The 70,321-nt window shown below is 47.3% G+C and overlaps 5 protein-coding genes across 9 annotated transcripts in view; all 5 read left to right on the top strand.

Moving 5' to 3' along the window:
* ndst2a (N-deacetylase/N-sulfotransferase (heparan glucosaminyl) 2a) overlaps positions 1–24,325 on the top strand; it is a 79,411-nt gene extending 55,086 nt beyond the window's left edge. Inside the window, exons 3-15 of the mRNA XM_060073036.1 lie at positions 3,974–5,784; positions 12,803–12,890; positions 13,800–13,954; positions 15,362–15,547; positions 16,282–16,410; positions 17,413–17,595; positions 18,209–18,305; positions 18,616–18,739; positions 19,117–19,291; positions 20,564–20,734; positions 21,991–22,100; positions 22,685–22,787; positions 23,078–24,325. Coding sequence (XP_059929019.1) covers positions 4,690–5,784; positions 12,803–12,890; positions 13,800–13,954; positions 15,362–15,547; positions 16,282–16,410; positions 17,413–17,595; positions 18,209–18,305; positions 18,616–18,739; positions 19,117–19,291; positions 20,564–20,734; positions 21,991–22,100; positions 22,685–22,787; positions 23,078–23,203 — 2,742 coding nt within the window. The 5' untranslated portion in view covers positions 3,974–4,689 and the 3' untranslated portion in view covers positions 23,204–24,325. The remainder of the gene's footprint in view (positions 1–3,973; positions 5,785–12,802; positions 12,891–13,799; positions 13,955–15,361; positions 15,548–16,281; positions 16,411–17,412; positions 17,596–18,208; positions 18,306–18,615; positions 18,740–19,116; positions 19,292–20,563; positions 20,735–21,990; positions 22,101–22,684; positions 22,788–23,077) is intronic.
* Positions 24,326–27,725: 3,400 nt separating this feature from the next.
* Positions 27,726–35,420, top strand: si:dkey-191g9.7 (uncharacterized). Of its 4 annotated transcripts, none has more exons than XM_060073158.1 (3): positions 27,726–28,549; positions 29,008–29,148; positions 31,110–35,420. In XM_060073158.1, the coding sequence occupies exon 3, from the start codon at positions 31,119–31,121 to the stop codon at positions 32,802–32,804; it is 1,686 nt and encodes a 561-aa protein (XP_059929141.1). In that variant the 5' UTR covers positions 27,726–28,549; positions 29,008–29,148; positions 31,110–31,118; the 3' UTR covers positions 32,805–35,420. The 4 variants fall into 4 exon arrangements, with proteins under 4 accessions (XP_059929141.1, XP_059929139.1, XP_059929140.1 ...); XM_060073156.1 differs by having other exon boundaries at positions 29,005–29,148; XM_060073157.1 differs by lacking the exon at positions 27,726–28,549 and adding an exon at positions 28,582–28,915 and having other exon boundaries at positions 29,005–29,148.
* A 768-nt stretch (positions 35,421–36,188) lies between these two features.
* On the top strand, positions 36,189–42,435 carry polr1c (RNA polymerase I and III subunit C). Its single transcript, XM_060073185.1, has 9 exons — positions 36,189–36,341; positions 38,008–38,079; positions 38,166–38,273; positions 38,438–38,570; positions 38,681–38,815; positions 39,355–39,507; positions 40,152–40,301; positions 40,629–40,745; positions 41,973–42,435. The coding sequence occupies exons 1-9, from the start codon at positions 36,270–36,272 to the stop codon at positions 42,089–42,091; spliced, it is 1,059 nt and encodes a 352-aa protein (XP_059929168.1). The 5' UTR covers positions 36,189–36,269; the 3' UTR covers positions 42,092–42,435.
* A 1,161-nt stretch (positions 42,436–43,596) lies between these two features.
* Positions 43,597–50,648, top strand: fbxo28 (F-box protein 28). 2 transcript variants are annotated; one of them, XM_060072863.1, is made up of 5 exons: positions 43,597–43,828; positions 44,580–44,689; positions 45,333–45,471; positions 47,382–47,577; positions 48,169–50,648. In XM_060072863.1, the coding sequence occupies exons 1-5, from the start codon at positions 43,634–43,636 to the stop codon at positions 48,714–48,716; spliced, it is 1,188 nt and encodes a 395-aa protein (XP_059928846.1). In that variant the 5' UTR covers positions 43,597–43,633; the 3' UTR covers positions 48,717–50,648. The 2 variants fall into 2 exon arrangements, with proteins under 2 accessions (XP_059928846.1, XP_059928845.1); XM_060072862.1 differs by having other exon boundaries at positions 47,382–47,616.
* Positions 50,649–52,963: 2,315 nt separating this feature from the next.
* On the top strand, positions 52,964–55,552 carry fuom (fucose mutarotase). The gene is made up of 6 exons (XM_060073183.1): positions 52,964–53,124; positions 54,067–54,135; positions 54,264–54,334; positions 54,424–54,525; positions 54,731–54,804; positions 55,084–55,552. The coding sequence occupies exons 1-6, from the start codon at positions 53,043–53,045 to the stop codon at positions 55,151–55,153; spliced, it is 468 nt and encodes a 155-aa protein (XP_059929166.1). The 5' UTR covers positions 52,964–53,042; the 3' UTR covers positions 55,154–55,552.
* The last annotated feature ends 14,769 nt before the right edge of the window (positions 55,553–70,321 follow it).

The raw sequence follows: 70,321 nt of genomic DNA, 5'->3' as shown, positions 1-70,321 counted from the left end.
TATCTTCTGTAGATGAGAAGGATTCAGGTACACAGATTGTAAGCGTTGAGTTGTCTGGAGGCTGGTTCAGTTGAGCTAGGAGCAGGGCCCAGCAGGGGGGGCCGAGTTGAGGAGGCCCCCCTGGTCCTAGGTTCACAGCAAACGCGACGGGGAGAGACGACTCCATACAAAGTCGACGTAGAGACGCGTATCAGGTGACATTTGTCGCTAGAAAAACCTGCAAATAGTTTTGACATGTGGTGAGGCATGAACGCCCTGGTACGGGCGCGAGCGCGTTCACGAGGATTTAGTAGCGCAACGCCCTGAGCGACTTAACGTTACAGCCAATCAGCGTTGAACTGGCCAACCGTTCCCTGCAGTGCAGACCGGAGTGATCCGCAGCATTGGAGGGGAAAGTGATTGTTGCCGTTTGCGACTCCCGGAGCTCTATTTATAATAGTATATATATATATATATATATATTAGAGCTGTCAAGCGATTAAAATATTTAATCGTGATTAATCGCATTAATGTCATAGTTAACTCACGATTAATCGCGATTAATCGCAAATTCTTTTTCTATGCTAAATATCCCTTGATTTTTTTGTCCCATAATTCTTCTCATTTTAATTCTCTTATCAACATGGTGAAGTGCATCGGCTTGCCTTGTGCAAATGATTTTTTATTGATAACAACATTGGCATATACTGATCAAAACAGGACGATAGAAAAAAAGAGCCTATAGTGCAATTAAACGACTGCTTTGAACAAATGTCATTTGAACATAGCAGTCAGGCCACTGCTTCTTTGTTTTGAGCCAAAGAAATTATTATTATTATTTTTTTAATAAAATAATTGCGTTAATTGCGCGATAATTTTTTTGACGCCGTTAAAATTGGTTTGCGTTAACGCCGTTAATAACGCGTTTAACTGACAGCTCTAATATATATATATATATATATATATGTGTGTATATATATATATATATATATATATATATATATATATATATATATATATATGTATATGTATATATATGTATATATATATATATATATATGTATATATATGTATATGTATATATATATATGTATATATATATATATATAATCAATCAATCATATCACGGCCAGAGCTGTGTGCGCCTCCGGATGATATTATGAATATACTGCGTCGGGTTCTCAGACGTATCTGATACCTCCACTTCTGGTACTTCAAAAACAACTCATCTTCCTCATACACTAAAGTTGCGTAATAAAACTTGCACAAATCATACGCCGACGGATTATGATTTGTCACGTGACAAAACTCATGAGACACCGTGACCAGGCGACAAATGTGGTGTTTGGTGTGAACGCACAATGCCCAGCGCCGTGCAGAGGGAACAACCAGCCTCCCAGACAGACTGTAACTTTGTTCCTCGAGAATGTACCTAGTGCTCTGCAACACACACACACACACACACACACACACACACACACACACACACACACACACACACACACACACACACACACACACACACACACACACACACACACACACACACCCCCCCCACCCCAACCAGGTGCAGGTCCATACAGGGGCTGGCTGCTCGTTGAGATGAAATTGTGTGTGTGTGTTCTTGTTCCGACTCGTGGAAGAGGCGGAGGACCTAGAGTTCCTCTCTCCAGGAATGTCAAACTTGAGAACATTTCTTGTTTCTACGGCAAATCGTTCCCGCCGCTTACCTATCCCCTCAGCCAATAGGAATGCTGCAGATTCCACATGGCCTTAAGGTTATTTTTCAACAAGGGAGCGAGACACACACACACCCACTGCCGCAGGCAAACATTTACACAGAATTGTTGCGTCATGTCTTGCAAAAAGCTGCATTTAGAAATGCATAGTCACACATCAAAAAAAAGACACAAACAAAGACATACACGTACACAAAGACCAGACAAACACAGACACACACACACGCACAAATACATGAATCACACACACAAAGACACACACCCACATAATTAATTCGGAGGAGAAATTATGCACAGAGAGGCAGTGTTCTGGGAGCTTTCTGGGTTCTTTGATGTGGTTCCTTGGTGTCATGTGATCTGTTCTGCATCTCCTGGAACATAAACCCAACAACACCCTAAACGAGCCCCCCTCTTGGGTACACCCGTCATCTCCAGGGTAGTTCTGTTAAACCACTAGTCGCACTCACTGTCGTGTGTGTGTGTTGGTACGAGTGTGTGTGTGTGTGTGTGTGTGTGTGTGTGTTTTAGTACGAGTGTGTGTGAGAGAGTGTGTGAGTGTTTATATGGGTAGCGCCCAGCCCTCCATTTGGCCTCTTCTACTTGGCCCCCTGGGGCTCTGAGGGTCTGTTTGATTACCTGACTGGGGTCAGAGCTCCACACACCACCTGTAGGTGAGAGGTTTCCACATGCACACACCTCATGCTTTGTGTGTCTGTGTGTGTGTTAGTACAGGTGTTTTTGTGTTAGGGTGAGTTTGTGTTAAGGTGAGGATCAGCCCAGAGATGGACAGATGTTTAGTGTGTGTCGTCTTTTCTCCTCGGGTTGAACCTGTCAATCAAAACCGTTACCATGGCAACCGGGCCTGTTGTACTCCTGCATCCGTCTCTCTCTCAATTACATTTGACTGTTTATCCCTGTCTTTGTCTCTCCCCGTTTCACTACTTATCTCATTCTCTCTTTATTTCTCGTTCTCTCTCGTTCTCTCTCAAGGTTTGAAAGCTATGACTCCTCCTCCTCCCCCCCTCCCCCCAGACCCCTGCTGTGTCTGTAGTCATGACGAGTGATGGTCTTGCAGCAGCTGGTCCAGCCCTAAACCATGTTGACCTTGCAACGAAAATGTTAATTCAATACATTTTCCTGTTTGATTTTCCGCGCCGACTCTAAGAAGGCAAACATCGACGCACCTGTCTCCTGACATGCTCACCTTGACGGAGAAAACATGACAGCAACCTCTTTGAAGCTGGCAGCTGAGGCTGTGTGTGTGGGGGTGTGTTTAAGATAAGGCTGTATTAACAGACTAAGTATAAGTTCAAGGCTGTTTAAACAGACTAAGTATAAGGTAAGGTTTTATAAACAGACTAAGTATAAGATTAAGGCTGTATTAACGGCTAACAACGGTAGCCGTGAGGGCAGTCCTGCTAATCACCCGGTCTTGCCTTGGTGACGCTCTTCCATCCAATGGGACGCCGTCATCACGGCCTGGTGTTGGAGCACCACGACGTGGGTGAGGGGCAGATGCACCAGCGTCGTCCGATGTGAAGATGGGCTCCAGGGTTAGCACCCGCAGAGATCAAACCCATAGAGCTGTGAGCCACAGGTGTAGGGCAGCAGCTGCAGCAGCAGCAGCTGCACTCCCCTGGTAAAGAGATACTCCTAACGGCTTGGTCAATACCGGCTTAAAGACATCCACTCCAGGGCCACTAAAACACAGCTCTCTAAAGAGCTCTGTGGGGAGGTGGGCAGAGAGTGGTCCTCCCCGCTGAATGTCGAACCGTGGTCGTCTGGTGGTGGTGGTAAATGGATTGCATCTATACACGGCGCTTTCCTACCCAGTGGCCACTCAAAGCGCATTACAATATTGCCTCACATTCACCCATTCATCAACACTTTCACAGCTTGCTAGCTCGGCAGAGTCATGCGTCTTGCTCAGGGACACCGCGACACTAGGAAGGGCCGGGGATCGAACTAGCAACCTTAGGGTTACCAGTCCACTCGCTCTACCTCTTGAGCCACATGCCTCCCCGTTATGGTGTTTGACACTCTCCCCCTGGGTTCTCTGATCCTCAATTTTTCCGGTCTACTGTATGCATCCTCGAGTAAGAAGTTCAATCCCAAACCTCTTTTTATCTGTCCTGCCATCTCCTAAAGTCAATTTTGCTTTGGGATCAAAGCATTATGCAAAATAATCCTCATCTTGAAAGTGTTATCTCTTAGTAATTACCCCCGTCTGTCTGTCTGTCTGTCTGTCCCTGCAGGTGTTTTTAAGAGATGAGTCGGACCGTTCACGGCAGGGGCCGGAGCCCCCAGCGCAGGCCCACATCAGCGGACCCTCAGCCCAGCTCTGAGGCCTCCTTCCTGGGCTGCTTCTGAGGGACGCCCCCCTGGTGTCCTCTGACCACGGCCCGACGTCCAGCCCACCTGAGGGGAGATGACAGACAGGAAGAGCTGCTGATCTGCCCAGACGGGAGGAGGAGGAGGGCGAGAGGGGTAGCGGGTGTGTGTGTGTTTGTGTGTGTGTGTGTGTGTGTGTGTGTGTGTGTGTGTGTGTGTGTGTGTGTGTGTGCGTGTGTGTGTGTGTGTGTGTGTGCACACGCACGTTGGTCAGACCAAATCCTCTTAGACGTTGGCTGAGCTAAGGACTGCAGTGAGAGAGTGAGCGAGCGAGAGAGAGAGTTATAAGAGATACAGATAAAGTGAAAGGGTAAATACTGAAGATTAGATCGTAAGCCGTTGGATCCGCCAGCCCGGACCCCCTTACCAGACTCCCCGGGCCCAGGGAGGTGCAGCGGGAGCCGGGGCAGGCCTGGAGCATCACCGGGGACGGTTGGCGTGGCGATGGGGGTCATGGTGACCTAAAGTAAATGGCTGCTCCTCCGCTTCACTCAGCGCCTCTTCCTGCCGCTCAGCCCTCCTCCTCCTCTTGCTCCTCACGCTCCCTCTTCGCCCCTCGTGTACCCCGGCCTCCGGCAGCATGGTGGGCGCCGCCGCGGGCGTCTGGAGGCTGGTGCGCGGCATGCGCCAGCTGGAGCTGCACCGGCTGGTCCTGGTGCTCATCTTCTTCTGCCTGCTCTCCATGGCCTGCCTGGCCTACTACGTCTCCAACAACCCCAAGATCAAGGAGGCCCCGCCCATGCCCTTCAGTGACTGCGGCGGGGGGCCGGGCCTGGCGGCGGCGCCGGGCGGGGGCGGGGCCAGCACGGAGGGCGGGCCGGGCGGCCAGCGGGCCCCCCTGTACCTGCCCCCCCGTAACGGCCGCCTGCGTATGGTGAAGGCGGTGGACACGTCGCGCGCCGAGCCCGTGGTGCTGGTGTTCGTGGAGAGCGTCTACTCCCAGCTGGGCCAGGAGATCGTGGCCATCCTGGAGTCGAGCCGCTTCCGCTACCGGACGGAGATCGCCCCGGGGAAGGGCGACATGCCCACGCTGACGCTGCACAACCGCGGCCGCTACGCGCTGGTCATCTACGAGAACCTGCTCAAGTACGTCAACCTGGACGCCTGGAACCGCGACCTGCTGGACAAGTACTGCGCGGAGTACGGCGTGGGCGTGATCGGCTTCTTCAAGGCCAACGAGAACTCCCTGCACAGCGCGCAGCTCAAGGGCTTCCCGCTCTTCCTGCACTCACACCTGGGCCTGCGGGACTACCGCATCAACCCCGGCGCCCCGCTGCTGTACGTCACGCGGCCCAACCAGGTGGAGCAGGGCCCGCTGCCGGGCGACGACTGGACCGTGTTCCAGTCCAACCACTCCACCTACGAGCCCGTGCTGCTCGCCAGCGCCAAGGCGGCGGACGCGCTGGCGTTCGCGGCGCCGCCCAGCTCGCTGAACGGCGCCGGCCGGAACCTCCACGCCACCGTGGTGCAGGACCTGGGGCTGCTGGACGGGATCCAGCGGGTCCTGTTCGGGAACAACCTCAACTACTGGCTCCACAAGCTGATCTTCGTGGACGCCATCGCCTACCTAACGGGGCGCCGGCTGTGTCTTACCCTGGAGAGGCACATCCTGGTCGATGTGGACGATATCTTTGTGGGCAAGGAGGGGACGCGCATGAAGGTGTCCGACGTGGAGGTGAGCGGGGTGGGGGTCGCGCGTGCTTTGGTAGAGATGTTGCCGATGCTATTTTCTTCCTTCGCCAATTCCGATTCCTGAATTTGAGTATCGGCCGATACCATGTATATACCAATTTCAGGATCTAGCATTGGAACTACTAATAGCACTTGTTCTTTTTGAAGGGTTCTCTTACGGTGACGGCATTGTACAGTCTGTTCACTTACTTTCGACAAAATATCTGTTCAGAACTAGATCATTTACATTTATAATAGTAATACATTTGTATTATTTTAGCGTGAGCATCCTTTCACGACTCGGTAGCTAGGAAGCACGTAGTTCGGGGATGACGCGTTTCAGATTCCGACTTTCCACCTCCGACCGTTAACGAACGAAGCTTAACATCGCAGGGTTAGTGATGATCCCTGCCTGTGTAGCTAACGAGCTAGTCATCTGATGTTATCGGATCGGCGCGTGGACTCGCATACTCACCGATACCCGATGCTGCATTTTAGGCAGTAATCTGAAGAATTTCCAATGCTGTTACCGTTATCGGAACAACTCTAGTTCTGGGTGCTGCGTTTTCCTGTTCTGTATAAGGGCGGAGGATTGTTCTCGTAACTGAGCACCGGTTGGCTGGGAATGTGGAGAGAAATGTTCACCGTGCCGATGCCAAGCACAGGCTGTGCTGCCAGGTCCTTCCCCTTAACGGAGCACCCTTACCCTGCAGTACTCTGTGTTGTCAGGGCTCCTGGTAGGAGGGTGGGAGAGGAGGGTGGAGGGCGGAGGGTGGAGGGCGGCCGCTGGACTACTCAGGGAGCTGGGTGCTAAGAGCCACTGGGGAACGACCAGAAAAGCTCATTAGTTACAAATTATTGGAAATAATGGAGGGATTAGTGTGTGTGTGTGTGTGTGTGTGTGTGTGTGTGTGTGTGTGTGTGTGTGTGTGTGTGTGTGTGTGTGTGTGTGTGTGTGTGTGTGTGTGTGTGTGTGTGTGTGTGTGTGTGTGTGTGTGTGTGTGTGTGTCAGTCAGTAGGAGCTGAGCTTTAGCAGTCTGTGTAACTTTCCAGAAGTCAGCCAACCTGTTAATTGTCAGCGCTGGTATTTGGCAGGGTTGCTGGTTCGAGTGTTTGCTCACAGCCCAGGAAGGCAGAGGAAGTGGTGAGCAGAGGGTCATGGCGTCTGTTCACCACCGCTGAGGAGGGCGTCGGAGACGTTTGGTTTATATAGCAGCAGGACAAAAGATGGATCTTTTAGAATTGGCATTGGCAAAAGATGCTTTTTAAATTATTATCATTATTGGCAACTTTAATATTTTCTGCATATGTTTGTATTCATATCAGCATATTGTTACTTTATTTGTATTGGCATACGTTAACTTGGAATTATTAAGACTTATGTTAACCACACTGCAAGCATTGGCATCGAAAGTCTAACGGTCTTTTCATGTTTAATTTGTGAGCTCATTAGGGATTCCTTCTATCACAAGTAGAAATTGCAATGTAGATTACTTGGAATTTAGTAGGGTAGAAGTGATTTTGCATGATTCTTCTATAGTATATGCCCTAAATTCTACACTCGTAGTCTACATGCTGCTCTATGTGTAAACTCTACGTACGGCTCTATGTATGCACTCTATATTCTGCTCTATGTATTCAGTTTGTATTCTTCTATTCGTTAGACACTGTACACATTGTGATTCCCTTCTTGCCAGGCTGTGATCTCTGCTTCGACACCACACCTGCTGAATATCTCACCTTCTGACATGCACACACGCACACATGCACACACACTCATGCAGACGCTTGAGTGTGTGTTTAATTCACAAAAAAAAACAGTAATGAAACAAAGTGTGAGATGTATCGGAGGTCTGATCTCAAAGGGTTATGTTGTTCCAAGGTAGATGTTGACACCCTCTCCCCTTACCTCACCTCACCTCCCTCTCCCCTCCCCTGACCCCCTTCTCTCCTCTCCCCTCCCCTCATCTCACTTCCCCTCACCCCTCTCCTCTCCTCCCCTCTTCTCTCCTCCCCTCTTCTCTCCTCCCCTCCTCCCTCCCCCTCTCTGGAGTGATGGATCCTCTCAGGTGGCCATCTGGTGTCTGTTCAGCCACCAGTCACCTGCTGGAGGCCTTGCACCTGATGTCATCACACTTGATTAATATTTCACCAGCTTGTTACGGTATTAAATAACCACATCACAGTCCTGCCAACGTAGTGCTCCACCCCCCCCCCTCCCCAATACCCCATGGGGTCTAGCAGCCCATCCCTGAGTGGGGGGTCCTTTATAGAGTTGTGGAGACAGGAAGTCGTGGTCGCTCGTCCTGTTGTTTCTGAACGACCTTGGGATGGGGAGGATGAGGAGAGCAGATGGTCGGGGTCAGGCGTCATGGTAACCACCCTAACCTCGCCGTGCTGTGCGCCTGCGTGCTCTGCCGTACCTCCTGCACCTTGGCCAGCCTCTGCTCTGGCTCCTCCTCCTCGTTCTTGCCCTCATTCTCCTTTAATGCTCTCCTGCTCCCCTTCGTCCTCTGTCACTTCGCTCTCTTCCTCTTCCTCCTCTTCACTGTTCCTCCTCTTTCTTCTTCCTCCTATTTGCTCTCTTCCTCTCCTTCCTCCTCTCTCACCCTCCCCTCCTCCTCAGCTTTTTCTCCTATCATGGAGGAGCTAGCTAGTGTGTTTAGAGTGCAGTCACTCTCCAGCTTCTGCAAAATACTCAAGTAGTCCATAGTTCAGCTAGACTGCATTGCCTCCCCCCTCCCCCCCCCCCCCTCTCTGCCCCCCTCCCCCTCTCCACACTCATTGTGTGTTGTACGTCCTTGCACTTGATTATAATACTTAGCATTGTAGAGTATTATCCTAGCTATCTTTCTTGTATACGGGGAATGGGTTAAACTAGAAATTGTAAGTGCTTGGCCCTTGGTTCTATGTACATCCTTATTGTACCGACAGCGTAAATTGTTCTTTCTCTTTCTTCTGACATATGTAATTATTTTAAATTGCTTTTGATAAATGCGTCTGCTCAACACCCTAAATGAAAATGTACACTTCCATGAGTGTTATGTGTCCCTAGCATGTGTCTGTACACCACCATCCTGCTTTTATTCCTGTTGGGAAGGGGCTATTTTCTCTTTGAGGCTCCCTGATAATCCAAACACGTTATTTCAGGGTTTTTGTTAGCTTGTTGTTTTTGGCCAAAGAGGAATCGTGTTTAGCATGGGCATCTTATTATCTCCTCTGCCTCCGTGTGCAAGGCGTATAAAACATAGCAGGGGTTGGAGAGGACTGGAGACTGAACCTAATCAATATTAACCACCAGCAGAAGCCCTCGCTCTTTGAAGGTAACTGCAGAGTTTTGGCCCAAATTGGATGGAGAGCGTGGTGTTAATGGGATCGGCCAAACGGGGCTGAATTAGAGCAGGAAATAGAATGGATGCCCGGAGGTGATGAACAAGTGAAGGGACTGAACAACACAGGATAAGATGGCTTACATAGGGATTAAATTGTGGCTATTATCATACTGAGAGTGATTATAACTTCTGTTCATTATCCTACAAATGTATTAACTTACATTATCACGCAGAATGATTAACTTATTCACTTATTTATTGCCATACAGGCTGATTATCATTTCATTCTCATACAGATTGATCAACTCTTGTTCATTATCATACAGGCTGATTATCTGGTCATTATCATGCAGACTGATTACGAGTCTTGACTGTCTCACAGTATTTGACAGTGGTTATTTGTTCATTATCCCTTTATGGGTTAAAAATATAAAGTGGTTATTTGTTCATTATCACATGTTCTTGGTTGATGTGGTATTTACTCATTATCACATGTTCTGGGTTTAAAGTGGTTATCTGTTCATTATCGTACGACTTGATAATTCCATGTTAAAGTATGTTCATTAATGTGTTCATTATCATGCTAAAGTGTTGCCACTAGTTGTTGTTGTCGCCTCTGGGCTACAGTCTGCTCGTCTGCCTCGAGCCGCTGTATGGGTTTGTGATTCTGAGGCTGTTGGTGGAAACGACCACATAAAAAATACCCATGTATCTCCTTCGTCTCTCACTCTTAGTATCGTCTCTCACTCTTAGTATCACCCGTCTAGCGAGCGTCGATGGACTCCCACCTCTGGTGGTGTCGACTTCCTTTGTTGTCTGAAATTACCTTTAAACCGAGAGGTGAATCTGGGGTGTCTGGTTGCTTTCGTCTGCAGAACCCATTCTTGAAATGAATTCAGGGAAACCTTTTTTTTTTTTTGCAATAAAAGAACGGAGAGGTCTGAAAAATAGTGAAAGTTTAAGGTCTGAAGAAACGTTTATATTCTGACTGTAATGGATCCGCTATGAATATGAATGAGTCCCTCTCTGAGGAACATTCACTCTGTGCGAATGGAACTCGAACCGTTCAACACATCCATCTTAGTTTGGGTTTCATTCCCCCAAAGGATTTATTAGACGCCGTGTTAAGCACAGTAAAGTCGAACGTTTTAGGGAAAGGTACCTTTTAGTTTCTGAGGACTCGCAGTTGCTGTGCAGAACAGTAAATAGACCAGTGTGTCAGCTAGTGGTGGCTGGGTGTTCAACACTCTGCTGATCACTAATCTAGCTGATCACTAACCCTGCTGAACACTAACACTGATCAATCACCCTCCTGATCAATCATCATGCTGATCATTAACCCTGCACTAATCCTCTCCCTGGTAGCTCTGAACCTCTTAAACGTTAAAAGCACCTAAAAACACCTTTCAAATGGGACTTAAAAGTGTTTAGTGAAGCGCTTGGAGCAGATCAGGAACCGATGAGTCATTCAGCTGAAAATGGTTTTCCATCTGAACTGATTGATCTACCGCAGGTCTGGCTACTCGCAGCTTCAGAGATGCAGTTATTATGATTAATTTTATGTTTCAGTTTACTGATGATGGGCATTCACTACATTTAACTTTACACACGTTAGCAGCAGCCACTGCAGAAAAGGCAGTCACCTCCTCCTCAGTTAGACAAACCAGTTCCCAAAGCTGCAGGCAGTAGGGGCTGGAACATCACCACACGTTTTCCATGTCCTCCAACCCTCATTAATCACCAGCACACTCCCTGTGCAGGCTCTCTGCCAATCAGATTACACCTTAAACAAACAACACCACGCGCCGGCCACAGACGAGCACGACGCAGCCCTGGCCGCCGCAGGCTGCCTTTACTGAGCCACCGACTGAGACTCAGACAGGAGCACCAGGCCTGCCTCTCCCCAGCTGGGGACCCAGTCCTTCTCCTGTCCCTCCTCCTGCTCCCTCTCCTCCTGCTCCGGCTGCTGCTGCTCCTCCTCCCCCTGCTGCTCCTCATCCTCCTCCTGTCCATCCTACTCCTCATGCTCCTCATGCTCCTCCTTCTGCTCCTCTTCCCTCTGCTCCTCCTCCTCCTGCTCCTCCTCCTCATCATGCTCCTGCTCCTCCTCCTCCTCATGCTCCTCCTCCTGCTCCTCCACCTCATGCCATCCATCCAACTCCTCCTCCTCCTCCTCCTGCTCCTCCGCCTCCTCATGCTTCTCCTCCTGCTCCTCCTCCTCCTCCTGCTCCTCCTCATGCTCCTCCTCCTGCTCCTCCTCCTCCTGCTCCTCCTGCTCCTCCTCCTCCTCATGCTCCTCCTCCTGCTCCTCCTCCTGCTCCTCCTCCTCCTGCTCCTCCTCCTCATGCTCCTCCTCATGCTCCTCCTCATGCTCCTCCTCCTCCTCCTCCTCCTGCTCCTCCTCCTCATCATGCTCCTGCTCCTCCTCATGCTCCTCCTCCTCCTGCTCCTCCACCTCATGCCGTCCATCCAACTCCTCCGGCTCCTGCTGCTGCTGCTGCTCCTCCTCCTCTTCCCTCTGCTCCTTCTCCTTGTCCTGCTCCTCCGTGGGCTGTAGATCCTCCTCTAATTATCACCCTGGAATAACGGGCATCCCAGCAGCTTTTTAAATCAAGATAATGGTCCTCTGGGTGCCATGGCGACGTAAACTGAATCATGGGAAGTAAACCCTGCGAAGCCCCCACGCCTCAGATGGCAGTGGTCCGGTTCTTTCCAATCTTATGTCTCTCTCTGTCTCTCTCTCTCCGGACTTTCTCTCCGGCTGACTCCATCTCTCACTTTTTGAGTGTCTTTCTATTAGAGTCTGTCTTTCTCGCTCTTGCTCTCGCTCTCTCTCTCTCCGACCCACTGTCTCTCCCACTCTCATTGCTTATTGATAAAGTCTTGTTGAGGGGGGAAGGCCCTAGAACAAATACACACACACGCGTGGCGTGGCCAGGGCTACACTACACGCGCGCTGCCACGCGGTCAGGGGTAAACTACACACACCCGCTGGAGCGACAACAAACAAAAACAGGTCGTCCTCCTCTGTACTTGGACTCACTTAACACGTAAGCCTTCTTGTTTCTCACTCGCTCTTCCCTTCATCTTCTGCCTTCTCCTGCCAAGACACACAGAAGACCCCCCCCCCCCTGCACTGCTCGCTCTGGAACCAGAGTGGAAACTCTCTCTCGCTGTCTCTCTCCCCCTCGCTGTCTCCCTGTGTCTCTCTGCCTTAATTCTCTCTTTTTTCCGTCGTGCCCTGAGGTTTTTTTCATTGGCAGGGAAGAAAAGGTTGAGTCTGACACAGAGCTTGGCTTCGGAAAACACACACTCACACACACACACACACGCACACGCACACACACGCGACTGATAATCTGCTTCAATTAAGTGCGGAGGGTTTGGGCAGAACTATGGCGGGGTGCTTGGAGGATTAGTTGAACACACACACCACTCTGCCCGCCTGCTTCAGCTCCTCCCTGTCCTCATGAATACAGATTCACCAGACGCTGGTGTAACTCGACTGTGTGTATTCATATCCACTTCTGAACAGAGCACGCATAACTTGAATGAATTAGAGTTTCCTCGAGCCTAAGGTCATGAGGACAGAGACTTAAGGCTTCGCTTGACCTTGAACTGGGTTGAACTCTGCATTGGATTGGCTGCAGAACATGAGTGTGATTGGTTGGTTTGTTTTGTGGTTCCCAGGCCTTACTGAACACTCAGAACAAGCTGAGGTCCCTGGTTCCCAACTTCACCTTCAACCTGGGCTTTTCCGGAAAGTTCTTCCACACAGGTGAGTGGGTCCTGGCTGAGCCCCCTGACACAGCACACACCACAATCAGTTATGCATAATTTTGACTTTTCATAATAACACATTTTCTTATGCTTTTTTCACATAAGCTATGAGCGTGTGTTTAACCCAGAAATAACAATTTGAGTCCATATCTATAGGGAGGGGGATGAGTGGGAGGGGGTTAGGGTGAGCGATTTAGGGTGAGTGGGAAGGGTTTATGGTGAGTGGTAGGGGTTGACGCAAACAATTTGTGAGGGTCATGTTTTCAATTTTATGTTAATCTTACAGATTTATGTAAATAGTCCTGAAATGATTTCAGGTACATGTCATTAAAGCTGCACTATATGACATTTTTACTGTGGAATATATCTGAAATAACGAGGGCATTATCCTCCATTGTTTTAATCTTCCCTCTTTTCGCCTCTGGTGGAGTTGAAGCCTTAGTTAAAAATGGTACATAGTACCAGATTTGAAGTTGTCAAGTCTGAAAAAATTTTTTTTATTCTTTGCTCCCTACTGGCTAAATACAGCAGTTACATGGAAAAGTACGGAGACTGACAGTGAATCATTGGTTTAGTTTTAGAAAAATGTACATATGCCTCCAAGGGAAAAAAAAAATAAATCTTTAAAGTGTGAGGACAATATATGGTATACTTAAGTTTCAGTATATATACAGCATAACTTCTGTATAGAAAATGTTATTATTGTTTGCTTGTACTTTGTTAGTTATTTGTTTAATATGTGAATAATTGTATGTTGTAAAATTTGAAAAATCAGTAAATATATTTCTCCAAAAAAAAAAAAGGTACACAGTGCAGCTTTAAGGAGCAGGTAGGGGCTGGCGGTCACCTTGATGTAGGGTGCCCTCATGTCGGGAGGGTGTGTCTAACCTATTCCCCTGCCCCCCAGGGACGGACGAGGAGGACGAGGGCGACGACATGCTACTGAAGCACCGGCGGGAGCTGTGGTGGTTCCCCCACATGTGGAGCCACATGCAGCCCCACCTGTTCCACAACGTCACCGTGCTGGCAGAGCAGATGAGGCTCAACATGCTGTTCGCCCAGGTGAGGGCGGGGGTGGTATATTAGAGCTGTGTGTTTGTGTGTGTGTGTGTGTGTGTGTGTGTTATAATAGGGTTGTGCGTGTTGTAAGTTAGAGCTGTGCAGTTTGTGTGTGTTGGTGGTACACTAGAGGTGTGTGTTTGTGTCTGTGGTATACTAGGGTTCTGCAGGGTGTGTGTGTGTGTGTGTGTGTGTGTGCGTGTGTGTGCGTGCGTGCGTGCGATACTACAGTTCACACCCTGTGTGTGTGGTATATTGGCGTTGTGCAGTGTTCAGAGTAGCGCCAGCTGTGATGAAGAACCCCACCCTCTAGATACCCATGATGCAACAGCAATTTACCTTCTGCTCTGCACCTCGGATGATTATGCTAGAGAGTGTGTGCCCACAAACACCTTCACTGCCACAACGCCAACCTCACAATATTGGGCCCATGAGGTGTGTGTGTGTGTGTGTGTGTGTAATGTGTGTGGTTTTCCCTGGGTGAGTGATAGGCACACAACTTGTATTTTGTATTTTTATTTTGGAGAAAAGTTTTCTTATTAAGGATTTTGTTTTCACAAAGAGGGAGGGGAGGGGAGAACGATTGTAGGGAGAGGGAGAGGGGCAGGGAGGCAGGGAGAGAGGCAGGGAGAGGTAGAGAGAGGCAGGGAGAGGTAGAGAGAGGCAGGGAGAGGTAGAGAGAGGCGAAAAGATGCAGAGTTTAATGATCCTTGAAGCTTGGCTCCTAACCCACCCAAATCCTCTGTGAACAAACCACCACATCTCCCCTGCTCTGTCCTTATTCAAACACACACACAGATACACACCTATACACACACATATGCACACACACACACACACACACACACACACACACACACACACACACACACACACACACACACACACACACACACACACACACACACACACACACACGAGTAGACGCGTAGACAGGTAGAGGTTGAATAATAGATAGGCCAGTGGTGCGTTAAAGATGCAAGACTGATGGAAAAGTGCTTTATTTGTCTGTCTGGACAGAGATGAATGTGTTGTCCTGGCTGGCTAATTCAAACCAGTGGTGGAGCTCTACTGCCCCCCAGTGGAGGGTTTTAATTTAGCATCTTCTTTCTTTGTCATGTTTGCATTGATTCTGTCATAATTTTAATGATCCATCTTCTTTCATTTATTTTACTATTTGTCTCCCCTCTACCCCTCTCTACCCCTCCCCTCTTCCTCCCTCTATCCCTCCCCTCTTCCTCCCTCTATCCCTCCCCTCTTCCTCTCTCTATCCCTCCCCTCTTCCTCCCTCTATCCCTCCCCTCTTCCTCCCTCTATCCCTCCCCTCTTCCTCCCTCTATCCCTCCTCTCTTCCTCCCTCTATGCCTTCCCCCTCTCTTCCTCCCTCTCTCTCCCCTCCCCCGTCTCCAGGAGCACGGGATCCCCACTGACATGGGCTACGCGGTGGCGCCCCACCACTCGGGGGTGTACCCGGTCCACAGCCAGCTGTACGAGGCCTGGAAGACGGTGTGGGCCATCCAGGTCACCAGCACCGAGGAGTACCCCCACCTGCGACCCGCGCGCTACCGCCGCGGCTTCATCCACAGCGGCATACAGGTCGGCCCCACTGGAATCCACCCTACAGCTACACTAGAGCTACACTGGATCTACACTGGATCTACACTGGATCCACACTGGATCCACACTGGATCTACACTGGATCCACCCTACAGTTACACTAGAGCTACACTGGAGCTACACTGGAGCTACACTGGAGCTACACTGGAGCTACACTGGAGCTACACTAGAGCTACACTAGAGCTACACTAGAGCCACACTGGATCCACACTGGAGCTACACTGGATCCACACCACGGCTACACTAGAGCTACACTGGAGCTACACTAGACCTACACTAGAGCTACACTGGATCTACACTAGAGCTACACTGGATCAACACTACAGCTACACTGGAGCTACACTAGAGCTACACTGGATCTACACAACTACCACTATCTACACTAGAGCTACACTAGATCTACGCTCTACTAGAAATGTCTGCAGTGGTGCTCGGAGGGTGGAGAGACGGCATGGCTACCTTTAGTTTTTTTTAATATTTTTATTTATTTCTAAAGTCTTAGTGTATACCTATATTTATATTCTATTTCATATTCAACACACGCATTCATTCACACTCACACCAGTGTGTCGCTGATCAAATCGCTTATTAAAGATGCTGAATCTATTTTTAGCAATAATAGACGGATGTGCAGTTTCCCCGGTGTTAGAAAGACGTTGTTGCCCCTTATGCTAAGTGTGTGTGTGTGTGTGTGTGTGTGTGTGTGTGTGTAGGTGCTGCCCCGCCAGACGTGCGGTCTGTTCACACACACCATCTTCTACAACGAGTACCCCGGGGGGTCCAAGGAGCTGGACAAGAGCATCAGGGGGGGCGAGCTCTTCCTCACCGTGCTCCTCAACCCGGTAACACACACAAACACACAAACTATAACGCACACGCACGCTTTACACACACAAATGATGTACACACAAACACAAACTATAAACACACACGCGCGCGCGCTCTTTGCTCTATACACACAGTGATACAAGCCCAGCGCCTGAAGGAAGAGTAGTGGTATTGATCGCTCCACATTGTGAACCCTCACTGCACCATCAGTCCAGCCGCTCGCTAGAGGCTCCTCTGCTGGCTGGGTGGGCTGCGACCACCCTGCTCCTCGTGTATTGATCGTGTGAATAAGTGATCCAGCCGGAGCTGAGATGATATGGATTGTTGATAAATGATACATGTGGATGGATAGAGATGTATCTGAGCCCCCTTCTATCCCCGCCGTCCCCTCATGTTTCTACAGTTCTTGGTATTTTTTTTTGGCTTAGCCTTTCATAGAACTTTGTTGTTTCCTTTGTTGAGTTTTTAATCCACTTCGGCGATCATAAATATTTATACTCCATGCCAACGCAGCTCTTTTGAGTTGGATTGGATATATAGAGGATTGATGGTTATTTAGATGGAGGGATGAATAGACAGATGAATGGTTGGAGCTTTAATGGATTGCTAAATATAATGGATGGATGTATAAATAGATAATAAATGGATGCGTGGCTGCCCTGGACAAAGGGATGTAGGGATGGATGTAAAGGGGTGGATGTAGGGATCCGTGTCATAGAGGAGTACAGAAAGGTTTCTATCAATGATCGATGCAGGGAGAGCGGGTCAATCAGTAACCTAGACTGCAGTCCACACACACTCTGAGGATAACGGCACATGATCACAACTCTGATATCTTTATTGACATTTTATTATTGAGTGTAGAAACAACGTACATGTATTTAGACGGATGGGTATCCATGTTTAGATATATCATTGAGTTTCAGTATCAAGAACCTAGTTTAAAATCACAGTGAACATCAGAATGGCAGCGGTGCATTTGAGACCAACACCTTCTCCTCCTCTCCACCCTCCAGATCAGCATCTTCATGACCCACCTGTCCAACTACGGCAACGACCGGCTGGGCCTGTACACCTTCGAGTCCCTGGTGAAGTTCGTCCAGTGCTGGACCAACCTCAGGCTGCAGACCCTGCCCCCCATCCAGCTGGCCGAGAAGTACTTCCAGATCTTCCCCCAGGAACGGGATCCTCTGTGGCAGGTCAGGACCGGGTCCACGCCCCACCGGGTTTAAGGCAGACGGGTCGGAGGGGTCTATATAGTTTATTTTTAGAATATGGATATGTATGTATTAGTTGTATGTATTTGCTGACTAAGTGATATGTCTCGGCAACTACTATTAATCACCCAGTGTGGCACAATATGCCATATCATATCATGCCGCACTGGGTGATTAATCGCTTTTATCCAAAGCGACTTACAAAGTACATTTGTAAAAAGAAATAGAAACAACAATATATCACTGTCGGTACATAAAGGATGTTCATAGAACCACTTTATCACAATCGCTAGGTTAACCCAATCCCCGTTGTAACAAGGATAGCTAGAATAAGATGCTACACAATGCTAAGTACTATTTTAAGTGCAAGGACGTACAACATACAATAAGTGCCTAGCTGAGTCCTTAATGTGTCATTTGCCAGGTTCACTGGGATATTGTGCGTGGATATATCAGGGTTAAGTAATGTGTGGAAGCAGAACCACAGAGATGTATGATGTTGGGTTTGCAAACGTTTTCAGACCTGAACATAGGGTTCTGGTTCCCATAAGGCTCTGTACAGGTCCTGATCATGTGTATTGTGTCTCCTCTCCAGAACCCGTGTCATGACAAGAGACACAAAGACATCTGGTCCAAGGAGAAGACCTGCGACAGACTCCCCAAGTTCCTCGTCATCGGGCCCCAGAAAACAGGCAAGGCTCTCTCCGATGCCCGTCTGTCGGGGCATTAACCTTACTGCACTATTTTCATAATTCATAGAGAGGTCAGGACTCTGCAGGGCTGGTGTGTTCCACACTCACCATGGTTTCAATCAGAACTTGCGTTTTAAATGACCCGATGGCCACCACCAGAAATAACATTACAATGCTGCTGCTGATATGAAGTAAATTTACTTAAAGGGGTTCCAAATAATGCAATGTGTTGATTGAATAAATAAATAAATACATTTGTAACAACCTTGCGGTACGCCACCTTCAATTGAGACTGAATGTGTTTCAACAGGCACCACGGCCCTCCACTCGTTCCTGAGCCTCCACCCAGCCATCACCAGCTCCTTCCCCAGCCCCGTCACTTTCGAGGAGATCCAGTTCTTCAGCGGGCCAAACTACGACAACGGCATCGACTGGTGAGGGCTCAACCGTACGCTGAGCACTCAGAACCAGCTCAATATATGTAGCTACAGGAACTTTAAGGTCCATATCCACGTTAACTCAATACAGGTACAACACTGTACAGACAAAACTCTCATTATTCACCACAGGTCTTATTGGAACTGTTTCCACAGACGAGCCAAGACTCACAGCAACTCTTGAATCCAATACATTGTATCGAATGACATCGTCAATAAAGTTTTTAGACGTCGTATTTGATCTAGATTGAAGCGAACCCAACGCCCATCATTGGATGATTTATTATCTGTAACATCTGAGGTTGGGGTGGATCTCCACATTTAAGAAGGCCTCCTCAGCGTCTTCATGTCCGTGTTCCCCTCCTCCCCCTCAGGTACATGGACTTCTTCCCCTTCCCCTCCAACGTCAGCACGGACTTCATGTTCGAGAAGAGCGCCAACTACTTCGACACGGAGCTGGTGCCCAAGCGGGCCGCCGCCCTGCTGCCCCGAGCCAAGATCCTGGCCGTGCTCATCAGCCCCTCGGACCGGGCCTACTCCTGGTACCAGGTCAGACCCAGATCCAGAACCAGTAGAGAGACAGGGCCGCAAACACGTTACAAAGTAGGTAGAGGTATCTGCGGTTCAACGAGAGCTCTGCGATAAAGGGGAACCCCGCAGACAGTGTAGCGTTGGGGTTATCCAGTGTTTGACTCCCAGCCCGAGGGTTCTGGGTTCAATCCCTGATGTCCACAGTCTGCCTGTAGGCTGCCCTGAGCAACACACCCCCTACTCCTAACTGCTCCTCAATTGCACGTATCAGTAAAATATGAGTCACTGATATCCACTTTTTGCTAAGTTGTAGCAAGTAAGGATGTTCATAGAACCAAGTGCCAAGCAGTAACAATCACTGGGTTAACCCTTTCCCCGTATACAACAAAGATAGCTAGGATAAGATGCTACAAGGCTAGGTACTATTTTTAAATGCCAGTACAACATACAATAAGTGAGTACATGAAGTGGCAGCAGCAGGGCTTTCGACTTGGTGGGGAACGCGCGGTTCTCTTTGAGTGGAGCTCCAGCCCTCCTCTCGGAGTGGGTGCAGCAGAGCAGAGATGAAGTGGTGAGGAGGAGATTTAACATGCAGCGTCCGTGAGGTGGGCCGGGACCCCAGGAGGTGCGGTTCACACAAGTGATTAAACAGAATCGTTCATTAGGTAATTTCACCGCTAATCAGCCAATCTGCCTTTTAGAGCAGTCACAACTCGGGGCCGCACAGCTGGGAGCAGACCTGTTGCTATGGCGATGTATCATCACCCAGCCAAGCGCAGGATCCTGTCCTTTAATTACAGGATGAACACGGGGGCTGATTAGACACTGACTGTATAGACATACACCGACAGAACTGCACTCCATCCAGACCTACATGTATAGACCTACACTGCATAGACCTACGCTGTTAAGATCTACATGTATGGAACAATGCTGTATGACTTGCATGTTCTGTAGTGTGTATGTTTGTTCTGTAGTGTGTGTGTGTGTGTATGTTTGTTCTGTTGTGTGTGTGTGTGTGTGTGTGTGTGTGTGTGTGTGTGTGTGTGTGTGTGTGTGTGTGTGTGTGTGTGTGTGTGTGTGTGTGTGTGTGTGTGTGTGTGTGTGTGTGTCTGTGTTCTGTAGTGGGTGTGTTTGTAGTATGTGTGTGTTCTGTCGACATGTACGTTTAGTAGTGTGTGTGTTCTGTAGTGTGTGCGTTCAGAAGTGTGAATGCAGTGTGTGTGTGTTCTGTAGTGTGTGTGTGTGTTCTGTCGTGTGGTCTAAGGTGTGTTTCTCTGGGGTCCTCAGCACCAAAGGGCCCACCGCGACCCGGCCGCCCTGAACAACACCTTCCACGCGGTGGTGACGGCCGGCCCCCAGGGGCCCCGCGACGTCCTGGCCCTGCAGAGACGCTGCCTCCGGCCCGGGACCTACGCAGCACACCTGGAGCGCTGGCTGCAGCACTACCAGCCCAGCCAGGTGAGCCCCGCCCTCTGACACGCCCATAGGCCACGCCCATTCTGGTCACGCCCAGTCTGGTCCCTCACCTTGGGGGGGGGGGCGGGACCGGAAATGAGCCAGGGGCCGGGAGCCGTCTCAGTCAGCCCAGACAGTTAAGCTCGGAACTGAATTCTCCCGGCGCATTTCACCCACAAAGAGCTGAAAAATTAGAGTCCAATGATCGCTCTTAAAACGCTCCTACTTTAGCTCCGCTGCCGTCGGCGTCGCCCACGGTAACAGCGCTGACGTCTGCCATGTTGTCGTCTTCGGTGGTTCGTCCTGAACCTCTCAGCTGGCAGAACCATTAACGAGGAAATGAGCTGAAACGGTTCTGAGAGGAGCGGAGACGCCTCGACATCACAACCACTCAACCTTTCAGGGGACGTGATATCACTCATGCTGATGAAGCCATTCAGGGTGGAGAGCTTGGCGGCACGTCCCTCTGCGGGGCCATTCATTTCTGTACTATTTTGTGGGAAAATCCACGTTCTGATCAAGGTCTGTTTTCAGCCTTGTTGGTCAGCCATGTTCCTGACCCAGTCTAGTCACTGGTCAGGGAGTTCAACCCCCAGAGAGAAGATGCTGGGTTCGATGGCCCGCAAAACGACTTAAGCTTGTCTGAATTCACTGCAAGTGGTTTGGATGAAGGCGTGACAAGAGAGTGTCTCTGTCTCTCTGTCTCTTGATGCACTGACTAGTGTCTGTCTGTCTGTCTGTCTGTCTGTCTGTCTGTCTGTCTGTCTGTCTGTCTGTCTGTCTGTCTGTCTGTCTGTCTGTAGATGAACTTGACTAGATTGTGTCTCTCTGTCTGTAGATGCACTGACTAGTTAGCCTGGGTAGCCCCGCCCATTCTTCCGGCGAATTGAGTTCGCCCCCTGCACATGGGTTCTGGAGAAGAGCAATGCATTTCTTTCTGCTTCCGATGCATATTTGCGGGAGCCAATCACAAAGCTGGCTTTTCCCGTTGGCACGCTATTGGCTGGTTTAACGCAATGGCGACAGGGAAGCGACGGCAAGCAGCCAATCGTGTGCAGATTGGCTTGGTCTGGGGAAGCTGCCGTCATTTTCTGGTAATAGCCGGGCTACCGACTAGTGTCTGTCTGTCTGTCTGTCTGTCTGTCTGTCTGTCTGTCTGTCTGTCTGTCTGTCTGTCTGTCTGTCTGTCTGTGCAGATGCACTGACGAGTGTCTGTCTCTCTGTCTGCACATGGCTGATGTCCCTCTGTCTGTCTGTAGATGCACATGGTGGATGGCTCTCTGCTGCGCTCCAACCCCGCACTGGTGATGGAGGCCATTCAGAGGTTCCTGGGGATCAGCCCCACCTTCAACTACACCCAGGCCCTGGTGTAAGTTACTACACATTTACACTAATACTACTACAACCCCACCTTCGACTACACCCAGGCTCTGGATGTAGTGAAGTAGTACTAGTACACATATATACTAGTACTACTTCTCTTACGATTCTTGTTCTACTCAAGAAGTGTTTCTCTGTCATGTTAGTAACCTGTGTGTGTCTCTCTCGCTCTCGCTCTCTCTCTCTCTCTCTCTCTCTCTCTCTCTCTCTCTCTTTTTATGCTCTCTCTCTCTCTCTCTCTTTTTATGCTCGCTCTCTCTCTCTCTTTTTATGCTCTCTCTCTCTCTTTTTATGCTCTCTCTCTCTCTCTCTCTCTTTTTATGCTCTCTCTCTCTCTCTCTCTCTCTTTTTATGCTCTCTCTCTCTCTCTCTTTTTATGCTCTCTCTCTCTTTTTATGCTCTCTCTCTCTCTCTCTCTTTTTATGCTCTCTCTCTTTCTTTTTATGCTCTCTCTCTCTCTCTCTCTCTCTCTTTTTATGCTCTCTCTCTCTCTTTTTATGCTCTCTCTCTCTCTCTCTCTTTTTATGCTCTCTCTCTCTCTCTCTCTCTTTTTATGCTCTCTCTCTCTCTCAGGTTCGATGAGACCAAGGGCTTCTGGTGTCAGAAGACGGAGGGCGGCCGGCCCAAGTGTCTGGGGAAGAGCAAGGGGAGGAAGTACCCCGAGATGAACGCTGAGGTACTCGCTGTTTAATATAGTACCTAGTAATGTTTAATATAGTACCCTGAGGTACCTTAAAATAGTACCTAGTACTATTTAATATAATACCTAATAGTATTTAATGAAGTATCCGGATGGTAGTACTTCGAGTATTTATTGTGGTAGTTATTATTTAATGTGCTTGTAGTCTCTGATATTCAAAATGAATTGACCAAAGCAGTTCTGTGCAGATCCACTCATCTGTTATTGTGTGTGTGTGTGTGTGTGTGTGTGTGTGTGTGTGTGCGTCCCTGTATGTGTGGGGGCAGACGCGAGCCTTCCTGGCAGAGTACTACCGAGAACACAACACAGAACTCCTCCGGCTGCTGAACCGGCTCGGCCAATCACAGCCCGGCTGGCTGAGGGAAGAGCTCCAGGGGACCAGTAGAAGCTGAGGGGGCCCCCAGGCCACGCCCCCATCCTGCCCAGACCCACAGGAGCCGCGGGCCCCCGCCGGGCCCCGGCCGTGGGAACACACACAGACCCGGACTCTCGCCGTTTGTGACTCCAAACAACAATAACCACAACAGGAAGTTCAACATTGGACTTTTATTGTGAAGGACAGGACAGGCTCCTCCCGTTACCAAGTTGACGGTCCCTCTTCATAGGAAAGGAAAGAAGGGGGGGGACTGGGCTGAAGAAGAGGAGGAGCCACGAGGATGAGGACGGCTCTTCGTCTAAAAACATTTCCTGTCTGTTAGCAAAATAAAAGCGCAGCAGCGGCGTCTTAAGCAGCCTTACCCGCAGGAAGTCCTGCCACGCGGACGCAGCGACTGTCAAAGTAACAGCGCGCCTCTCCAGGAGATTGATTGTAAAGCCTATGTACATTTTGTTTATTTTATTTTTGAAACCGGCTGCTGTGTGTTGCGGGAGGGGGGGGGGGGGGGGGTGTAAGGGGATGTGGGGGAACTTAAGGAACAGACTTAATCAAGACGGTTTCCACACTTAACCTCCCGCTGAAACCCCTCAAACAAAGGCAGCATTAGTTTTTTATTTGAGTTTTCTATGACATACGGCCAGTGGTACGTTCTATATTCAGACTCGCAGCGCCTCGGTCTCATGTGGTCATAAGAGAGGGGGTGAACTGATGAACTCATTACTGTACAGCGAGCCACTTAGCTCCGAGAGAGAAGAAGAGGAGAGGTGGATGTCTCCTTCTCCTCCGAGAGAGCAGAGGAGAGGTGGATGTCTCCTTCTCCTCCGAGAGAGGAGAGGAGATAAGGGAAGGAGACGGGAGAGGAGATAAGGGAAGGAGACAGGAGAGGGGAGGTGGATGTCTCCTTCCAGAACCCTTACTGTTGCCGTTCCGGATCCTCACTATACAGAAACCTACAGTTTTATTTTTTTATGTTCAGTGCAGAGGAAGTGATGTCAGAGGGAGCCTCGAGTGAGAGCGGGAACGGACTCGAACCGTGAAGCTGCTGTTCTCTCCTCCTGTTCTCGTTTTATACAGACGTGGTAACAGGCCCAGCCCATCACTGTATCAAGATAATAAACACATAGAGGTTGGAAATACCGCACGCCTCGTCTCTGCCTTCTTTACGCAATTTATGAACACAACCGAAAAAGTTACAGAATATTATTTTAATATTTTCCCCATTTTCACACCGAGATTATAACAATGAAAGATGATATAAGATATAAGTTTTATTTGTCACAGACAAAGTCACTCGTGTACAGCTAGAAGTGAAATGCTTACTTTGACTGCAAAGTATGAGTTAATTTACTAGTACATTAAAAAAATGGAGCACATTAAAATTTAAATTGAATCCTGGCATGTGAAACTTCATATAAAGGTACGGATTACAGTACTAAAGAGTTGAATAGGAAGCGGCATATGGTTAAAGTGACTTAATCGTGATGATTACAGCTAACGGCTCATGAAAACCCAAAATGTATCTCTGGAAAGAATCTATAATATATCGGGGTACGGGGTACACGAGGCTGCTCACAATATCCACAGTGGCCCCGTTCATCCTAAGGGGGGCGGGGTCTCTGCTTCTGCCCAATAATTCCCCGAACTAATCGTGCGAGGGAAGAGATGCCCTTTACTGGTCAGAAATAGGAACGGTGTAACATCTTAATTGGCTCATACAGGCGCAGGTAACTGCAGTCGGATGTTTTTCAAAGATCTCAGGGAGCATCCTGAATACACGTTTCCATTATTCACATCCAGGTCTCCGCGTCTGGATGGAGATTCAGGCTGACGGATCCGGCTGGTGTGTTCTCATCTTCCTCCTTCTTGGTGTGACACCAAGAAGGAGGAAGATGAGAACACACCATGTATTACCTCCTCGCAGTGCGCCCTGCGATCCAATTACTGGTCCAATATAACCGAGGGGATTGAGTATGGAGTAGAGACTCCTCAGCTCTGTAAAAGCACCACGCAACAGTTCTCAGTCTGCATTCTGCACCGTCGATCACAACGTGACGGATGAGGTCGATTTTTCTCTGCGCTCCACGCCCTCCATCACAGAGATCTACAAACCTGCATTTGTAGGTTTGGGTTTTTAGTTCAATGTATCGCTGAGGTATTACTTTTCAGGTTTCTTATTTAATTATAAGGATAGAGGATTCGAAGAACACTCCTCTGGAACAGGTTGTGTTTCGTTGCACCGTAACTCCCCTGGAGCGTTAGTGTTCATGGTGTGCTCTGCTGGCATCTAGTGATGAAACCTGGTATAAAGTGGATATGCCCACAGCTGTGCTTACATCACTATGTTTACATCAAAGTTACGGATTACACAGGTTTAATTTTAGCACACGCTGTTCAACTATATCTCGGACTTGGTTTGAACTGTTCTCTCTTCGATCTCTTCGATATGATTATAACATCCGATTCAAACAGGACAGTGAATTCGGTTCAGTGGTGCAGACGTAGACCTATACACAAAACCACAGCAAAAAGACAATAAATGCGCTATAAAGATCCGGGATCATTTATCGGATTAAAATACTGTTGCAGTTTATCCGTCATTTAATTTCCTTTTTTTAAATGATATTTTTTTTATTATCAACTACATATCCTGTATCTGACAGTAAAGATTTAAACTAAAAATAATGAGCAGGTATCCAATTATGTTTTTATCAAATGATTTATTTAGATAAATAGAAAATAAAGTTGATGAGCTTTTTATTCATCATTTATTTATATTGTATTATTATGTCAATATTACATATGTTTGGAGTATGTTGTATGCGAAGTATGAAATCTTTTAATATCAAATGAGTTCACCAGACTAGTTCTGCTCAGCTCTTGATGGATGGATCACAGAACGTTTAACATCTGATGTTCTGAGGAGGCTTCCAGCCAAAGTGTTTTACGGCATACATTCTTAGCATGGATGGGATTTGAACCTCTAACCCAGGCGTTGGTAATGCCTTGCTCTACAGAATCCAAACCCTTAACCTTTACATGAGCTAGACAGGGAATTGAACCTTACCCTGGCAGTGTTAATGCCTTGCTCTAAAAGTTGAGCTACACTGGCAATGGAACCCCTAACCCTAGCAGTGTTAATGCAGTGTTACCACACACAGATACACACTCTGCATTCGAGCAGCCTTAGCTTTAATCCACGCACAGCTGGTCCCCCCCCCCCCCCCACTGTAGCTGTGATCCGTATCTCTCTCTCTCTCTCTCTCTCTCTCTCTCTCTCTCTCTCTCTCTCGATCTCTCTCTGTCTCTCACTCTCTCTCCCTCTCTCGCTCTCTCTGTCTCTCTCCCTCATTCTCTCTGTCTCTGTCCCTCATTCTCTCTGTCCCTCTGTCCCTCTATCTCCCTCTCTCGGTTTCTCTCCCTAATTCTCCCTCTCTCTCACTCACTCATACACTCACTCTCAGTCTATCAGTCTCTCTCTTTCTCTCCCTGTCTCTCCCTGTCTTATTACTTTACTCTATTTTTTTTAATTAAGTGTGTTATAATGTAACGTAACATTACAGATCAGTACTTCTGCTCCCGATGTACCCCGGATGTTGAGACCAAAAGTAATTAGAAGAACGCCCCATTACCGGGTAATGAGTGGGGTCTTTAGGGGCTAATTGTTGCTCCCAGGGTGATCCTCAACAATACAGGCTTTGTAAACATCGCATTATCTCAGTCAGACACACACACACAGACACATACTGTATATACACACACAAACACACACACATACACACATAGAAACCCACATGCATACACACACACACACACACACTGACACACACACCCACAAACATATATATACACACACGCACATGCAGACACACACGCAGACATACACATACATACAAACACACACACACTTACACACACACATACACACAAACACACACACTGACACACACACAGCATCGCTCAGTATTCACCCGCACCCATCCGTTGCCATAGCGCTTGGGGGGGTGGGGGGGGCTGTGGTTCCACGGAGCGTCTCGTCAGGAACCCGCCTGCTCGTTAGCTCAGGTCGGCTAACACAACAACAGCCCCCCCTCAGACGGGAGGAGATGAGAGGGTGAGGGGCAGGGGGTGAGAGGGTGAGGTTGAGTTGAAGGGAGACGGTGAGAGTGGGATGAGAGGAAAGGGTGAGGAGCACAGGTGAGAGGGTGAAGAGATCAGGGGGGGAGAGGGTTAGGAGGGGAAAGGGGGAGGAGGGGGAGCATGAATGGAGTGAGTAGAGTGGAAAAATGTAAGAGGGTGAGGCGGGATCGGGAGAAATGAAGTGAAACATTCATTTCTCTGTGTTAGTGTGGTTTAGTGTTGTGTTATAGTCCACAGAACCTGGTATGAAATGAATACATGTAATATCATGTTCATTGTATGTTGCCATTCACCACCACCCATCCGCTCCACACGCGTGCGTACACATATGTACACACATCCACACTTACAGACACAAGCACTGACACAAACACGTACACACTTACAAACGCGCACACACACACACACACACACACACACACACACACACACACAGACACAAATACACAAGTACATACACACATCAGACTGATATAGAGGAGGCACATACATACATACATGCATAGAAGCACGCACACACACACACACCCACACACGTACACACACACACCCACACAAAACCACAGTCAACAGGGTTTCCAACAGCAGTTTCCATAGCAACAGAAGCAGAGTGATAGGGGAGTGGTGTTAGGTCTGATGCATCATGCATGTCTGTCAGGGAGGACCAGGACTGGAGCAGGGTGGAGACCGAGAGGGGAGAGAGCTGGACGGATGAACGGAAGGAGAGCTCCTTCTCCTCTTCCTGGAAAAAAAAATTCATTCATACATTTCCTTCTCCTCCAGACCCCTCCCTTGCCCCCACCCTCCACGTCTCTCTCTCTCTCTCTCTCTCTCTCTCTCTCTCTCTCTCTCTCTCTCTCTCTCTCTCTCTCTCTCTCTCTCTCTCTCCCTTCCCCAGGTGCACCGCCATGTTGGCGCCTTGCTCTCCTCTCGTTACTCCTCCCACCCTCCCTCCCCTCCTCTGCCTCTCCATCCAATCCTCTTGAGTCATCTACCCCTCTCCCCCTCTCTCTCTCTCTCTCTCTCTCTCTCTCTCTCTCTCTCTCTCTCTCTCTCTCTCTAGCCCTCTCTCTCCCTGCTGCTCTGTCACACACACACACACACTCTCACAGAGGGACACACACACACTCCTGTGGTGGTCGGGATGTGATCGCGCTCCTGCCTGCCGTCGATGATCACATGGAGCCGCGGGATTACCAGACGCCGCCGCCAACTCCACGACACGGTGGGTGAGGTGGGAGAGAGAGGGAGGGAGAGAGAAGGAGAGAGAGAGAGAGGGGGAGAGAGAGAGGGAGAGGGGAAAGGAGAGAGGAGAGAGAATTACGTAGGCTAACAGTGGGAGGGTGAAGGGAGGCACAGGGGAGAGACGTGGACCAAAAGGAGAGAGAGACCTTCGAGAGAGAGACCTTCGAGAGAGAGACAGAGAGAGAGGGAGGAAGAGAGGGAGAGAGGAAGTGAGGGATGGAGAAAGAGAGAGGGAGAGAGGTAGAAGGAGGGAGAGGGAGGAAGAGAGGGATGGAGAGGGGGAGAGGGAAGGAGGGAGAGGGGGAGAGGGAGAGAGGGAAGGGGTCACCTGTAGAAAGGTGTGAAGGTAGGTTTACCTCTCTCCCTTCTCTAACGCTGGAGAATCAAACGCTTCGGTTCATCTCATCGTTTCTTCCTCCCTTTCCTCCCCTCCAGCAGTCCTCGCTCCCCAGCCGACAGACCAGGAGAGGTGGTGCCAGGAGTAGAGCAGAGGACAGAGGAAGCACCAGGAGTAACCAGGAGGCACCAGGAGGAGAGAGGAGGCACCAGGAGTAACCAGGGGGCACCAGGAGGAGAGAGGTAAACAACAACCCCCCCCCATCCCATCTCTCTGACCCTCATGTTCGTGCATGCGTATTTGCATGTTTGTGTGTTTGTGTTTGTGTGTGTGTGTGTGTGTGTGTGATGTGTGGTAGCGTCATCTTGTGTTTTTGTGTGATGTGTGAATGTGTCATCTTGTGTGGGTGTGTGTGTGTGTTTGTGTGTGTGTGATGTGTGGTTGTATCATGTTGTGTGTGTGTGATGTGTGTTTGTGTGTGTTTGATATGTGGTTGTGTTATCTTGTTTGGGTGTGTGTGTGTTTGTGTGATGTCTCATTCTATGTGTGTGTGTGTGTGATGTGTGGTTGTGATATCTTGTGTGTGCCTGTGTGTGTGTGTTCTTCTGTGGTGGGGGGGGTGTTTGTCTGCTTCCTGCTGTGCCTATTTCATCGCTCGGGTATTTTTAGTTCAAGAGGTTGGAGGAGAGGAGACAAACTAGGCAGAGGGAGAGAGAGAGAGAGAGAGAGAGATAGAGAAACCATACACCACTTGTTCTCTCTCTATATCTCTCTCTATTCCTCTCTCTCTCTCACGCTCTCTCTCTCTCTCTCTCTCTCTCTCTCTCTCTCTCTCTCTCTCTCTCTCTCTCTCTCTCTCTCTCTCTCTCTCTCTCTCATTCCTACCCCACTGCGTTCAGGGTCTTTTTCACCTGATCTATTATTGGCGTGTAATTCTACATCCTGTTTCCTATGGCGTCAGGTATTTGGCAAAACAGCTGCCTTGCTCAGAAAGAGGAGTTGAACCTGCGTCACTTTTTTTTCTCATCCCATTCCTGATTCTGAATGGAATGAGAGAGAGAGTGAGTGAGAGTGAGAGAGAGAGAGAGAGAGAGATATGAGAGAGTGAGAGAGATGGGAAGATGGAGGGAGGAGAGAACATTGAGGCAGGGAACAGCTTCAGTAATGACCCCAAACAGTTTCGGGGTCATTACAGTTGGTTTCCACGGTGATGTGAGATGAAAGCTGTCGGTTGGGTAAAAACGTGGAGCAAGATGCCTGCCGGGCTGAGACACGCCACGCCATCTGGCTCGGCCCCGCGGCCGGGGGGAGGAATTTTTGCCGTTTTTTTTCTTCTGACGCACATGTGATCGTCTTGGGCTGATCTGAGTGGACGTGTCTTGGAGCCTGTTGCTGGACACGGCTCAAAGGGAAGTACCTCAAAGGGATGTGAGATTGTGTTGAAAAGAAATCTGGAGCCTGAACCGGTCTCTCCGTTTGACACGGCGCTGATAGTGACATCACAACCGATAGCCAATCACGTTGCCTCCAGGCTGCCATGTATTGGGATCATTGGTTCCCTTTGCAAGGTGCTGAACCACCGATAATATCTTTGCATGTATATGTATATATATATATAGTTAAAGATAGTATATATTTTTATATATATATATATATAATCTTTAACGGAAAATCACTGGCCAGCAGCAGCCTGTTGCTGCGGTGTCATCATCCGAGTGTTCATATTAAGTAGACATTGAGTAGAGTTCAGCACTTCAGTAGATATAAACCAAGTTGTATATAATGTGCTGACAGAGTTACCCATATCATGAGCAAATAACTTCTGCTCTCCACAAACTCCTTCCTAAACTGAAGGAAGTCAAATGAATACAGAAGTGATCCAAAGCTTTCGTTTCTATTGTATCATGTTTGCGTGTTATATGAAATTCCCCACTTCAATTGTGTTCAGCCACACCTAATCTCATCACTGTAATCTCCATAATCCCACGCTGAGCCCCGTGGTGGGTGTCAAACGCTTCATAATCCTCCCTCCCACATGAGGAGGACTCGGGGATGCCAGCTGATGATGTCTTGCAGACTATATTTCCTCGACTCATCCGTCTGTAATCTGTGCTTTAAGCTGTATACATTGTATATAAATAACTCCTCCAGCGCGACTGTTGTCTGAGATCACTCACTAAAACCCTTCCTCTCTCCACCTCAGACCCCGGTGATGGAGGTGAGCGGTGGGCCGGCGTCTGAACTCCACCCCACAGGAACCGCCCTCCCCGCCGAGGCCCTTCGGCCCGGTCCCCAGGCCCCGGCAAACCACGATGGAGCGGACCCCCCTGCCCACACCCTTCACCACGCGGGCCTGGTACCGGGCTCCCGGGAGCCCCTGAAGGAGGACTCGGTTGGAGGTCCTGGTTCTGTGGAGCAGCCTTGTGCTCAAGTCGCTCCCTCACACAGGTCCCCAGCCGGACCCCTGCTGCACCCCAGTGCCGGACCGAGGACCCCGGTGACTCCCCGGGTGGGAGCCGAGACACACACCTCGTCACACCTCCACCAGGGACACACGATTGGGGCCAATAACGGGCTGCATGTGGGTGGAGGCGGTGGCAGTGGCGGTGGTGGTGGAGGCAGTGTTGTAGGTGGTGGAGGCAGTGGTGGCGGTGGTGGTGGTGGTGGTGGTGGAGGTGACGTTGGCAACATCCTCCAGAGCCTGCAGCCGGTCCAGAGGAGTCCCTGTGAGACCGCCCAGGTGGAGGTGTGCGGCCACTCCCCTCAGGACCCCGCCTACCATGCCCAGAAGGCCCAGGGCCAGGTGGTGGTCGCCTGCAAGCCGTCCCCCCGCCTGCGGCGCTGCGAGCTCCTGACCGCCGCCTACCACCACCACGACTCCGGGGGTTGCCCCGCCCAGCTGCTCCAGGGGGGGCACGCCCACTTGTGCGCCCCTGAGGACTGTGTCGCGGTCAACAACCACCACCACCACCACCACCACCTCCACCATCAGCAGCAGCAGCAGCAACACTGCGAGGAGACGATCCGCTACAGTTCTTACGCGAACCACGGGGTCCTCGAGGACGGCTTCCCGGCCTGCTGCCACGCCCAGCCACTCCTCGGCCCCGCCCGGCTGTCCCTCTGCCTGGCCGACGTCGAGGGGGGCTGTCAGTACCAGGCGGGGGTGGCGGCCCACCCGGAGACCCCGCTCCTGGCCCTCCCGCGCCTCGTATCGTCCGTCAGCGAGACGGGCCTGGACGCCACGCGCCTGCTGGGCTGCTGCAGCCTCAGCTGCTCCTGGGCCCGCCCCTTCCCCCCCGGGGGCGGGGGCTTCCACGCCTGGACGGAGGAGCGCCAACGCTCCACCTCCCGCCCCATCAGCCCCGTCGCTGCCGCCAACGCCAATGCCAACCCCCCCAAGACCGCCGCCGCCCTCCGGGACGCGGGCACCATGACGGCCCCCCGGGAGGTGAGGGACGTGGGGGTGCAGACCAGCCTCCCCGGCCACGCCCACGTCTTCCCCCAGGTGTGTCTGATGGAGGAGGGGGCGGGCGGGGCCGAGGGCCCCCCGGACTGGGGGGAGGGTCCCGGCAGCGGCGGGGGTCTCGACGCCAAGCGGGGCTCCCTGAAGTCGCCGGTGAAGGAGGTGAAGTGGGACGCGGAGGGCATGACCTGGGAGGTGTACGGGGCGGCGGTGGACCCCGAGGAGCTTGGCCTCGCCATCCAGCGGCACCTGGAGCTGCAGATCAAGGAGACGGCCAGCCGCGCGGCCAAGCTGTCCCGCCAGGGCACCGCCACCTCGCGCCACAGCTGTGCCGGTGCCAGCGGGAAGGAGTGCGGCAAGAAGAGGGGCCGGGTCCTCCTGGGGTCGTTCAGACCGCCCGCCTGCTGCGCACGGACCACCACCGCCGCCGACTGACCACCACCGCCGTCGACTGACCACCACCGCCACTGACCACCATCGACTGACCACCACCGCCGCCGACTGACCACCACCGCCATCGACTGACCGCCGCCAAGCGGACAGACTGACGGACTGCTGACCGACTAATCGTGACCACCTGAGCCAATGACTGTGACTGACTGACTCTGAGTCACTGACTCTGATCACCTGACTGGAACCACTGATTCACTGACTCTGAGTCAGTAGGCGTGTTTCAGATCAAGCTTCCGTTGCATTGCCTCGCATAACATAATGCATTCTGGGATAAAAACTTCAGAAATGCTGGTGATAACTTCCCTACACGACATGCCACATGGGTTTAAAAACTTGCGGGAGCTCCAGGGTAACTCCCTCTGTCTGCTTTTCTGTACATATGGTCTCAAATAAATGCAGACAAAAGACACAAATAAATGCAGACATAAGACAACCAATTACGTTGCTGTAATTGGTTGGAATTACCATGTTGAATTTCCCACGTGAGAAATGACATAACTCCTTTCAAAGAGGCGTGCCCTCTCCCAAACTATGCTTATAAAGGATAGACGACTTTGTGAACTTTCACTTCGTCACTCATCATGTTATTTTTTTCTGAGGGAAAGGGGCTTCAAACTGTTTGCAATGAAACTACAGTTGGCGAACAAAATCCCTGGGCTGCACTGGTCGGGCCATCTTCTTTGTTCAAACTACGAGAAGTGCACATGGACCTATAAAGGAAGTGCACCTGTGTCCGACTTGACGTGGTGGGAACTTGACGTGTTTCTGACTAATTCCGGCGGATCTTCTCAAGTCTCGTGCATGCATGCGCTCAAATGCAGGCGGTCAAAAAATGCAGCCAGTGACTCTGAGTCAGTGACTCTGACCACCTGACTCTGATCACATGACTCTGACCACCTGACTCTAATCATCTGAATCGGATCACCTGACTCTGACCACCTGACTCTGATCACCTGACTCTTATCACATGACTCTGACCAACTGACTCTGACCACCTGACTCTGACCACCTGACGCTGATCACCTGACTGCACCTGAGGGCTCGTAGGGACCAAACTGGCCGGCTGCCGACCAGATTGAACCAGTTCACTGTGTGTAGCTCCAACTGCCATATAGAACTGTTCTATGCCTCAAATGTCGCCCAATTGTATGATAGAAAAACTAGCAGGGGTGAAGTCTGTAGTAAAGTCAAAGAATGGTACGTGGAAATGTTGTCAGTTGAATGTGACTTGCTATGTTTGTTTGTGATGTCCCCCACCCCCCTCTACATCTAACATGAGGTTAGATGTCACACAGGGTTTGATGTCACACATGGTTAGATGTAACACAGGGTTAGGTGTGGGGGGAGGGGATCTTGAAAGATTCTCAAAGGGATATCAGTTTGGACTTCATGATGAAAAACCACCAATAGATCGGTCTTGTCTAAACTCTGGAATGATTTCAACAGAACAAAATCATTCATATTTCATGAAGTGGTTTGGAGCGTCGTGAATGTGTGAATGTGATTAAATAGGACATCATCCGCCGGTGATGAAAACGTTGCGATGTTTCTAACTTCCTGTGAGGGTTCAACGTAGGAAGAGAAGGAGCACCATGTTTTTGTACTGAATCAGAATGATTATTAACCTAACTTAGATGTTGCTTCCCGTTAGCTGGGATGTTAAAAACATCTGGAACCTCTGGAATGTACTTCTAGTGACCGGCCGTTGCTGGTTGTCTGAAATCCTACGGGCTACACCTTTTCTCATCAGCCTCTCCTGACTGATTTGTCTTATCTTAGTATTACTTCACAGCCAAAGAATATTTTTTTTCAATGGGAACAGTCCCGTGTGCATGTGTGTGAACACATCTATTCCACCGGTGAACGGATCAATTCCAGGCCAACATTACTGTTTTTATTGATGGGTACCACCGTTTCTCTATCTACACTGTATATCTGCTGTCTGCTTCGGTTTCTGCCGCATAAACAATGTACCATCTCTTTATGGTCGAGGCTAGAGTCAGAGAAAATAATGTTGTCTTTCTTGATTACCTGTGCTGATATTTTCTCCCACAGAGGCCGACTGTTTCCATCCACCGGCAACCCCGTGAGGGAAAGCAGTTTGTCAGTGTGAATATTGCTTTAAAATACCGACATACATTGATATGTCACTCGTGGTTTACGCACGCTGGAGAACAGAGTGGTCTTGTGGTTCAGGTGTTCAGGCTGAAGGGTTCTGGGTTCAATTGCCAATGTTCTCTGACTACCTGTAGGTGTCTTTGAGCAAGATGTCCCCTCACCCCTACTTCTCAATTATATTTATCTAAATTCTGCTTTTGAGTAATACTCTGGAAACTAATCCAAATTTAATTTGTTTGGACTCCGCCCCTGTGGAGACCACAGTTAATGAGGGGAAAAGGAGAATTTATTTTGGTGTAATATGTGGGATGACAAACCATGTGTTATAATTTACATTTAAGATGAAACGTTTGTTCATGAGAATGGCTAGCCTGTGCCTTTTGAGAGACAATGTTTAGTTTGTAATGTTTCAGGCTTAGTGAGCTAAGTCATGTTCTGTGAGGGCTTGTGTTATCTAATAAAGGAATACAGAATACACAAGGTTTCATGTGTTAAACGTTTCAGTACAGCATTCATGTGATTTGTAGCAGAGGCCATACAGAAACGGATAATAGCTCAGGGTAGCCCTACTTTTTTAGGCCATTTTTAGGTCTGAAAATATAGGGTTGAAATCAGAATGCATCATGGGATTTATTTTATGCCGATAACCTAGGCTAATGAACAGAAGAAACGCTGTGGCAATTTAAAACACAACAAAGTCTTCCCACGATTGCCAAATAATTTATTTTTTGTACAAAACAATGAACGAAAGAACATTGCATGCATTTGCCATTCTGTTTGTATTTATAGGCCCTTATGAGACCCTTCAAACTTTTTAGAATTCCTTTTTAAGAATTTAAATTCTTAAATTCTTATATTATTTACCAAAGAATGTGCCATCAAATAGCTGTAGGCCTACATCATATAACTCAGGATTCTCCTGAGACCCCATATGCAAATCAGGCGACCAGGTATGGCCGCGGCCCAGAGGTTGGGTAACACTATTTATTCCCACACCACAGAGTAGGAATAAATACAGAATAATTACAGGTTCACAAAGTAAAACTACCACCAGGGATTTGTATCACCATATTTCGATTATATATTTCACAATTTAATTGTTTTCAATGTGTGGGTGGGTTGTGTTAATTTGTGTTACTTAGGTCCACTAGCGCTAGTTACGGCCAGTGCTGCCAGATTGGGCGGGAAATCTGGCCCAATCTGGCAACTCGGGTTACGGCGCGGAGATGAATTCCCGGGGAGCATCTGCGTCACCAAACTAGGCGTTCCCTTGTCGACGTCATCTGAAATGGGGCGTGGTTTGTGCACTCCGGTAAATAGGGGGACAAGATGGCAGCACCCATGAGCATCGTGGAAGAGATCAGGACTCGGGTGATTTTGCAAGAATTTGGCGTAAAAAATGTAAGGCACTTCATGTTTGGTTCTCCTACTCCTACCGAGGGGTTGGTTGGTCGATCCCGGCTTCTGTGAGGCCTTCTGTCCGCTAGTTTAGACTGTTTATCCCTCTGGCAACCCATGCACATTGGCAAATAAACGTGCTGGGAGTGATGTTAACGTGCGTAAAGTCTCTGGTCTGACGTTTCTCTATCAACTCAAGCTTTCTGTGTGTCATTGGGCTTTGTGGACTGTACTAGATGGTGTTATTCCATAAAACGTGTTGCATCAGAGTGTTGAGCGATGAGTAGTCGACCTCTTGGAAGGAGATGATCAGTGGCAGACATAACCATTAACCAGTAACTAACCATCACTAGAGATGACAGGAACGGGACCACCACTCATTGGTCGAATCAGGTCACTCCTCCCCTTACTTACTAAGGGACAGAACATTATTAGCAAGCCACACTATTGTCATGTTTGTGACTGTTATTCTTCCTCTGCATTTTGCGTTATTATCTGCTACGGTTTTTCAGGTTTAAAAACCAAGCCGCTACCAAAAGGTTGGGTATCACTTATGAGAATGAAGTGAGCGTCCACTTATAGAGACCAATCATGACATTTAATTAATTTGTTTAATATTAGTTAGTTAGTTATGGTGCTCAGGATACCCAAGGATAGGAAACCCAAAACAACCAGCTCATGCTCTCCGTGGTTATTTTGATTCTCTATATTTGCGTGTTAAACTTGTGTGCTCTCACATTACTATTCTCTTTAATTCGTCACAAAACACAGTATATCAAAACGCATGACGGGGACGGCGCTATCAGTTACCTTCCAATCATTACTTAATTTCCTTGTAGGTTACCATTATTCAAATCAAACCAATCCCAGACCCACTGAAGGTTGAACAATTGGCCAGGTGTGATACCGGGGACCCCGGGTGGGCACCCAGACTTGTTGGTCTGCGGGGGATCTATCGTTGGGCTGTGAGACAAGGGAAGGGCCTTTTGATGCTAATACCAACCCCTACGCTCTGTTGATCTATTCTTTTAAGCACAACAGGGGACTAGAGACAGAGGTCTGGCAGGGAGGAGGATGAGAACAGGGTGAAGGTGAATCCACATCAATGCTTTGATCAACTCTTTGAGAGTAGTTTGGGGGATAGAGACTGATGTTTGGCTGGGAGATCAATCAACGTATTTACTGTCTGAGCCACTAAAAGTGGGGATCAGAGACAGAAATGGATCTGGCAGCCAAAGGTGTGAATGTGTCATCATATTGACTATGATCAGTCAACAGTACGGGTCAGAGACAGTCCTCTGGCAGGGAGGGGGATGAAAACAGAATAAGGGGAAACCATGTCGTGCTGTTAAGCGCCTAATACATCCCTCAATAAAGTACATTTGGACAGCCATTTCAAAGGTGAACAACAGAGTTCTCAAAGTTGGTACGCGTATAAACACTGCGTGAGGCAGATCTCTAAAAGTAAACTACTGCTTCAAAGTGGCCAAGGGATTTGAAACTTGCTATGCTTTGGCTTATTAGCCTTGCTGGCCTTATTGTGTTTGATTGCTCAAGGAATATTCCGCACGCAACAAGTTTAGCTCATGCAACCACACACATTTTCTTCAGAATGCCGTTGTGGCGACATGTCTAGTTTGTATTTTATTTTTGTATTTTTCATTTTCAGGCTCACACGACGGACTACCCAGGAAACTACCCGGGTTACGATGACTCGTGGAACATGGCTGACTTTAAAAAGGTAAGCGGGTGAATAACTTTTAAATGTTGTTCAATTCATAGTGATTTGGTTGGATATTAAAGTACCGTACGACCCCGTTATTGTAGAACTTCAGAATCGACATCGTGGACATGGCCGAGAACACCATGGAGTTCGACATGGTCGGGATAGACGCTTCCATCGCCAACGCCTTTAGACGGATACTACTGGCGGAGGTGTGACTACATACTTATACCATAATACTAAATACTTGTAGTTTATCATCAATGTACATTTACAAAAGAAAAAAATATATTCTGTAAATCAACCACAACCTTTATATTTACACATTGTCTAGGCTCTTTCTGTCTTCTGACCGGTTCTGTCCTGACCCTCCCAGGTGCCGACCATGGCGGTAGAGAAGGTGTTCATCTACAACAACACGTCCATCGTACAGGATGAGATCCTGGCTCACCGGCTGGGCCTCGTACCCATCAAGGCAGACCCGCGTCTCTTTGAGTACCGCGATGCCGGTAAGACCATTTGATTTACTCTTCTCATTGTGTTTCTGGATCTCCTGCGACCCCTTGTTGTGTTGTGTTGCGGTATCTTCTGGAACCTCTGGTTGTGTTTATGTTGCCAGGCAACGAGGGAGAGGATGACGAGGAGGGCTCAGAGATAGACACCATCAAACTGCAGCTGAAGGTGAAGTGCAGCCGGAACCCCCGCGCCACTAAGGACTCGGCGGACCCCCGAGAGCTCTACCTCAACCACATGGGTCAGTACCTCAACCACATGGGTCAGTACCTCAACCACATGGGTCAGTACCTCAACCACATGGGTCAGTACTACAGCCCCTGGTCCTACCCCAACCCTATAGGTCAGTACTACAGCCCCATGGTGCTACCTCAACCACATGGGTCAGTACCTCAAGCCCATGGGTCAGTACCTCAAGCCCATGGGTCAGTACTACAGCCCCTGGTCCTACCCCAACCACATGGGTCAGTACTACAGCCCCCTGGTTCTACCTGTACTACAACACCACCCTAGTACCAACCTGGGTCAGTACATCCATCTCGTTCTACCTGTACCTCTACCTGGGTTGAACTTTAAACTGATGAATATGGAAAGCATTAAGGTGAAAAAGCCATACTCACTGCTAGCAACTGCACTTAAGACAACTTTTGGTTTCCCAACTATTTCCCATTGTTAAAGATGTTTTAATGCATTAAGTTTTGGGGGGCAATGAATACTACTTGATTGAATTCATGTTTAAAGCTGGTAAAGACGACATAGTAACAGGCTGGTCTCTCTCAGTGTATTCCAAGGACATGAAGTGGGTTCCGATCGGGAACCAGGCAGACGTGTTCGCAGACATCAACATCGGCCCGGTGCATGGAGACATCCTATTGGCCCAGCTGCGCCCGGGCCAGGAGCTGGACATCGTCATGCACTGCGTCAAGGGCATCGGTGAGCAGGCGCTAACGCTGGCCGTGGTAGCTAAGAGAGAGGCAGCAGTGGCAGCTGGGGCGCTAGGTCAGGTGGCTGCGGATGGATACTCGAGTGGTGTCGGACTACCAGCCAAAAGGCACCGGGTTCGATCCCTGAGGTCTACAGCCCTGTCTGTAGGCATCCTAGAGCTAAGATGCTCAGAGCATGGTAAATGGACTGCATTTATACAGCGCTTTTCTAACCAGTGGCCTATCAAAGTGCTTTACAATATTGCGTAACACATCACCCATTCATGCACACATTCACACACAGCCAACTCGTCAGGAGCAGTTAGGGTCAGGTGTCCTGCTCAGGGACACCTCGATACTCAGCTAATGGGGGGCCGCGGGATCAAACTAGCAACCTTCCGGTTACCAGCCAACCTGCTCTACCTCCTAAACCACATGCCGCCCAGAATAACAACAGCATTACCTACGTGCGCCTTAATGACATACATCTGAATTCATTGTAAATCACTTTGGATTAAAGTTGACTAATCAATCAATGATTCTGGGGGATAACGAGCCAATGAGCCTTGAAGCACTTGGGAAGCACTGTGTTGAATGACAAAACAACCAGGTTGGAAATGGGGGTCTCACCGACCATCTCCGCCCCCCCCCCAGGTCAGGACCACGCCAAGTTCTCCCCGGTGGCCACGGCCAGCTACCGGCTGCTGCCCGAGATCTCGCTGCTGGAGGCGGTGGAGGGCGAGAAGGCCGAGCGCCTCCGAGGCTGCTTCTCCCGCGGGGTCATGGAGCTGGAGGACCGTAACGGTAGGCCCCCCCCCCCGGGACTCCAACTCCCATGATGCACTCTGATTCGGTTTCAGTCAGTATAAAGTGCGGCTCTTCCATGACTCCCAACATCCTCACTTTGATTCTGTATAAAATATGATTATTATTTATTATATTTATTTATATTTATTTGATTTGATTTTATTACAGTTTCATTTTTTTTCTTGTATTGCTGGCCGATATTTCTTTGTTTTGAGAATACACAGCTAACTTGGACCTTAGACTGACATATCTTTTAATCTCGTTTAGTGACTGAATCCAGTGTGTATGTCTGACTAAACTAAAGAGGTGTGGTTTGGTGTTCAGGGAAGAAGTTTGCCAAGGTGGTGAACAGCCGCCTGGACACGTGTAGCAGAGAGGTCCTCCGCCACGAAGACCTCAAGAACCTGGTGAAGCTGGCCCGGGTCCGAGACCACTTCATCTGTAAGTTACCCTCCCCGAGTCTTAGACATCCGATCTGACACCGAATACATCTCGGCTTGACGGCGTCGCTTCAACTGTGCTCATCGCGGTTGTATGGTTCTTAATTGATTTTATTTTCAGATACAGTTTATCTGTTTGTCGAAATAGACAACAGTAGTATATATGATAACACCCAATCTGGGTTTCCGGTCTAGAACCAGAAGTGGTGTGTGTGCGTATAGTGTGTTTAAAAAAACTTGACGACTCCGTCAAGTCTGCTCACTCATTAGCTCTGGTGGGGGCTCCCCCCTGTGTGTGTTTCATACATGTCATTTGCAGCATTCCAGTGGGCGTCCCCCCCGTGTTTATAGTTTACGGTTTGTGGTTTATGGTCGAGCTGTCCAGAGGGTCTATCCTGAGGGAGTTAATCCTAAGAGTTGTATATTGTTTCAGAAACGTGGTGCAGAACACCTGTGCCTACTACGCGGCTGTAGCGGGCAAAATATATGTATATTAAAGTATGTAGCCCGTTTAAAATAAATAAATGATCTAATGTTGAATACTATTTTGATTGTAGGCATTATGCATTAACGTTAAAGGCTTTCTCTCACATGTATTTCAACCATTTATGATTAAAGTGTTTTCAGCTACCATGCTATTTTGAAGAAACCACCTAAAACAACCCCCGTTTCAGATAGCATACTGCAACAGTAAATCAGCTTAGGCTGTCAATAGACATTAGACACACTGAGCCATCCCCCATTATGTAAACGCTACTCTTGTTAAATATTTTTACCATCTAAATAGTATGGGCCGATATATTTAATCGCATAATAAAAATACAGATAATAATTGCTGCTTCTCGTATATACCATTCCGTGTCCACAAGATAATTTGACACACTTTTATAAAAAGCATATCCACAGTGTTTCATAAACATATAACGATACCATTATAAAAGTGTCTCAAGACAATAGAATAGCTTCATAGAATTGGAAACTTTTTAAGAATTCTAATATGAATTAGCCTAGGCGGTTTCTCCGAAACGACCACTTCCGCCCACTATCAAACAATAGTGGGTTAATTGTGGTTTGTTTAACACACTCTACGCAAACGCACCACTTCCGGTTCTAGCCCGGGAACGGAAGTCCTCTCAAATCCTCCGGATTGGGTGTTATTAGGTACTACTGACAACTATTGCTTTGTTTTGTCTTGTTTCCATTCTCACGTCTCCTTTCTTCTCCCTAGTCACCGTGGAGTCATCTGGAGTGCTGCCTCCGGATGTTCTGGTCACAGAGGCCATCAAAGTCCTCATGACTAAGTGCTCCAGGTTCCTCAATGAGCTCAACACTTCGAACATGGAATGAAGAGGAACCACTCAGAGTCCCGAGTCCCGCCCACAAACGGAATGAACGACCAATGAGGTGGTCACAATGTGCTTGCAGCCCGTCTCATTGGTCGGTCTTCCAGGAGACAATGCTGTGCTTTAGGAAGTGTAGTTTAGGATTTCTCTACTAACCTGCGAGTTCTGCTTGGTTTGTGGACGTACCGATATATAAAATGTAAATATGCGCTTTGTTTTTGTATTTCTCTGGGAGATCTCCTCAGCTTCGACAGAAGTTGGCTGACTGTTTAAGTTGGCTGACTGCATTCTAGGTGATATGTTGATTCATGGATGCTGAATAAAGAGGCTGGTGTTATGGTGGTTCAAGAGTTATGGTCTCGTCGCGGTCGCCATGATGATATTACAGGGTGGTTGGTCCAACGCCTAAGCACAATGTGCAATGGTAAGATAGCAAGCTAATAAGAACATTTATACTGGCAGTACAATTCGAATGTGTTATCCAAGGTGCAATGTCTAGAATGTAGTGGCCTATAGTGCAACAGCAGAAATGGAATATAATATTAATAAATGTTTTAATTTGTGTATATTTCCATGAAAACAATAATTGTTTTGTTACCTTGGCGTGAGCCCTTTATATCTACTTGGGGAGCTGTTCCTCTTCCACACAGCCCCCTTATATTTCTAAAATGGCCCAGCGAACATAACTTTTTAATTAATAACAAATTTCTGAATTAAATACAATTTATAAATTACCTCATCACATTTAGTTATTTGCAATCTGAGATCTGCCACTAGATGTGACTAAATCCTACACACTACAGTGAAGAAAGTCTTTATCTACAATGCAACAATATCATTCTGAGTATGTATTCCATAAGTGTTTTATATTTTATTATATATTCAATCTTTCAGTGATCTGAATATAATCCAGAACTCCTGAGGCTAAATGTTGTTTGAATAAGTCTTCCACTGGTCTTCATGATTGCTGCACTACGTGCATATTGACCACAGTTTCCATAACTTTAGTGTGCTTCAAGCAAAGGCAGACATTGTTTACCTACTTATTAATTGCAGATAGGACATTAGAGTGTCACTTAAAAAGATATAGGTGTGAAAATATACATATCTGCACCATGAGAGTAGTGGGGTTTTGGAGTATTTCAGAATTACTTTTAGTATTATTATCTTATTGTACAAGTACACAAGAGTAAAATTCTTAGTCTTGGTTCCAAAACAGCCACACAGCAGCAACAATATAATATAAAATAATAAAGACAAGGAAAAAATATAAATATTAAAAAAATAAGTAGCAGGAACATTTCTTGTTCCACATTAGAGTTTGGGGGATCTTTATACCGAGGCCTGGGAAGGCCTTTGAAACCAACTGTTTAAGGTGTGCTCTCTATACCATGGATTTTACACAATGGTCGTCCTGACTTTAGGGGACCGGGGGTCCTTCGCCTTGACCCCTCTGGGGGAAGACGCCCCCCGACCCCTCCCCCCCCCCAATATACTAACTCGACTCGCCTACGTCACTTCCGCCACCTCCTCCGAGCAAACGAAGATGGCGGCCGTCGTAGAGAGACTCGATGGAGGCCTCGTCTGTTCCCAGGATTCCGACTCGTCGTCACCGCGGCTCTCCAGTAGCCCGCCGCCGGACCACCAGCACCAGAACAACCCCTTGCTGGGGCTCCCCATCGTGGCCATCGAGACCGTCCTGAACTTCATGTCCTACGACGAGATCAGCCTGCTCCGCGCGGTGAGGGACGAACGCACAGACACAACACAAACACAACACCAACAGACCGGGCGTCTGCAGCAGCCCGGCCGGGGGCGAGCGATGTGGGCTCACCGAGCGGAGATCCGTTTTTTTTAATATAAATCTAGGGGGATTACATCAAGGCCGAAGTAGAACCAGATCATGTGCTGTACCCGGGGCTGTGCGGCGGTGCTGGGGTCGGACCCGTGACTATTCTGCGGTGCTGGGGACGGACCTGTGCCCGGGTTTGGTGCGGGCTTGGGATCGGACCCGTGCCCGGGTTGGTCGCTGGCAGCTGCAGGGGAACAAGGGCCCAAATGCTTGCCGTGCAACGTCGATGAACCCGATCCCGGCTGTTGACATCCTTACCGACTGTTCCCCCCCCTCCGTGGGTCTCACTGTACCCTAACACGGGGCTCTGGTGTAATTCTGTGTTCTCTTTAGAGTCGCCGATCAGTTTTTGTGACATCAATGTATGTTCCAGTGCTGTCATCCATGCAACGCAATGTAAACATGCTTTTGGGGTGATGTAGTGGAAGCATGTTTTTCCGCAATGCTTTTGGGGGGGTGATGTAGTTTAGACTTAAATAACCCAACCGTCAAACCGTGGATCATCCTATAGGGGTCCTTTGTTTATCATGCCTGCTGGGGTAGGGGTTGAGCTGGTTTTTCAAGTATTCTGGTGGGAAAACATGTATTCAAAGTGTTTCAGAAACCTGAAACACCCAACTAATCACCGTCTACTCTCCAGGTGTCCAGGCGCATGGACATTATATGTCAGCGTATCCTTAACCAGGGCTTCCTGCGTGTGGAGCGCTACCACAGCCTCTGCCAGCGCCAGGTGAAGGCCCAGCTGCCCAGGTAAGACCGACGCCAGCCCGGTGTGTCCCTACTCCCCTGACAATCAACTATTGAGGCTTAACCACAGGCCTATGTTAGGCCGAGGTAAAACCATAACCTAGGCATGGATTTAGCCCCCTTGCCTACGTTGGATTTAGCCCCATGCCTTGGTTAAACTCAGACCGATGCCTTGGTTAGAGTCAGACCCATACCTAGGTTAGACTCAGACCCATGCCTAGGTCAGACTTTACCCCATGCCTAGGTTAGACTTCACCCCATGCCTAGGTTAGCTTTAACCCCCATGCTTAGGTTAGATTTAACCCCATTGCTTAGGTTAGATTTAACCCCAGGCCTGGGTTAGACTCAACCCCAGGCCTAGTTAAGAGCTAACCCAGTGGGAAGGACTGTTGACTTATACTAGCAAGTCTAGGACTACTGACGTATAGTAGTAGGTCTCCTGGGGGTGATTCAAGAGTCAACCGAACGTAGACATGATGTATTTCTGGTTTAAAGATAGTCAAACATGGTGCACCGCCATACTATTGATCCTTAATAAGGTCAGATATAGATATATATAGAGTATAATTGATGTATCACTGATGGGACATGTATGCATTAGCCATGTTTGCTAGCCTGTGTTGACTCCTGGGTCGTTGGTTGCTAGGCGAGAGTCCGAGCGGAGGAACCACTCGCTGGCTCGCCATGCCGACATCCTGGCTGCCGTGGAAACACGGCTGTCGCTGCTCAACATGACCTTCATGAAGTACGTGGACTCCAACCTGTGCTGCTTCATCCCCGGCAAGGTGAGCTACGCTAACGCCGCTAGCTAATTAAGAATGTAAACCGCTGCGAGCGGAAGCTAAACGTCCTCCTCATTTCACTTATAAAACGCCTCACTTGCTTTTTAAATGTTTTAATGTGACATTTTATCAAACATATTATTTTTACAGTTTCTTAAATTGGTTTCTTTGAGTTTCTAGAAATGCACTAGATAAATACAAAATATATATAATTTTCTTTTTGTAGCAATAAAATATTTAATCTCTATTATTAGATAGAGTTGTCCATAGTCTGCTTACTGCAGTCTTGAGTACAGAGGTAATGGAAAAGCATATCTATTCTATTTTAAGAACAACCGCAGGTCCTGGTAAAATGCGGTCATCGTTGTAGTACTTTGATTTGACCAGGAGAGGGCGTCCTCGCAGCAGGAGAGATACCTGTCCAGGGAAGGGCTGTCTGGCGCTCTGTGCTCATATCCCGTGTTTCCAGAATGATCTGCTGAGGCGACACATTGTTTAAACTAAGTAGACAGGCTTCCACTTGCAAACTGCAGCTGCGAGAAAACTCCCACTTGACATGGGGCCGTGAACTAACTCCAACCGTGCAGTGGAAGGTATTTTCTTAGGATCTCTCAGTGAAATCCCATTTTTCCATGACTGTCGCAGTATTTTCTCTTCTCTAGTTCTTCTTGAAACCGGAATTTCGGAATCAAGAGCAATGAGTCTTTTAAAGGAGTGTTAAACTCACCATACTTCCTTCCTCTAAGAAAGTTTCCTCTTTTTAAATAAAAGTTCAATACGGTCATTGACTTAAAAGACCGGTTCCTTCTTTGAACTTCTCATTATTTTTGATACAATAAAGCAGTCGGGTGTGTAAAGTGAGTCGTTGGACGCTTAATTCTGTAGACCTCCATATCTATATTTGGTCCTTCCACAGCGGATAAGAAACGTTATGAATCCCAGATGGGAATGTTAGGAATATCCCCGAGCTCCTCTGTTGGACCCCGTCCACCAAGTCCTCCTCTCTGTTGCTGGTTTCCCAGAGGTTCAGTATGATCCTCGGTGGCTAGCGGCTCACATTTCACTTCAAGTCAATTCTGTTTTATTTTTGTAGCCCTTAATCACAGGTACAGTCTCTAAGGGCTACCAGGCCATATTTGATATGCATGCAAGGAAAACATTTTAAATAATTTAGTTAATAAATCTAAAGCCCCTCTATGGTGAGGGAGGGGCGGGCCGGGGTACAGTAAGGGGAGTCTAGGTATACATTCTCAGTCCCGGCAAAATGACTTGACACCCATTAGACTAGCTCACAGCTATGGCTGGTTCGGAACAACAGTATTTATCATTTTCTAACCTTACTTAATTCCAGCATGTTAGCATAAATGTGGGTTTTGCATGACTCCTGTCTGTCTTTTTCCTGGCAGCTTTCTTTTCTTCAGCAGTTTTCTTTACGCTAGGCGGTATTGTTTTTTTTTTTAATCGGCCGCGTTTGTATTGGTTGCTTTACTGTGAACCTTTTAAAGTGGACCGCCTCCTGGTGGAGTTCTCTTTCCTGATTGGATAAAGTGGGAACGGGCGACCAGATCGCCCGGATAAGCGGTTTGACGATGAGGGTCACTAGAACTGTTTTGTGTTTAGAGGGACCCAGAGACCCATGTGACTAGCCAAAAACTACATAAATGATGGCTGTCGAATATAGAGCTATTCAACCCTTATGTGAACCAAAAAATATTTAAAAGAAAAGTCACAACCTTTTCTGTTTTGCCTGTTTACGCTACCATGTCTGCCCCGTAGACTCGTATTGCCCTCCCAGCCATCCCTGTATTGGGTGATCCCCCCACCCCCCCCCCCCCCGGGCGGCATGTGGCTCAGGAGGTAACCGGAAGGTTGCTAGTTCGATCCCCTAACACTCCCCTAAACATCTCCTGTAGGTGATCGATGAGATCTACCGCGTGCTGCGCTACGTGAACTCGACGCGCGCGCCCCAGCGGGCCCACGAGGTCCTGCAGGAGCTGCGCGACATCTCCTCCATGGCCATGGAGTACTTTGACGAGAAGATCGTCCCCATCCTGAAGAAGCGTCTGCCCGGAGCGGACCTCTCGGGCCGCCTCATGGGCTCTGCTCCAGGTAACGGACACGAGCTTGAGCGCGTTAGAAAGGCCAAAGGTAGGACCACCACTCTCATGCTGTACCTCTCTGGGGGGATACGTGGAGGAAGGTTGGAGGAGGAGAGGGGTGGGGAACAGGGGAGGGCGTTGCTGGTGGGGGTTTGTTTGTTGGGTGGTTTGGGATGCATCTGCTAGTTTGTTGTTGCGATGGGATGTGTTTCGGTGTCTGTTTTTTAAACGTTTTAAATGGGTACGTTGTGATGAAAGCGGCAGTGTGTAGGATTTGAGTGGCTTCTGGCGGAACTGATTTAATAAACCCATAACGAATGTAATATTCATAAGTTGTTCTCATTTGTGTCTTATCACATGAAAATAAGCGTTTTTCTTTTCGTTAACTTGATCTAGAATCGGTTGGTTTCAATTCTGCATCCTCTCGCTAGATGCCACTTAATCCTACATACTTGACCTTTAACCCCTCCCACTAACCCTGCATGCACACAGACATACATGCATACCCGCGTTCTTCTCCTCCTCATCCGGCTCCTACTCTCTCCCCTCTCTACCCCACCACCCCCACCCCCCCCCCCCCCCCCCTTTACCCCTCCTCCAGTGGCCGGCTCCTCCACCTCCCTCACCACCATGTCGCTGCTGGCCAAGAACACGCCGTCGCGCTCGGAGATGACCAAGGTGCAGCAGCAGGTGAAGGTGAACGGCGCCTCCATGACGGCGCTGCGGCGCGAGGTGCAGGAGGTGCGCGTCAAGCAGCTGGAGCAGCAGAAGCAGCTGCAGGACCAGGAGCAGAAGCTGCTGGAGCAGACGCAGGTCATCGGCGAGCAGAACGCCCGCCTGGCCGAGCTGGAGCACAAGCTCCGGGAACTGATGGACAATGGCGCCGGCGTGGCGCCCCGGTCGGGGGGGAAGCCCGGCGGCTCGGTGGCCGTGGCCTCCACGTCGGCCGCCGCCTCCTCTTCCTCCCTCGCCGGCGGCGGCCCGCTCGCGTCCTCCGGCGTTGCCGCGGGCGCCGTGGCGTCAAACGGGCCGGCGGTGGCCAGCTTGTTTGGCCAGGAGGGGGCGGGCCAGGGCGGGGGGGCGCTGAAGCGCAGCAGGAAGGGCGCCGACCTCCCACGCCACTCCAAGCGCCTGCGCAGCAAGAAATGAGCGGACGCTGCACGCCATTTTAGAGCTTTCTTTTTTCCGTCGTGTTCTGTGTTTTTATTTTATTTTGAGGGGGTGAATGGATTGCACCCGAAAAAGAGAAGAAGTACCCCTTCATGGCCGTTACCCTCGCCGCCCCCTGCTGTTCGTTCCTGAGAAGAGGCTCTGGGTTTCTCTCCCCCCCCCCCCCCATATGCTTTAAACGTGTCAACATCTCCCAGCTTTGGGCCTCCAGTGGACTGGCCTCCTCGCCACCAGCATGTCTCTGGCCGTGCCGGGCCGGTCGTTCTGAGGCTGAACCATGGAGCCTTTAAAGCTCTCCAGGATCTGACGGCCTTGAGGGCCCGCAAGCTTTCAATGTGTTTTAAATCACTCCTTCGTGAGAGGAGAGTTCCGTGATCATGAGTAGAGGGTCGCTATTATTATTTTTTTCAAAGGCTTCTTTGTGTTTTACCATCGTAACTAAATAATGAAGATGTCGGAGAATGAACTGTGATCACAATCAAAAATGTTCATTGCCGTTCATTTCAACTGTTGGGTTGCCCTTTGAGAGAAATGTTTGTTGGTCGACCGTCTGGTCAACATACCCATGCTGGTGCATCAAACAGAGAAACATTTGACACTTGTCAGTCATTTGGGGAAATACTGACCCAACACACACTTGCACAAAAGCTGGCAAATGTTAAGCAGTCAAGAGAATTCATGACCTGAAAATATCGAAACAAGGCTGTGATTATTTCACATAAAAAAACGTGTCCTTAATCTAGAGTGCAATATATTTCTTTCCTTATTATTAATTAAGGACCCGTCAAGCCCCTCCAAAAACCGACAGGTAGACACCTGCTCATAACCTGGTACCTCTCAGCACCACTCTCCTGTTCAACGTTGTTAATCTGCGTCTGTTTCAACCCACTGTGCCTACACACACACACACACACACACACCTTCTCAGTTGGTTAAGAGTGCGGGGTTGGGGTCCGCTGATGGTGTTTGGCATCTGTATGTATACGTGATGGGAAGTCGACACTACATACCATGTAGTGCTACAGAGATACATGTGGAATCGGTCTAAAGATCGCTCTCCCCCGATCAGCGAATCCAAGATGATTTGTGTGTAATGCTAACCCCTATTTAATCATGATTGGCAAGCTTTCAGCGACGGGCGTCTGTAAAGTTTTGTTTTTTAAATGTCTGTTCAAACTTGGAAGGAGGTTGTTCACAATCAACTACTTTGACATGTTTAACCCAAGAATGGAGTAAACCAACACTAAACTACAGCTTGCTGCGTGCTTCACCTGATAAGTGGGATTTTGTCAGGTGTCGTCAGATGTGATCTTCTGTGTGTTACTGACTGACTTCACCTGCATATCACCCGGGCCACTAAAAGGGAAGTACCTTGATTCACACTGTAGGGGGTGCTGTTCCTGCAGTTAGGTCTCCACATTGTAATTAACTTCCTTGCGCCCATTCTTGCTAAGCGAATCCACTTGAGCCTATTCTCTTTCCTTGTGAGGTCAGCTGAGCCCATATCGCAACAGGAACATAGTCATGTCTTGTTTTGACCCCCTTTGTTTATCTGATGATCTGAGTCAGTCATGGAAGAAATGTATCCTGGGTAATGCAGTGCACACAACGGTGGACACAAGTGTGATTAATCTTTAATCCGGGCACACACTGGGCAGGGAGAACATGTTAACTAGTGGCTTAATTTGAGACTGCGTCTCAGTTTAGAGAATTTACTGTACTGTAAAGTTCATGTACTTCAAAGTGTAGGTTGTGAATTATTTCATGTGTGTATACCAAGAAAAAAAAGAAGATCTTTTGAGATAGCCAGACTGGCTAACTAGGGTTTGTTGTGCACATGACTGTGACCGATGTACAAACCTATTAAAATCCTAGTTAACATTTGGCTAGACGTGTCTGAACTAGTACAAACTTGGTGTGTATCTTTTTGCAAAAAAAATGCAGATATTTAATGTATATAGTGATTCAGTTGTGTTGGTAAGTTAGTGTCAGTACACAGATCTGACACTGAGTAGGCTATAATGTTAAACACATAGTTTGTCCAAAACCGTTAATGCGGGGAAACAAATAAGCCATAACTTTTGGTTGGAATTGCAAACAAACAGCCGTGATCCATTTTCACACATCCATGAAAATATCCATGGCTTTTTCAATCCCACCGTGATTGGTCGGAAAGAGATTCAAGACTAAACAAGTCATCTAAAGCTTGACAATCACTTGATTAGAATGTTAAACTAAGAGTCTGTGGAAACTGCAGTTAAAGACCGAGCCACCATAGGGCGCAGTGAGCCTCTAAAGGGATGGAACAGAGGGAACATCAAAAAAGTATCACTGGCTTCATGGAGGATGTCGAGCCAACCTTAATTTGCAGCAATTTGTTCAACTGATTTAACATGTGTGCGATAATCTGCCCGTTTCTAGTTTCATGTCATCGGTTTCAATGTTGACATTTCTTCAATTCGAAAGCATGCAGGTATTATCTTTGTGATGTCGTTAAACAAATAGTATATACCAAGGCCACAGAACAGGTCGGTTCATGTGTTCATCCACAGCACCTCGGGCCCTAACACCACGGGGACCCGAATCTTCAAGGGCCCGTAGCCTAATTGATTTTAATTTGCATTCAATATCCTCCCGGAGCTGGCTTTCAGTCTCTTGAACCACATTTCAATAGGGAGACAAAAAACTTGTCGCATCTTATTGTAGAGTCTCCTGGCCCCTCAGACCAGGAGACAGAGCGGGCCCCTCAGACCAGGAGACAGAGCGGGCCCCTCGGACCAGGAAACAGAGCGGGCACCTCGGACCAGGAGACAGAGCGGGCCCCTCAGACCAGGAGACAGCGGGCACCTCGGACCAGGAGACAGAGCGGGCACCTCGGACCAGGAGACAGAGCGGGCACCTCGGACCAGGAGACAGAGCGGGCCCCTCAGACCAGGAGACAGCGGGCACCTCGGACCAGGAGACAGAGCGGGCACCTCGGACCAGGAGACAGAGCGGGCCCCTCGGACCAGGAGACAGAGCGGGTACCTCGGACCAGGAGACAGAGCTGACAAGTGGCGGCTGGTGATCAAAAATGTTGGTGGGGCACAGTAATACACAGGGGGTCGGGGGTTCATTCAGATTCATAGCCTTAATCCTGACTTGCAGGGCCTGGACAAGCTTACACTGCATATACAGACCTAATTTATGGCCATTCCACCAGCCAGTGCTATTTGACCCATTGTTATTCTGATATACAGGCCGAAATACTAAATTAATATGCAACTTACTTGCTCCTTTTAAGTATAACATTGCTTGGTGAGTCCAATTCCTCGACTGAAAAGGGTGGAAAGTGCTTACAACTCTGCTAGTTAGCGATCTATCTCTTCTCAACATGTAGTTGTGTGGAGTGAATGTTGCTGAGGGAGGTAGCCTATTTGATTGATTCGCTGAATTGTCCAATCATGTGGTGATAACAAAAAAGTAATTCGCCCGAGGGCGAATTTTCTTGCGCCAATGAAAAGCTGTCTCTGGTTGATAGACAGCAAAAAGTTAGCGAGCTTACGTTGACTTCAACGTGGCCGGCGCCCCTGACTTGAAAGAGGGCTTTATTTCGAATGACCAATAACTAGCCTAGCCCAAATCATCGACGTTCAGACGCATTTAAATGGTTGCCGGCTGTATTTTTGTTGATTTATTTCGTATTGATAATAGTTGATTAATAGTGATTAATACATTCAAGTGAATATTTCACGGAGGGGCGCCCACCGCCACTGATACATGTTGAAGGGGACGGCGATGGCGAAGGCACTCACTTTGATATTGTCCCTTGGTGCACTAGCCTCTCCAGGATCCCACACGCACGGGCCTAGACTAGAGCGATTCCCACCCGAGGGTGTCCGGAATACCACTCGAGTCCCAGCAAAATACAAAAAGGAAGTTATAAAGAAAATATTTTGTTGTATGGGCTCTTTTTTTTTTTTTTTGCCATGATTATTGCCTTTAGCTTTATTTATAAATAAATATTGAACGTTAAACACACAGGCCAATGCGTAACCAAACATACTTTGAGTAGACCTATTACCAAAGTAATCGTAAGTGGAACAATTGGTAGGCCTAATCTATGCAATAATCAGGCCAACTTAAACCTTTGTTCCATCAATTTATTCGTCATATTAATAATTGAATAACTGCATAAGAACACTGTCAGCTCCTCACTTCCTGGATCATCACGGATCCCATCCGCCAGAACGGATCAGAGGACGCGCACTGATCCGGTGACCTGGCTGTTATGAACCTCTTCCTCTCTCCACCGCGGCTGTCGAGATGGTTCTGAAAGGGATTCCCACGGTGCTGTCTCCAGAGCTGCTCTACGCTCTCGCTAAGATGGGCCACGGGGATGAACTGGGTAGGCCTGCATGGTTTTTGCACGTCTTTCCTGAGATCCACGACATAACCTGCCTGACAGACATAAACCATGACAGCAGTAGCGTGCGGTGAGCCTACATATCAGCAGAAACTACTGGCGTAAGACCACACCCACGATTAATGTTTTTTTGTATTTATTTCTTGAGGTATATTTTAAGCATACTAATTAAACTAATTATGAGTAAGAATAAACAGAAGCTCCAACACTGTTAAACACACGTGCAACACCACTCGCCGAATGGCGAGTGGTGTTGCACTGGCGGAATAATTCGAGTTAAAACAACAGTTCTAGAATATGACCATGGGGCAGACTACTTTACCACCATGGCGTCTTTTAGCGAGGATTGAAATCCCTATTGCAGCCTGCAGGGTTATGCGATAAACATACGGAGGAACGCAATCGCTGAGCTGCCCTGCCCCAACATTGCATGACACGTACAAACTCAACTAGAATCGCAACCATTATCCAAAATGTGATGTCAACAGAACAAAAGTAGTTGGAAAGCCTACAGAAACTAGGCCTATAGATAGTTAACGTGACAATCAAATTATTAAAAATAGACGTGGAGCAATGATTTACTGAGGAACTATTTTTTGGGGGCATGCTGTTGCAATTAGTTCGCTGCCCCACCTGCCCTTATTGACAGCACGCGCCTGCATGACAGACATAACCTGCTACCTGACAGACATAACCTGACAGACATCAACTACATGACAGACATAACCTACCTGACAGGCATCACCTACCCCTCATGCTGCAGTCAGAGACAACCTGATAACATGATGGCAGGGGAAGACATGATGATTGGTCGTTTCATGATGTTATTTTCGTCATATCATTCTTTGGTCATCATATTGTAAGGGAGGGGTGGATCACTGCTCTCTGTGACCCTGCAGTTGTGTGGTTGAACTTTGTTTTTAGTTCTGGCCGATGTCAACTTCCCGGTGTCTTCTGTGTGTGGTCACGGTCCAAAGGAGATAAGGGCTGACGGTATGTGCATCTCTTATTAAACCACATTGGAGTGTTTCGTACTAACTATTGCAGGAGGTTTAGTAAAATATATGTAAGGATACTGACTTGCCTTTTTTTTGTTTTTATTATTTTTTACTATTTTTTAGGTCTGGGAATCCCTCTACTTTTAGAAGCCATTTTGAAACTTTTCCCTCTCGATACTTTTGTTTCCTCTCCGGTAGGCCAGCACATTGTTATCATGACATGAAATACTGGTCTTTGTGTCAGCATTAAGCAGTAACACCCGTTTCCTCCATGACTGTACAGGCTGCAGTGATGGCCCTGGTTGAGGCAGACGTTAGGAGCGGTCTGGAAGTCCCTGTATGGGGACGGTATAGCCATCTTGTGAATCAGGTTTTGCAGGAGCCGGTAAGACCAGAGTCTCAACTTATGGTTGATAAAACTCTGATTTGATGAAGTCACCATACCAGGGGGCAACTATGTTTAAAATCAACACAACTCTGTAACACACATTACAATACAAGAAGGGTATTTGTCAGGTATTCCTGTAGAGTAGGAACTATTCGTTGGTTGATTATTGAATTACTACCTGTAGTTTGTTGTCTGAATTTAGAAATCCCTTGAACAAGTTGAGATATCTGCCTTCTATCAGCGTGCTAAGAAAGCGTTTGCTGTTGTTGCAACAGGGTAAGGATTGTATTAATTTATATACTAAGTGGTTGCATTTTGTGTTACACTGTCTACAAAAGGTATTACAAATGTTATTTTGCTCCTTAGCATCACCCAACAAGTAATGCACTACATGCAATCTGCAGTTGATTGAATAACTATAATCAATAATCAATAATATCTCTGAATGAACTATTAATTATACTAGCTATGCTGTAACAAAGGAAGCATTTTAAAGCCCTGATCCCGGTTCATTCATCGTTCTCAACACCGCTGGCTCTGTTCTGTCCCATCCAGTGAGACGTCTCACTACGGTAACCTGATCTTGAAGAAGGGCATCATCCCGGCCGACCAACTGACGAAGTGAACGAGAAGCGTACGAGATGATTGCTCTGTCTTACTGCTGCTCTGTCTTACTGCTGCTCTGTCTTACTGCTGCTCTGTCTTACTGCTGCTCTGTCTTACTGCTGCTCTGTCTCACTGCTGTTCTGTCTCACTGCTGCTCTGTCTTACTGCTGCTCTGACTTACAGCTGCTCTGACTTACAGCTGCTCTGTCTTACTGCTGCTCTGTCTCACATGCTGCTTTGTCTTACAGCTACCCATCCCTTTCTTTGTGTGTCTGAGGAAGATTGATTTGATTTTTCGTTGTCTGTGATTGTGACAGTGAATATATATCTTTATAATAAAGGTGAAATACAATTTGAGTTGAAGGAATTGTTATTTATAAATAAAAAAACGTTAACGCGGAAAACATCTTGTATCTGATATCGCCTCACCATGTTCATGGCATGTTAATGAATGTCTCGACTCTCTGCTTAAGGCATATGTACTGACTGAGGAATTGTTTGCTTTCATCGTAAACCATAACTTTTTGTTGGAAATGCAATCAAACAGCTGTGATCCACATCCATGAAAATATCCACGGAAAATATTTTTCAAACCCACCGTGATTGGTCGGCAAGAGATTCAAGAATAAACAAGTCAAATAAGCTTGAAAAAGACTTGTTTAGAATGTCAAACTAAAAGAGTGTGGAAACTCCATTATAAACTAGTTTGATACACCAATCTTCCAGCTTTGGGTCGGGGGGCAGTTCAAGACCGAGCCACCAGAGGGCGCCAGTGAGCCTGAGCCTACTGTACAAAGGGACGGAACGGAGGGAACATAATCCAGTATCACTTGATTCTTGGAGGATGTCGAGCCAACATTAATTTGCAGCAATTTGTTTAACTGATTTAACATGTGTGCGATAAACTGCCCGTTTCTAGATTCATGCCATTGGTTTCAATGTAGACGTTTCTTCACTTCGAAAGCATGCAGGTATTATCTTTTGTGATGAAGTTAAACAAATAGTATATACGAAGGCCACTGAACAAGTCGGTTCATGTGTTCATCCATAGCAGCTCGGGCCCTAACACCACGGGGACCCGAATCTTCAAGGGCCCGTAGCCTAATTGATTTTAATTTGCATTCAATATCCTCCCGGAGCTGGCTTTCAGTCTCTGGAACCACATTTCAATAGGGAGACAAAAAACTTGCCGCATTGCATTGTAGAACCCCCCCCCCCAGAGCGGTGGAAGAGGAGACCGAGAGGTCAAAATAATAAATGTAGACCCAATTGAGGCTCTCCTCGGAGACAAAGGAGGCAGAATGGTACATTCTGGCAGCGCAGACTCTGGTAGTGTGTTGAACCGGGTAAGAGCGGGCCCACTAAAGAGGAGCAGCATGGGGCGCCTGGAGGAGAGGGCCCACTAAAGAGGAGCAGCATGGGGCCCCTGAAGGAGAATGGGCCCCTCAGACCAGGAGACAGAGCTGGTCCCTCAAAGGACTCCTTCTGCTCTTCAACTCAGACCGGCAGACAGAGCCCCTCGGACCAGGAGACAGAGCGGGCCCCTCGGACCAGGAGACAGACCGGGCCCCTCGGACCAGGAGACAGAGCGGGCCCCTCGGACCAGGAGACAGAGAGGGCCCCTCGGACCAGGAGATAGAGAGGGCCCCTCGGACCAGGAGACAGAGAGGGCCCCTCAAAGGACATCTGATGCTCCTCATTCTCACGTGCCATGCAACCTCTGACCCCTTGCCGGGTTAGGGTGTACGTTTAGAGACACACCCGGATTAAACACGTTCAGCATACATATAGGCTTTAGCACTCAAGCAAGCTTACATGCTGCAGAAACACCAGCGTGCCCTAGTGGAGCAGGGATTCCTGCATATTCATTGTGTCGGCCCCGGATCAAGCAAGGGACTCACTTTCATGATGTCCCATCGTGCACTGGCATCACCAGAATCACACGCACGGGTGTCTGCTAGAACAACACGAGTCCGAGGTTCGGACCGACTCGAGTCCCAGCAAAATATAAAAAGGAAATTGTAAAGAAAATATTTTGTTTGTATTGATGAAAATATAGCACGTTATATTTAATCAGGCTATCACATTGGCCAATGCGTAACCAAGTATAATTTGAGTAGACCTCCTTTACCATGGTGGGGGGGTAGATAACAAAGTATAATTTGAGTAGACCTATTATCAAACTAATCCTAAATGGACAAATGTGTAACCTATACAATAATCAGGCCTACTTAAGCCATTGTTCCGTCAATTAATTCATCGTATTAATTATTTGATAATAATAAGAAGAACTCGCCGTCAGCTCCCCACTTCCTGGTTCATCACGACAGACCTTCCCCCAAAACCGACCAATCAGCTCTGAGTCCGTGATCTTCTGTTTTGAACCTCTTCCTCTCTCCACCGCGGCTGTCCCGATGGTTCTGAAAGGGATTCCCGCGGTGCTGTCTCCAGAGCTGCTCTACGCTCTCGCTAAGATGGGCCACGGGGATGAACTGGGTAGGCCTGCATGGTTCTTGCACATCTTTCCTCTGTGATCCACGACATAACCTAGCCTGACAGACATAACCTACCTGACTGACATCACCTACCTGACAGACATCTCTACCCCTCATGCGAGAAGCGTCCAGCTGCAGGCTTGGGCGTTTCCGTCATGACACAAGAACGCCCTTTAGGCGTTCCTGGTAGCGTTTCATCGACCAATCACGAGGTGTTTCCAAAGGCATACTGGGTTTCGCAAGGCATACTATGCTTTCCTTCCTAAATGGCAATTTTACCTCTCTCATTAGATTTAGCAATCATGGAGCGCCCACTTGGCTAACGTTAGTTCTATGCTACCCGTAGGCCTACTTGAAACTGCTGTTTGAGAAAATCTAACTGGCGTATGTTTCGGATGTTGACAGCCGTGCGAAGAAGAAGGGGTTCGGTGTGGACGGTGAAAGTTAGGCCGGTTTATAGCAGAGTTTCCGTTTTCGGTTATTACCGGTCAATGACCGGAAAAAATGAGGAGGACCGACAATTCTAAATGTCCCAGGTCAGAATGACCATTGGCGACTGGTCATTAGGGGCAAGTCGCTACTCTCACAAGAAAAAAAAATGAAAATGAAAAAAAAAGAAAAGAAATACCGTATTGGTCCGAATATAAGACAGCCTTTTTTCCCCTCGAAATAGGTCCGAAAAAGTCGGGTCGTCTTATATTCGGGGTCTAGTATTCAGAGCGCAGTTTCTCTTCTTCGCCTCTCCATTTAAATGTCAATACACATTCGCGGCCGCAGGTGGCGCCAGGAATTGGTTCCGGGAAAAAGTAGTCCAGCGTCCTTAACAACCAGACCGTTACCGGTGTTTAAAGACAGGCATATATAGACAAGTGGCTCACTTGTCTATATACCTCTCCTGGAACCGTCACCTTATCGTGGTGGAGAGGTTTGCGTGTCCCTGTGAACCTGAGAGCTGTGTTGTCTGGAGCCTTGTGCTCCTGGTAGGGTCTCTCATGGCAGAGTGGTCTCAGGTGAGGGGCCGGACTAAGAATGGTTAAAAAAACTCCAATGAATAACGGAAAAAGAGGAGATGTGACCCGGCCCGGAGGAAGCCCGGGGCCCCCGTCTGGAGCCAGGCCCAGACGGAGGGCTCGATGGCGAGCGCCTGGTGGCCGGGTTTGCCACGGAGCCCGGTCGGGCACAGCCCGAACAAACTACGTGGCACCCCCCCTCTCTTCATCCCATGGGCCCACCACCTGTGGGAAGACCCGTTGGGGTCAGGTGCGCAGCCACATGGGTGGCAGCGAAGGTCAGGGGTCTCGACAGACCAGACCCGGGCGGCAGAAGCTGGCTCTGGGGACGTGGAACGTCACCTCGCTGTGGGGAAAGGAACCGGAGCTTGTGAGGGAGGTGGAGCGCTATCAGTTAGATCTGGTGGGGCTTACCTCCACGCACAGTCTCAGCTCTGGTACCGTACTCCTGGATAAGGGTTGGACTCTATTCTTCTCCGGAGTTGCCGAGGGCGTGAGGCGCCGGGCGGGTGTGGGGATACTCATAAATCCCCGGCTGAGCGCCGCGGTGTTGGAGATTACCCCGGTAGACGAGAGGGTCGCCTCCCTGCGCCTAAGGGTTGTAGGGGGGAAAACTCTGACTGTTGTTTGTGCGTATGCACCAAACAGCAGCTCAGAGTACTCGGCCTTCTTGGAGACCCTGAATGGAGTCCTGTATGGGGCTCCAGTAGGGGACTCCGTAGTTCTGCTGGGAGACTTCAACGCCCACGTGGGCAACGATGGAGACACCTGGAGAGGCGTGGTGGGGAGGAACGGCCTCCCTGATCTAAACCCGAGCGGTCGTTTGTTATTGGACTTCTGTGCTAGTCATGGATTATCCATAACAAACACCATGTTCGAACATAAGGGTGCTCATAAGTGTACCTGGTACCAGAGTACCCTAGGCCGAAGATCGATGATCGATTTCGTGATCGTGTCATCTGATCTGAGGCCGCATGTTTTGGACACTCGGGTAAAGAGAGGGGCGGAACTGTCAACCGACCACCATCTGGTTGTGAGTTGGATCAGGGAATGGGGGAAATTTCCGGATAGACCTGGTAAGCCCAAACGAGTAGTGCGGGTGAACTGGGAACGTCTGGAGGAGGCCCCCGTCCTAGGTATCTTCAACTCACACCTCCGGCGGAGCTTTTCTGGCATTCCTGTGGAGGTTGGGGGCATTGAGCCGGAGTGGGCGGTGTTCAAAGCCTCCATTGCTGAAGCTGCGGTGGCTAGCTGTGGCCTCAGGGTCTTAGGCTCCTCAAGGGGCGGTAACCCTCGGACACCGTGGTGGACACCGGTGGTCAGGGAAGCCGTCCGACTGAAGAAGGAGGCCTTCCGGGATATGATATCCTGGAGGACTCCTGACTCGGTTGCAGGGTACCGACAGGCTCGAAGGGCTGCAGCGGCTGCCGTGTCGGAGGCTAAGCAGCGGGTGTGGGAAAAGTTCGGAGAGGCCATGGAGAAGGACTTTCGGTCGGCACCAAAGTGTTTCTGGAAGACTATCCGGCACCTCAGGAGGGGGAAACGGGGAACCATCCAAGCTGTGTACAGTAAGGATGGGACTCTGTTGACCTCAACTGAGGAGGTCGTCGGACGTTGGAAGGAACACTTTGAGGAACTCCTGAATCCGAATAACACGCCCTCTATGTTGGAGGCAGAGCTCGAGGTTGATGGTGTGTCGTCGTCAATTTCCCTGGTGGAGGTCACTGAGGTAGTCAAACATCTCCGCAGTGGCAAAGCCCCAGGGATTGATGAGATCCAGCCAGAAATGCTAAAGGCTCTGGGTGTTGAGGGGCTGTCATGGTTGACACGCCTATTCAACATCGCGTGGGAGTCGGGTACAGTGCCAAAGGAGTGGCAAACCGGGGTGGTGGTTCCCCTGTTCAAAAAGGGGGACCAGAGAGTGTGTGCCAATTACCGGGGTATCACACTTCTCAGCCTCCCTGGTAAAGTCTACTCCAAGGTGCTGGAAAGGAGGGTTCGGCCGATCGTCGAACCTCAGATTGAAGAGGAACAATGCGGTTTTCGCCCCGGACGTGGAACTACGGACCAGCTCTTCACTCTCGCAAGGATCCTGGAGGGGGCCTGGGAGTATGCCCATCCGGTCTACATGTGTTTTGTGGATCTGGAGAAGGCGTATGACCGGGTCCCCCGGGAGAAACTGTGGGAGGTGCTGCGGGAGTATGGGGTAAGGGGGTCTATCCTCAGGGCCATCCAATCTTTGTACTCCCAAAGCGAGAGCTGTGTTCGTGTTCTCGGCAGCCAGTCAGTTTCGTTCTCAGTGGGTGCTGGTCTCCGCCAGGGCTGCGCCTTGTCACCAATCCTGTTTGTGATATACATGGACAGGATATCGAGGCGTAGTCGTGGTGGGGAGGGGTTGCAGTTCGGTGGTCTGAGGATCTCGTCACTGCTTTTTGCAGATGATGTGGTCCTCATTGGATCATCGGCCTGTGACCTTCAGCACTCACTGGATCGGCTGGCGGCCGAGTGTGAAGCGGCTGGGATGAGGATCAGCACCGCTAAATCTGAGGCCATGACTCTTAGCAGGAAACCGGTGGATTGCTTACTCCGGGTAGGAAATGAGTCCTTAGCCCAAGTGAAGGAGTTCAAGTACCTCGGGGTCTTGTTCGCGAGTGAGGGTACTATGGAGCGTGAGATTGGCCGGAGAATCGGAGCAGCGGGGGCGGTATTGCGTTCGCTTTACCGCACCGTTGTAACGAAAAGAGAGCTGAGCCGCAAGGCAAAGCTCTCGATCTACCGGTCGATCTTCGTTCCTATCCTCACCTATGGTCATGAGGGCTGGGTGATGACCGAAAGGACGAGATCGCGGGTACAAGCGGCCGAGATGAGTTTTCTCAGAAGGGTGGCTGGCGTCTCCCTTAGGGATAGGGTGAGAAGCTCAGCCATCCGTGAGGAACTCGGATTAGAGCCGCTGCTCCTTTACTTAGAAAGGAGTCAGCTGAGGTGGTTCGGGCATCTGGTAAGGATGCCCACTGGGCGCCTTCCTTGGGAGGTGTTTCAGGCACGTCCAGTGGGGAGGAGACCTCGGGGAAGACCCAGGACTAGGTGGAGAGATTATATCTCAACACTGGCCTGGGAACGCCTCGGGATCCCCCCGTCAGAGCTGGTCAATGTGGCCCGGGAAAGGGAAGTCTGGGGCCCCCTGCTTGAGCTGCTCCCCCCGCGACCCGACCCCGGATAAGCGGATGACGATGAGGATGAGGATGAGGAATAGTGGGTCAGGTCAATCAACACCAGCGGAGGAGCTATGATGCCAATTTTTAAATAATGGTCGTCAATAAGGCAGAGTCCAGCTTTTTTTTTTGGTGGACACGGCCCCCCGGGCGGCTTTTTGAAAGGCGCGCTGCAAGCGCGTCCTGCCATAGAGAATGCATTGCAGACAGGCGTTTAGACACTTTTTTTTTTTCAAATAAGTTTTTTTCTTGACGACCAATAAAATACGACAGTGTTACCCCTTATATTTTATTTGACAAAGACAACAGTCTTTTTTTTTCAAATATGTTTTTTTTCATGACTACCAATAAAAAACAACAGTGTTACCCCTTGTGTTTTTTTTCATGACGACCAATAAAAAACGATAGTGATACCCCTTATATTTTATTTGACAAAGACAACAGTGTTACCCCTTATGTCTTTTTCATGACGACCCAGTACCGCGGGAAGTAGGGGTGCTGGGGGTGCTGCAGCACCCCCTGTCTGAGGCCCTGTCTTATCACAGAAAATGATTATTTCTAAAAACTCCGGCCAAAGTGGAGATTTCTGAAAACGCTGGTTATGTGTTGTCGTGTCAACGGGGAGAAACGGGATTTTAGGTTCTGAAGCGTCACATTATGCACCAGGAAATGCTTAACGCCATGTGAGCGCCCGCTGTACCGTATTGGTCCGTATTGGTAAGACGACCTATTTGGAAAAAAGATTTGAAGACCAGATCTTGTTTTTATAAATCAATAAATTGTATTCATTGAAATAATATACGAAAATAAAAAGGCATAGAATAAAACACTGCATTGCCACTAAACAGTAGTGCAAATAGGCCGTACTGATGTGTACACCAAAGACTATTCCTGACACTCCTCTGCCCCGCTGTGTTCGCTCTGGCTGTGGTCGCTCCGCACTGTTTCGGCCCGTGGCAAAGCGAGTCATCCTCGCTGCTGTCCAAGGCATTTTGAGACGCAGCATTTATTTAATGCTCATATGACCTAGTGCTGAAAAAAAGTTATATGAAAAAGTGTGAGGGGAGCGGTGGTGCGCTAAACTTGTTCTGTGAGCAGCTGGATGTGAACCATGGTGTGAACACAACGACCGATTTTCGACTTACTCCTTATGGGTTTTTCATGACGACAGATAAAAAACGACAGTGTTACCCTTTACGTTTCATGTGATAAAAACGACAGTGTTACCCCTTATGTTTTTTTCCCATGATGACTGATGAAAAACAACATTTTATTTGAGACTTATATTTTATTTGACAAGGACAATTTTATTTTATTTTTTTCACAATGGTTATACTTGACTTTATAATTCGCATTAAATAGAAATATGAGACTTCCAACAGAGGACATAAACCGGACTTGAATCCCGGTCTCCAGGGGGTTAGCTCACAGCTCTCTCCACTTCCCACTGAGATTATTAATTTAATTATGTCTGAGGTTATACATGGCAGTGCAAAAGACCTGATAGCATTACGTTTAAAATTAAAGATATTGTGTTTTCCAGAGAAATTGAGCCGCGGTCTCCAGTGGGTTAGGCAGAGTGCACACCACTGCACCACTGAGGCGATGAAAATACACAATAATCAATCATCAATAAAGAGGATATACATGACATTAAAATGTATGTGTGTTTCTATTATTTCCCTCATGTTTTTTTTCATGACGACCAATAAAATACGACACTGTTACCCCTTATATTTTATTTGACAAAGACAACAGTGTTACCCTTTATGTTTTTTTTCATCACGACCAATAAAAAACAACAGTGTTACCCCTTATGTGTTTATCATGACGACCAATAAAAAACGACGGTGTTATGTTTATTTCATGACGACCAATAAAAAACAACAGTGTTACCCCTTATGTTTTTTTCATGTTGACCAAAAAAAACAACAACAGTGCTACCCATTATGTTTTTTTTCATGACGACCAAAGAAAAACGACAGTGTCACCCCTTATGTTTTTTTTCATGACGATCAATAAAAAACGACAGTGCTGCCCCTTATGTTTTTTTTCATGACGACCAATAAAAAACGACAGTGTTACCCCCGGTGTTTTTTTTCATGACGACCAATAAAAAACTACAGTGTTACCCCTTATGGTTTTTTTCATAACGACCAATAAAAAAACTACAGTGTTACCCCTTATGTTTTTTTCATGACGACCAATAAAAAACGACAGTGTTACCCCTTTTGTTTTTTTTCATGACGACCAATAAAAAACAACAGTGTTACCCCTTATGTGTTTATCATGACGACCAATAAAAAACGACAGTGTTACCCCTTATGTTTTTTTCATGACGACCAATAAAAAACAACAGTATTACCCCTTGTGTTTTTTTTCATGACGACCAATAAAAAACGACAGTGCTACCCCTTATGTTTTCTTTCATGACGACCAATTAAAAAACGACAGTGTTACCCCTTATGTTATTTTCCCATGATGACTGATGAAATACAACAGTGTTACCCCTTATGTTTTTTTCATGTCGACCAAAAAAAAACCAACAGTGTTACCCCCTGTGTTTTTTTTCATGACGGCCAATAAAAAACAACAGTGTTACCCCTTATGTTTTTTTCATGACGACCAATAAAAAACAACAGTGCTACCCCTTATGGTTTTTTTCATGACGACCAAAGAAAAACGACAGTGTCACCCCTCATGTTTCATTTGGTGAAAACGACAGTGTTACCCCCTATGTTTTATTCGATACATTTCGACAGTGTTACCCCTTATGGGTTTTTCATGATGACAGATAAAAAACGACAGTGTAACCCCTTATATTTTATTTGACAAGGACAATTTTTTTTTTTTTTATATCGACCAATAAATAACAACAGTGGTAACTGTAACACTGGACAACGTTTTTGCTGGGATCCGAACCTGAGATGTTTAGAGTCTTAAACTCTGAACTTATCAATGCACCATCAAGTCACCGAATTAAGTAATCACAATGGTTATACTTGACTTTATAATTCGGATGAAATAGAAATACGTGTCATCCAACAGAGGACATCAACCGGACTTGAACCCCGGTCTCCAGTGGGTTAGGCAGAGTGCACTCCACTGCACCACTGAGGCGATGATGATAACAATAATCAATCATCAATAAAGAGGATATACATGACATTAAAATGTATGTGTGTTTCTATTATTTCCCTCATGTTTTTTTTCATGACGACCAATAAAATACGACACTGTTACCCCTTATATTTTATTTGACAAAGACAACAGGGTTACCCTTTATGTTTTTTTTCATCACGACCAATAAAAAACAACAGTGTTACCCCTTATGTGTTTATCATGACGACCAATAAAAAACGACAGTGTTATGTTTATTTCATGACGACCAATAAAAAACAACAGCGTTACCCCTTATGTTTTTTTCATGTTGACCAAAAAAAAACCAACAGTGCTACCCATTATGTTTTTTTCATGACGACCAAAGAAAAACGACAGTGTCACCCCTTATGTTTTTTTTCATGACGATCAATAAAAAACGACAGTGCTACCCCTTATGTTTTTTTTCATGACGACCAATAAAAAACGACAGTGTTACCCCCTGTGTTTTTTTTCATGACGACCAATAAAAAACTACAGTGTTACCCCTTATGGTTTTTTTCATAACGACCAATAAAAAAACTACAGTGTTACCCCTTATGTTTTTTTCATGACGACCAATAAAAAACGACAGTGTTACCCCTTTTGTTTTTTTTCATGACGACCAATAAAAAACAACAGTGTTACCCCTTGTGTTTTTTTTCATGACGACCAATACAAAACAACGGTGCTACCCCTTATGTTTTTTTTCATGACGACCAAAGAAAAACGGCAGTGTCACCCCTTATGTTTTTTTTCATGACGATCAATAAAAAACGACAGTGTTACCCCTTATGTTATTTTCCCATGATGACTGATGAAAAACAACAGTGTTACCCCTTATGTTTTTTTCATGACGGCCAATAAAAAACAACAATGTTACCCCTTATGTTTTTTTCATGACGATCAATAAAAAACGACAGTGTTACCCCTTATAATTTTTTTCATGACGACCAATAAAAAACATCAGTGTTACCCCTTATGGTTTTTTTCATGACGACCAAAGAAAAACGACAGTGTCACCCCTCATGTTTCATTTGGTGAAAACGACAGTGTTACCCCCAATGTTTTATTCGATACATTTCGACAGTGTTACCCCTTATGGGTTTTTCATGACGACAGATAAAAAACGACAGTGTTACCCTTTACGTTTCATTTGATAAAAACGACAGTGTTACCCCTTATATTTTTTTGACCTGATGACTGATGAAAAACAACAGTGTAACCCCTTATATTTTATTTGACAAGGACAATTATTTATTTATTTTTATATCTTTTTTTTTCATGACGACCAATAAAAATCAACAGTGGTAACTGTAACACTGGTCAACGTTTTTGCTGGGATCCGAACCTGAGCTGTTTAGAGTGTAAACCTCTGAACTTATCAATGCACCATCAAGTCACCGAATTAAGCAATCACAATGGATATACTTCACTTTATAATTCGCATGAAATAGAAATACGTGTCATCCAACAGAGGACATCAACCGGACTTGAACCGCGGTCTCCAGTGGGTTAGGCAGAGTGCACTCCACTGTACCACTGAGGCGATGACGATAACAATAATCAATCATAAATAAAGAGGATATACATGACATTAAAATGTATGTGTGTTTCTATTATTTCCCTCAAGTTTTTATTCATGACGACCAATAAAATACGACACTGTTACCCCTTATATTTTATTTGAAAAAGACAACAGTGTTAACCTTTATGTTTTTTTTCATCACGACCAATAAAAAACAACAGTGTTACCCCTTATGTGTTTATCATGACGACCAATAAAAAACGACAGTGTTATGTTTTTTTCATGACGACCAATAAAAAACAACAGTGCTACCCCTTATGTTTTTTTTCATGACGACCAAAGAAAAACGACAGTGTCACCCCTTATGTTTTTTTTCATGACGATCAATAAAAAACGACAGTGCTATCCCTTATGTTTTTTTCATGACGACCAATAAAAAACGACAGTGTTACCCCCTGTGTTTTTTTTCATGACGACCAATAAAAAACAACAGTGCTACCCCTTATGTTTTTTTTCATGACGACCAAAGAAAAACGACAGTGTCATCCCTTATGTTTTTTTTCATGACGATCAATAAAAAACAACAGTGCTATCCCTTATGTTTTTTTCATGACGACCAATAAAAAACGACAGTGTTACCCCCTGTGTTTTTTTTCATGACGACCAATAAAAAACAGCAGTGTTACCCCTTGTGTTTTTTTTCATGACGACCAATACAAAACAACAGTGCTACCCCTTATGTTTTTTTTCATGACGACCAAAGAAAAACGACAGTGTCACCCCTTATGTTTTTTTTCATGACGATCAATAAAAAACGACAGTGCTATCCCTTATGTTTTTTTTCATGACGACCAATAAAAAACGACAGTGTTACCCCCTGTGTTTTTTTTCATGACGACCAATAAAAAACTACAGTGTTACCCCTTATGGTTTTTTTCATAACGACCAATAAAAAAACTACAGTGTTACCCCTTATGTTTTTTTCATGACGACCAATAAAAAACGACAGTGTTACCCCCTGTGTTTTTTTTCATGACGACCAATAAAAAACAACAGTGTTACCCCTTGTGTTTTTTTTCATGACGACCAATACAAAACAACAGTGCTACCCCTTATGTTTTTTTTCATGACGACCAAAGAAAAACGACAGTGTCATCCCTTATGTTTTTTTTCATGACGATCAATAAAAAACGACAGTGCTACCCCTTATGTTTTTTTTCATGACGACCAATAAAAAACGACAGTGTTACCCCTTATGTTATTTTCCCATGATGACTGATGAAAAACAACAGTGTTACCCCTATGTTTTTTTCATGTCGACCAAAAAAAAACCAACAGTGTTACCCCCTGTGTTTTTTTTCATGACGGCCAATAAAAAACAACAATGTTACCCCTTATGTTTTTTTCATGACGACCAATAAAAAACGACAGTGTTACCCCTTATAATTTTTTTCATGACGACCAATAAAAAACATCAGTGTTACCCCTTATGGTTTTTTTCATGACGACCAAAGAAAAACGACAGTGTCACCCCTCATGTTTCATTTGGTGAAAACGACAGTGTTACCCCCAATGTTTTATTCGATACATTTCGACAGTGTTACCCCTTATGGGTTTTTCATGACGACAGATAAAAAACGACAGTGTTACCCTTTACGTTTCATTTGATAAAAACGACAGTGTTACCCCTTATATTTTTTTGACCTGATGACTGATGAAAAACAGCAGTGTAACCCCTTATATTTTATTTGACATGGACAATTTTTTATTTTTTTTTATATCTTTTTTTTTCATGACGACCAATAAACAATAACAGTGGTAACTGTAACACTGGTCAACGTTTTTGCTGGTATCCGAACCTGAGCTGTTTAGAGTGTAAACCTCCGAACTTATCAATGCACCATCAAGTCACCGAATTAAGCAATCACAATGGATATACTTGACTTTATAATTCGCATGAAATAGAAAAATATGGTATCCAACAGAGGACATCAACCGGACTTGAACCCCGGTCTCCAGTGGGTTAGGCAGAGTGCACTCCACTGCACCACTGAGGCGATGACGATAACAATAATCAATCATAAATAAAGAGGATATACATGACATTAAAATGTATGTGTGTTTCTATTATTTCCCTCAAGTTTTTTTTCATGACGACCAATAAAATACGACACTGTTACCCCTTATATTTTATTTGACAAAGACAACAGTGTTACCCTTTATGTTTTTTTTCATCACGACCAATAAAAAACAACAGTGTTACCCTTTATGTGTTTATCATGACGACCAATAAAAAACGACAGTGTTATGTTTTTTTCATGACGACCAATAAAAAACAACAGTGTTACCCCTTATGTTTTTTTCATGTTGACCAAAAAAACAACAACAGTGCTACCTACCCCTTATGTTTTTTTTCGTGACGACCAAAGAAAAACGACAGTGTCACCCCTTATTTTTTTTTTCATGACGATCAATAAAAAACGACAGTGCTACCCCTTATGTTTTTTTTCATGACGACCAATAAAAAACGACAGTGTTACCCCTTATGTTTTTTTTCATGACGACCAATAAAAAACAACAGTGTTACCCTTTATGTGTTTATCATGACGACCAATAAAAAACGACAGTGTTACCCCTTATGTTTTTTTCATGACGACCAATAAAAAACATCAGTGTAACCCCTTATATTTTATTTGACAAGGACAATTATTATTTTTTTTTTATATCTTTTTTTTTCATGACGACCAATAAAAAACAACAGTGGTAACTGTAACACTGGTCATCGTTTTTGCTGGGATCCGAACCTGAGCTGTTTGGAGTGTTAACCTCTGAACTTATCAATGCACCATCAAGTCACCGAATTAAGTAATCACAATGGTTATACTTGACTTTATAATTCGCATGAAATAGAAATACGTGTCATCCATCAGAGGACATCAACCTGACTTGAACCCCGGTCTCCAGTGGGTTAGGCAGAGTGCACTCCACTGCACCACTGAGGCGATGCCGGTAACAAAAATCAATCATCAATAAAGAGGATATACATGACATTAAAATGTATGTGTGTTTCTATTATTTCCCTCATGTTTTTTTTCATGACGACCAATAAAATACGACGCTGTTACCCCTTATATTTTATTTGACAAAGACAACAGTGTTACCCTTTATGTTTTTTTTCATCACGACCAATAAAAAACAACAGTTTTAGCCCTTATGTGTTTATCATGACGACCAATAAAAAACGACAGTGTTATGTTTTTTTCATGACGACCAATAAAAAACAACAGTGTTACCCCTTATGTTTTTTTCATGTTGACCAAAAAAAAAACAACAGTGCTACCCCTTATGTTTTTTTTCATGACGACCAAAGAAAAACGACAGTGTCACCCCTTAGGTTTTTTTTCATGACGATCAATAAAAAACGACAGTGCTACCCCTTATGTTTTTTTTCATGACGACCAATAAAAAACGACAGTGTTACCCCTTGTGTTTTTTTTCATGACGACCAATAAATAACTACAGTGTTACCCCTTATGTTTTTTTCATGACGACCAATAAAAAACGACAGTGTTACCCCTTTTGTTTTTTTTCATGACGACCAATAAAAAACAACAGTGTTACCCTTTATGTGTTTATCATGACGACCAATAAAAAACGACAGTGTTACCCCTTATGTTTTTTTCATGACGACCAATAAAAAACAACAGTGTTACCCCTTGTGTTTTTTTTTATGACGACCAATACAAAACAACAGTGTTACCCCTTATGTTATTTTTCATGACGACCAATAAAAAAACGACAGTG

The sequence above is a fragment of the Gadus macrocephalus genome, chromosome 15 (assembly GCF_031168955.1).
Source record: "Gadus macrocephalus chromosome 15, ASM3116895v1".
Lineage (NCBI taxonomy): Eukaryota > Metazoa > Chordata > Actinopteri > Gadiformes > Gadidae > Gadus > Gadus macrocephalus.
Note: the sequence above shows the minus strand (reverse complement) of the source record. Positions and strands in the feature narration are given on the sequence as shown.

Coding starts and splice junctions, on each gene's coding strand:
- si:dkey-191g9.7 (XM_060073158.1), top strand. CDS start 31,119: ATGGAGGTGAGCGGTGGGCCGGCGTCTGAACTCCACCCCACAGGAACC.
- polr1c (XM_060073185.1), top strand. CDS start 36,270: ATGGCAGCACCCATGAGCATCGTGGAAGAGATCAGGACTCGGGTGATT. Junction 39,508..40,151: donor GCACTGCGTCAAGGGCATCG/GTGAGCAGGCGC, acceptor CCCCCCCCCCAG/GTCAGGACCACGCCAAGTTC. Junction 40,746..41,972: donor GGTCCGAGACCACTTCATCT/GTAAGTTACCCT, acceptor TCTTCTCCCTAG/TCACCGTGGAGTCATCTGGA.
- fbxo28 (XM_060072862.1), top strand. CDS start 43,634: ATGGCGGCCGTCGTAGAGAGACTCGATGGAGGCCTCGTCTGTTCCCAG. Junction 44,690..45,332: donor GTGAAGGCCCAGCTGCCCAG/GTAAGACCGACG, acceptor GTTGGTTGCTAG/GCGAGAGTCCGAGCGGAGGA. Junction 45,472..47,381: donor GCTGCTTCATCCCCGGCAAG/GTGAGCTACGCT, acceptor CATCTCCTGTAG/GTGATCGATGAGATCTACCG.
- fuom (XM_060073183.1), top strand. CDS start 53,043: ATGGTTCTGAAAGGGATTCCCACGGTGCTGTCTCCAGAGCTGCTCTAC. Junction 54,335..54,423: donor ATACTTTTGTTTCCTCTCCG/GTAGGCCAGCAC, acceptor ATGACTGTACAG/GCTGCAGTGATGGCCCTGGT. Junction 54,805..55,083: donor TTTGCTGTTGTTGCAACAGG/GTAAGGATTGTA, acceptor TGTCCCATCCAG/TGAGACGTCTCACTACGGTA.